The sequence below is a fragment of the Periophthalmus magnuspinnatus genome, chromosome 19 (assembly GCF_009829125.3).
Source record: "Periophthalmus magnuspinnatus isolate fPerMag1 chromosome 19, fPerMag1.2.pri, whole genome shotgun sequence".
Classification (NCBI taxonomy): Eukaryota; Metazoa; Chordata; class Actinopteri; order Gobiiformes; family Gobiidae; genus Periophthalmus; species Periophthalmus magnuspinnatus.
The window spans coordinates 21298503-21359450 of record NC_047144.1 but is presented as its reverse complement, the minus strand read 5'-3'; the positions used below and the strand labels follow the sequence as shown (position 1 = coordinate 21359450).

At 39.6% G+C, this 60948-nt stretch overlaps 3 protein-coding genes across 5 annotated transcripts; 2 read left to right on the top strand and 1 right to left on the bottom strand.

The window, feature by feature from the left end:
- The first annotated feature begins 1323 nt into the window (after positions 1-1323).
- On the top strand, positions 1324-12870 carry wbp2 (WW domain binding protein 2). Of its 2 annotated transcripts, none has more exons than XM_033984517.2 (8): positions 1324-1571; positions 3561-3669; positions 5611-5746; positions 6169-6261; positions 8104-8253; positions 8928-9050; positions 10680-10753; positions 11998-12870. In XM_033984517.2, the coding sequence occupies exons 1-8, from the start codon at positions 1513-1515 to the stop codon at positions 12043-12045; spliced, it is 792 nt and encodes a 263-aa protein (XP_033840408.1). In that variant the 5' UTR covers positions 1324-1512; the 3' UTR covers positions 12046-12870. The 2 variants fall into 2 exon arrangements, with proteins under 2 accessions (XP_033840408.1, XP_033840409.1); XM_033984518.2 differs by having other exon boundaries at positions 1362-1571; positions 10683-10753.
- A 75-nt stretch (positions 12871-12945) lies between these two features.
- Positions 12946-22237, bottom strand: trim65 (tripartite motif containing 65). Of its 2 annotated transcripts, XM_055229777.1 has the most exons (9): positions 22136-22208; positions 21271-21356; positions 20219-20648; positions 19655-19750; positions 19033-19263; positions 17743-17911; positions 16949-17038; positions 16344-16561; positions 14986-15770 (listed from the first exon to the last, which is right to left on the bottom strand). In XM_055229777.1, the coding sequence occupies exons 3-9, from the start codon at positions 20633-20635 to the stop codon at positions 15450-15452; spliced, it is 1542 nt and encodes a 513-aa protein (XP_055085752.1). In that variant the 5' UTR covers positions 20636-20648; positions 21271-21356; positions 22136-22208; the 3' UTR covers positions 14986-15449. The 2 variants fall into 2 exon arrangements, with proteins under 2 accessions (XP_033840413.1, XP_055085752.1); XM_033984522.2 differs by lacking the exon at positions 21271-21356 and having other exon boundaries at positions 12946-15770; positions 22136-22237.
- Positions 22238-22587: 350 nt separating this feature from the next.
- Positions 22588-27925, top strand: mrpl38 (mitochondrial ribosomal protein L38). The gene is made up of 9 exons (XM_033984674.2): positions 22588-22682; positions 23634-23825; positions 24126-24257; positions 24852-25048; positions 25120-25192; positions 25635-25680; positions 26162-26320; positions 26833-26969; positions 27720-27925. The coding sequence occupies exons 1-9, from the start codon at positions 22598-22600 to the stop codon at positions 27854-27856; spliced, it is 1158 nt and encodes a 385-aa protein (XP_033840565.1). The 5' UTR covers positions 22588-22597; the 3' UTR covers positions 27857-27925.
- The last annotated feature ends 33023 nt before the right edge of the window (positions 27926-60948 follow it).

The window sequence follows — 60948 nt, the reverse complement described above, 5'->3', positions numbered from 1 at the left end:
CACTTCCAACATTCTGGCCCTATTAAAAAGAAAGTACAGTTAAAAATATAAGAACCTTGATCCAGTTTAGTACTACTTCATATACTAATAGCAATAGTAGGTTGCCATATTACCCCATAAGGTTGACAAAGTTGACAAGGTTTCATGGTTGCCTATATATGTTTCAGTTGAATCAGTTGAAAAAGAAATATTTGTAACCTGTGTACAACATGATAAAAGCAAATGTTAGTGTCAAGAAACAGGAATAATATCTTTTATAAATTGGCCTGTGCTGTGTCTCTGTGGTCACATGTGGAAAAATAGGTCTGCTGTATTTGGACAAGGCAAACAAATATGTGGAAGAAGGACTGCCAACCAAAACATGGCATTTGCATTACTTTGCATCATTCACATAAGGGTGTACTGTATCATAAGGTCACGATTAAACTAGGAGGACCAGCTGATCACCCAGGCCACAAAACATAGAGCTTGAAACTACGGGTGGAGCCTCCAAAAATCAACATGGAAAACATGACGGTGGAGCAGATGACCATGAAGGCCAACCAGGTCACAGATGAGTCTCTGAAAAGCACTCGTCGGATGCTGCAGCTGGCCAGGGAGGACAAACACTTTTATTGATACTATGCAGTGACATCATGCAGTGGGTCTTCTGCATGTTTGTGAATGGTGGCACAGGCAGTTACCAGGTGACGCAACGCACATATTAGCCAACCCTGCCAAAAAAGTCTGAAAACTCAAGAAAAAAAATACAAAATGGATTTAAACAACACATTAACACAACTAAAACATGGTTAAAGGCTCTGAAAAGTCAATTTTGCAAAATAGGTCTGCTTTAATCAAACTTATCCTCAAGTGCCTTTCTGTTAATAGAGATTTATTATAGGATCTAAGAGGAGATTAACTAGAAAGTTTATAATTGCAATTTGTGGAGGTGCATGACAACAAATTTACAATGAGTAGGCTTATAAAATGTTTTGTTGTCGTTGTGTGAAGATAATAACTTTAATACTTGTGAGATAAATAAGTACACATACAAATTTGGGACTACATTCTACGATTCCTTACTTTCTGCGGAAGGATACAATTCAAGAAAATGACCAATTTAGATTAAATTTAGAGTTATAATTTACATCATATACTGTAAAACGGCACTAAAGCAGAACTAAAAGTCATATCAATGTGATGGACATTATTATTTATTTGTTATCCTGATTAAGTAGAACAATTTTACCGACACTGTCCATCCGTTGTATCCAGAGACCGTTTCCCATGTCACGTAAGAAATCTCCGCGAGTGATGATTTGTCCCGAGCGTCATTACGTAACGTTGGGGGCGTGTACGTGATGCGGAAGAGCAGGTGCACTTCATTCACAGCGTAAACATAACAAGGATCGCATCGCTACCCAATCTGTCACAGGCTGCGTTCGTGCTGATCGTACCTTTTCTAACGGCGAAAAATAGTTAAATCATCTGCATTTGGACTGGTTTTAAGGCGGTGAAGGGCAGGTCGATATGACTTTAAACCAGAACCACTCGGAATCTGGAGGAGTCATCATCAACAACAGCGAAAGGTACCGTTAGCTTGATTCACTACTACCAACGTTAGCCATGTTTGGGGCTTTTTAAACTACGACATGCAAGAAACAAACACAAATTGAAAAAAATAATACTAGTCATCATCGTATCATCTACAGAGATAACTATTTAATCTATTCTATCTGTTAGTTATTGATTGCTAATAAACATTTAATACATTTTTTTAGAGGATGGATTGTGCCTTGTTAATTTGTCACTTCTAACCATATTGTCTAGAGTATTAAATTATGTCACTCAAAAAGATGTGAACACAAGTTTATTGTAGTCTTTTTTGTCCAGATTGCAGTTATTTATTGTTACATCATATTTACACAACTGCACTTGAAATCTTTTCTAAATGTAATCTCTTCATCTATAATGCCAAATGCCATGCCAAATTTATCAATACAATTTGAACTGATTTGCCAATAAATCATGTAAACAAGTTGTGTATGTCACAACAATATGTGCACCAAACAAATTTAATTGAACATGTTTAAATTTAAAACATCAGATTGCCACACTAACAACTTGAAGCGCATAAGTTAGTTACAGATTTGTGGTATTCTTTACATGCATTATTGAGTAGCACTTTCTCATTAACATTCTGCTTTATTAAATGACCTCAGTCTAGTGAAACAGAGAATTGCTACCAGAACCTTCTAGAGCCCACTGGATTGCAATTGCCAAAGTCATCAGCGACTGTCACTACATTTAATCCTGTTACTGGTGTTTACTGTCAGCATGTGAAAAGGGGGCAGTTGCACAAGTATGATGTCATCCTGTGGCTTAATTTAGGAAAGTTGTAACTCTTCTCTGGTCTAACCGTTTACACCAAAAATGTGATTGTTATGAAAGGATAGTTAGAACAAAAGTTACTACAATTACAATAAGTTACACCCATAGTTAAAATGTAACAGCAATTTTAGTTATTGTTTTTTGTTTTGTTTTTTCTACGCATGTTCAAAATACAAATCTTAAACAGTATATTGCATAGTAAAAAATAAAAGCAGTAATAAGAATTGTTGTATTAAAATAGGTCTGGTAAGAGGGGAAAAAGGGGGGGGGAAATCATTAACAGATTAACAGTCTACATTGTCATTTGTCATGTATTTTAACATATTTTTCATGCATTTTATATTAGTTTAAGTTATTGATTAAAAAAAAATTATAATAATTTGGATTTTTCCAGTATCTAACATTTATACTGTACTCCAAATATTGTACTTAGGCCTTTTAAAGATTAAAATATATATATATATATATATATATATATATATATATATATATAGAGAGAGAGAGAGAGAGAGAGAGAGAGAGAGAGAGAGAGAGAGAGAGAGAGAGAGAGAGAGAGAGAGAGAGAGAGAGAGAGAGAGAGAGAGAGAGAGAGAGAGAGAGAGAGAGAGAGAGAGAGAGAGAGAGAGAGAGAGAGAGAGAGAGAGAGAGAGAGAGAGAGAGAGAGAGAGAGAGAGAGAGAGAGAGAGAGAGAGAGATAGAGAGAGAGAGAGAGAGATAGAGAGAGAGAGAGAGATAGAGAGAGATAGAGAGAGATAGAGAGAGATATAGAGAGATATAGAGAGATATAGATAATATGCCTATGCCAATTCTACAATATTTTTTTGTAAAAAGGCATGGCAACTATTTACAAAATTTTACTTCTGGATATATTTGTAGATGATATCATTGCTGTTTGTGGGTTATTTTTATCTAAATCTTAAAATTCAGCCTTTTTTTCAGTTTTTCCTTTTCTTTCTTTCTTTTTTTTCTTTACCATTGTTGATTCTCTGAGCCTGAAAATTATTATGGATGGAAGTTTTTACACAAGATCCAAATCACTACAGAGAAGAATAAATTTATTGAAATAGCACACAATTAAATAATCGTGCAATTTTGATTACAGTAATTATGTTGAATATGTTTGCCTCAATTTCTGCATTCATAATAACTTTATAATAACCATAACCTTTTTATTTTGTCTGTTCCAGTGTGTTGATGAACCATGACAACGTGGAGCTGGCCTTTTCTGACGCCGACAATTTGCCCGAAGCCTTCAAAAAGAGTAAAAAAGGCAGCATCTACCTGACCCCGTACAGGGTGAGTCGCCTCATGCTTTATTCAGAGAGTCTAGCGTGCAGAGCGTAAAGCCTGGGGTATCATTGTCAACAGGACATACAAACCACACTGTTAATCTGAGTCATTATGAGAGGGAGAAAGTAAATCCTGGAAAATGTGGAGAAGAAAGAGGGTTCTTGAATGTCCATTAATTAAGTTATTGTTGTCAATGGTGATTACAGGAATAGGGTGGTTTTGTGTGTTTTTCTGTTATTTTTGTCATGAAAATTTAATGAACTGTATGTAAGATTTTAAATTCCATAAATAGGACCTGAGTGAATTATGGAGGTTCTGGGCTTTTCACATGGCAATGAGAAAAACTTGCATTCGTCCTCTATCTGGAGATAACAGCACTGGCAAGCCAGGTTCATTTGTGATTGTAGTATCTTTTTAAAAACTAAGAGCGCAGGTCTCTTTTAAGTTTTAATTATTTCAAATTTGGACATCAATCACAGAATATATTCACATTATGGCTGCACAGTTAATCAAATTGGAAGTACATTTACGATGCCCAGTGCAAAACAATTATACACAAGATGAATGTGATTCGTTACACACATTTCAGAAGACATGTTTGCGCAAGGTTTTTTGGGGGGTTTTTTGCACAATGCACCAGATTTCTTTACACAAAATATTTTATCGCTTAAAAAATGAATAATTATGATTTCATTTATAACTTAAAGAATTACCAGTCTTTTAATTTTTCCTTCCAGTTACATTTATTTAGTGAATTTATACTCCTATCTTGAAATACTTTTTTATGAAATATGGTGGTTTAATTTACACATTTGTTAATTTACCATAATTTTTCCATAACTCTCAACTAAACAGCTAGACATAACTCTCAAAGGTTTGTTTTGTTTAGTCTTTGTTTCGTTATACTACACCTTTAATTAAAATACCACATATGCACATAAGTCACTTATATTAAAATACTCTATTTGGTTAAAGCTATTCGTTTTAGTTAATGCAGTTCATTTAATGCTTCCACACTTACCTGAGTCTCCACATGGTCCAGATAAAACACAGAGGGGAGGGACCATATGGAGAGGAGAGCCAGTTTAAGTTTCTTTTGTTTCAATGTATTTGTGTATTTTGCTTTAAGCATTTCAGGGTTTATAGTTTTAAGCACTTTGTTAAAGGGTCTTAGTCCCGTGTAAATATTGACGTTTGGTTTAGCATGCTGCTAAAGTTAAAACCTCACCTGTGTGAAGATTTGTACTTACCTGGGGAGGTCCTTCCTGCTGGAGAGATTATAAAAGTAGACTGGTTTAGTCCATTGGGGCAACATCAGTGTAGCCTGGTACATGTGGGTTTTTCCTTAGTTTTGTTCATTTCTGTTGCTTTTGATTCAGTTGAAAGGAAAACTTGATTGCATAATATTGTCGACCTATTTACATATTATTGAAATGACTATATTTTTTCAAACCAAGATACATTTCAATACTAAGGTGTAAACCGGATGCTCAATACTGATTCAATACCACAATGATAGTAAAAACAGTCTTTATTTAGACAACAGAATGTGATTTTTAGCTGTAAATTGTAGTACATTCTGTTATATTACCATGTGGCCTTATATCTTTGTAATGCCTCATCCGTCCAGGTAGGTCATGGGCGTATACTGGTCTATATTTGTTCATCATCATTCTAAAGCTATTAAGGAAAGGTTCATTTCTGTCCTGTGAATGTGACTGTTTTTAGTATCAACACTTGCTCAAATGAGTATTTAGTTTCGGTACTAGTTTTTGATCTGATTTTCGATACTTTTGACATACCAGTATCATCATCAGCCAGTGTATCAAATCATGAGGGAGCTGGTAATTCCCAGCACTCGACAAAGCTTTACAGTAAGATTGGTGAAAACGCCCAGTTGTGCTTACACATCCTTCTCCTTTTTGGTTGTACTCTTTCGTGTTACAGGTGATCTTCGTGGCTAAAGGCAAAGATGCACTGCGCTCCTTCATGATGCCCTTCTACCTGATGAAGGGCTGTGAGATTAAACAGCCCGTCCTGGGAGCCAATTACATTAAAGGCACCATCAGCGCCGAGCCCGGAGGTGAGACCATGTACTCACAACAGAACATGTACCAAGCCTAACCGCACATATGTCCAATGCTATCATTATTTAGGATTGACTCCAAAATCCATACTTTTTTTTTTTGGTGGCTTAAAAGTGGTGATGCTAACTGAGGCACTGCTCTGTCTTAAGATCTTTTTCTTAAATTAGACTTTAATCTGAACTTTATAGAAATAACATTACAGTCACATGCTAGCTAGCTCAACTTAGATTTTTTCTAGAGTTTTCAGACAATAAAAACACTTGCTATATTTGCTGATCTGTACATATCACCATGGTAATTGCTGAACATTCCACCATAGACATACATGCAGTACCCCCATCACACACACATATGATGTCACTGCAAAGTATCAGTTGTACAGTTTACATGTACATAAACTATTCTGTTGTGTTTTCAGGTGGATGGGAGGGCAGTGCTACGTTCAAGATGATATTTCTGGCTGGAGGGGCCATAGAGTTTGGACAGTACATGCTGCAGGTGGCTGCTCAAGGTAATACTAACTAGACTAAAACAGTCTTAGATACAGTTTTGACTGAAATTATATTTTTGTGAATGATGACTGCTTTAAAACACCCAAAGTACCACAGTTTTAAGACCTCATTAAATATTAAAATGTACACCACTAAAGCTGCAAAGAAAGCAAATTGACCTTTCAGACTCTTATCCAGTTGCTGATCTAGACCGGATGTTAATGATTTTCTTTTTTTTATTATTATTCATTTTAAAGTGCACATGACAGGTCAGACTACTCATTTCCCTAAAACACAGTAAACCAAAGTAAAAGTAGTACAGTACTGTACAAACTTTAGGTATCTGTACTTTACTTTAGTAAATTTTAAGGTGGATACTTTTTTTTAACTTTTACTTCACTACATTTGAGAGCAGGTATCTGTACTTCCTACTCTACTACATTTATTTTTAACATGTAGTTTGAGCAAACAAAAATACAGAAAAATTATCAATTCAGTTGTTTCTCAATTCAGCATAAATCTTTATCAAAATCACTACATTTGAAGGCCTCAAAATCTGCATGAAATTGCTCCGATACCTGTACTTTTAATTAAGTAACAAAATTGAGTACTTCTTCACTGCTAAAACATAGTTTACATCATTATATATATAAAAATAAATCTTTCCTATTTTTTTTAAGTTTTTAATTTTACTTCCTGGTTGAACATTGACAGCAGATTCATAGAACATTGACACATTGAGGTAATTCCATAACTCTTACCTAGCAACCATTATGGTAAAAGGGACAGAACTTGTCTAAATCGCACAATGGTTATGATTAGACTAATAAAACTAAATAACAGCACTTCTATTATCAATGTTTAAACAAATGATGTATATGATGATGATGGTGATGGATGATATATTATAAGGCCTACATATAACGTGGGCTCTGTTGCCGTGGCAAATGCGGCGGCCATCTGGTGGATGGAACAAGAATTATGAAAATGAATACTCACCTAAACTACTCCACTGGTCTATATTGTATGAAAAATTTAATTATGGTTGTGTCAATACTGACAAAACCATTGATAATTTATGTTTATGTTTATGTTTTTTAATTTATGTCATATATGTTATATCAACATATAAATAAAGTGTGTAAGTTCTTTAACTCTTGTAGACTTGTACACTCACAACATCATGGGACATTCTTTATCATAGGTTACCATAGTGACAGTCTCTCTAGTTCATGCCTGGAGACCAAATGCGGCCCTCAGGCTTCCAGCTGATTTGGCCCATGTTACTTTAAGCAGTACTTTTTACTTGAAAGTCTTCTTTGATAAAGTCATTAAGCCAATATCAAGTATTTAGTGTGTCCTGTTGAGGAGCCTGAATAAAGGCCTGGTGGCTTATTCTGACCAGTTATTAATTTATTTTTATTAATTAAAACTACTTTTAGTGCCTTGAAGGTGGAAAACCACTATATAAAAATGTGACAGTTTACCATTTATTATAAATACACGTATTTGAATTATTCACTATATTGACAACCAGCCTATGACCCTCTGGCCCTCAGTCTCTGCTTCAACTGTGTTTTGGTATGTGGCACTTGTAGAAAAAAGTTTGGACACCCCTGCGTCTAGTTCCTTATTCATATATTATTGGTCTAAAAATGTGTTTCTTTTAATTTTCTGTTTCTGTAACGTTATATGTAACTACTTCCAGTATTTTGGTACTTTTCTTCTCTTTTTTTCCCCCACAAATTGCCACTTAACTAATGAAAAAACTGAAAAACGTGAAACCTGTCATATGCACTGATTATAATCATGGTTGTATATTTGTGAATAAAATGCTGACGTCTATGTTGTTGTTCTCTTAGCCGCTAGAGGTCAGCCTGTGACCGCGGACTTCGGTGGCTGTCCCTACATGGCTAACGGGGCGTATGTGTACCCCCCACCTCCGACCAATGGCATGTACGCTGCAGCAGGAGCACCTCCGGGCTATGCCTACCCCAACACCCCTCAAGCTGGTAAGTATTCAATCATACAAAACAATAAAAGTAAAGGAGACAAATAAATGTAAATAAATATTGCTATTAAAAGAATTTGGATTAGACTTGAGCGATGTACTGTGGACACGATGACATCCAAATGATTGTTTTGAAGATCTGCATAGTTAGAATAACGAGTCTATCAGCTATGTGAAACAGCCAAACTCAATACTGAAAGAAAAGAAGAAAAAAAAAACCCGCAGAAAGATCACAGTGGAGTGTGAATTTTCAAAGAAGATGACTTCATTTACCTTAAAAGACAATAGAAAAATACAAAGTTTATGAATTGTGATATGGCTCCAATGTTGTGCTATATCACTCACCCTTAAGTGATTTTTATTGTTGGTGAGTTATTATGTTGTAAATTATTATCTAAACAGAAATTAGCATAGGCCGTTTTACATCCTGGCTCCCTAGCAACCGTAAAGTTAACAAGGACCAAAATTAAACTAAATTACACAATAGTGATTCTTTGACAAAATACATAAATAAATGACAACACTTTTTAAAAAGAAGTGAATGATTTTTGTTGTTATTCTGTTGTAAATTATTATCCCTACACATCCATAGCGTTGGCCATGACAAAGCCGCATCGCTCTGTCTCTAATGATCTAATGCTTTGATTTCACATTAAACTCATGTTTGTGATGTAGGAGGCTTCTACCCCAGCCCACCGGTGTTCGATCAAGCTGCTGGCTACATGCCCCCCCCTCCATACTCTGCTCCTCTGGGTCAGCAGCCGCCCCACAACCCAGACATGCCCATGTCTGCCGCAGGTCAGTCCTCTGCCCCCTCTGCCCCCTCTGCCCCCTCTGCCCCCTCTGCCCCCTCTGCCCCCTCTGCCCCCTCTGCCCCCTCTGCCCCCTCTGCTCCCTCTGCTCCCTCTGCTCCCTCTGCTCCCTCTGCTCCCTCTGCTCCCTCTGCTCCCTCTGCCCCCTCTGCCCCAGCGCGGAGGTCCTGATCTAATAGACAGGAGTGGCTTCATCATCCAACACAATAAAGGAAAGATAAGAAGCAGTTCTCAGGGCAGTGATTCAGTGATGTTTTGTTTTGTGTTTATTTTATACTACTATTCTATGACAGTTTCTATTGGGGATGAGTAATATATCGGTTCCCATTATCCATATCGGCCGGTATTAGTACTGATTTGTTGATATTGGTATTGCCCAGTACAATATTTAAGGCCAATATTCAATACCTGTATTCTTTTGGCACTTATTCTCTGTGTGCCCATGTGTCATTCGCAGATTGTCCTCAGTGACTCAGATTTTTCCTGTTGAACTGACTCATGTCATGAGGAACAATGTAAATAGAAGCGGTTTATGTGGCTGTACATTTAGACAAACATGTAACAAATTATTTTATATCCCAGATGAATAGATTTTCTTACTTTTAAAAATGTGAAAATAAATTTGTCATCTTCACTTCAACTTAAGATACATTTGTGGGCCTTGCTATGGATTTTAAAAGTTAACTATCATATCGGCAAATATCGGTTATCGGCCACAGCAACTGGCAAATGTTGGATATCGGTATTGACTCAAAGACATCCGTATCAGTCCATCCCTATAGAGCAATATGTAGAAAAAGAATTGTTTTCACATTTTAGGAGTAGACAGGGCTCGTCATGGGCTTTTATATAAAGGAGACACATTATGCCTTTATGCCTTGTATTTAGTATTAAATTATACCTAACATTTTTTTTTTTTTTTTTTTTTTTTACATTTATTCATTTTAAAACTGTATCTAAACCCCTTAGTAGTAGAAATGGGACCACTGACCTCCTTATAAAAAAACTGAAATTTGGTAAATAGTTGAAAAATGAGTACATATTTTTGAACCCTACATGTATGACCCTGATTCTGATCTTTTTTTTTTTAATAAGTCCAAATTAGTTTAGGGAAGAGGGCAGGTTTAACCTGTAGGTGAAAACAGACAAACTCTTAATTTGGCTTTTGATGCTCCACCATTAAGGAACTCAACTTTGATATGATTAAACAGCTCACATTTTTTAGACTATGCAAGAATAAACCAGGGCAAAACCAGGAACATGTGACTAGCAAAACAATCTGCCCATATTGGCAAGTATAACTGGATGGAGGTAATTTATTGGTTTGAAATGTTGAAATGGATGAAGAAATTCTAATAAGCTTGACCTCATAAAAGAAACTTAAAGTGAAATCTATCAGAAGAAGAATAACTTTTCTGGATAATTTTAGAGGCTTTTGACTTTTTGTGTTATACTTGGATCTGTTGGTCTCATCTGATTATTATCATTTAACAATTGTAATAAATAAAAAGAAAAAAAAACACTCATCCCACCTTGAGCCAACAGCATTGTCTTGTCATCCATATCTCTGAAGTGCATTGAGTGTAATTACTGACTGGTCCCTTGTGTTTCCCAGCAGAGGCCAAAGCTGCAGAGGCCGCAGCCAGTGCCACCTATACACTGCCCCCCACGCATGTGTACCTGCCAGAGGTAAGGTTTCTCCTACTCACTGAAGGACTGAATGTGTCTGCACAAACTGTTATTTACATTTACCATTATGCCACCAAACTATCGAGAAAACATATAAACACATGTATTAAAGACACAGCATGTAACTCCTGCTTGTTTCCATGGAAATTAGTGCAGCTGTTGACTAAATTCTTGGTGGACTAAAGAAATGATCGATTAGTCGACTAAAAAGAGGGCGTGGCGGAAGCTCTATTATTTATCTTTACATATCTGACCCTAACTGCACTCACAAGATTACACCTGCACGGGAGTTCATGCAAAAACAATTATTTATGCAGAAAAAGTACTAGGAAACAATGTATTTATATAAAGCAGCGGTGTCAAACACATTTTTACTGAGGGCCACATCAGCAAAATGGCAGCCGTCAAAGGGCCAGACATAAAATAAATGTAACTACTTTTTAAACTACTACTTTTTAATTAACTGTTTCTGTATTTATTATTTATTCAAGTTACAAATATTGCATATGCATTTGGAAAGAAAAATATGGCTGTGTAACTGCTTATCTCCTGTTAAAACAACATTTTACCTTTTAATTTACGCTGTCGAGGGCCACATAAAGTGATGTGGAGGTCCCCATTTAGCCCGTGGGCCTTGAGTTTGACACATGATATAAAGACTGATTAAATTTCATGGGTTTAATCTGCCTTTTACATATAAATACTAAATCTTCAGCTCGCTCAGTTTTCCTTTCTGCTGTTGTCCAATATAAATCCTTATAATTCAAATAAAACAGTTAGTCCACTACAAATTTTGACTGAATAAGACTCCAGTGACCAGTTAAACAACAAAACGACTGCAGGGCTAATGGAAGTGCTGTTCTTTTGGCTGTAATATTCCACCATATGGCATAAAATGGATCTATCTCTATCAAGAATGTTCCTACATATGGTTTTAACTATTTCCGAGGAATCATGCAGTTGACTTTCCACCTTCAGAAAATTACATGCTGTCACTTACTATATATACTATACTATATATCACTTTACTCATTTATATTTGTGTGAATCATGTAACAGTTTGATGATTCATAACTGATCATGTCGTCTGTCACATTCACTTTAGATTTGAACACAGCAGTGGGCAGTGAAATGGGTTTTTTTTTCTGTGTAATTTTCCTATGCTTGCTAATTATTCGATAAAGAAACTAGTTTGGTAGATTTCATCAGAATTATAAATAAATGTGCCGTATTCTGTCTCCTAGGACAAACCACCTCCGTATTCTCCTCCAGAGGACAAGAAGAACCAGTAGATTTGCTCTTCCCATCATCTGTTCTCGATTGAAGCATTCCTAATGTTTGTTTTTTTTTCATTTATCATTTATAACCACACCAAACCAGTATTTTTTTTTTGTCATTTTTTGTTCTTTACTAGTTTAATTTCAGTCCCATTTAACTTAACCAAATGTAACGCTATTCTTGCTTCCTTACAACCACTACTTAAAAAAAATGTGAACTTTGGTAAAAAACGAAGCATTGTTAGCCAAAGTAACTAACAACTCAATAGTGTGGCGTGGATGGACTCTAGATCGAACGCTAGCTTTAGCTCTGCTCGGAAACTGCTAATTTTCTGAACTTGGTTACGCTAACACAGGCTAAAAGCAGTATTTTATTTTTGTATTATTTGTGTATAGCCTACGCACTTGAAGATATGCTATATTTTGGAGAATTTAAAAGTACAATTTTGTAAAGAAACGTTTATAAGATTAGTTGAGAGTATTTTGCCCTAGTAAAGATTGAAACGGCGGGAATGATGCTAGCTTGGATTAGCTTTGTAAAGTAAACATTATTTCAGCTTTTGCATCTGTTAGAATCTTCTAGAAATCACACACTGACTTAAATTTACTTTCTCACACCCAATTTTCTTTCTGTTTTATTCTGAAATCTCAATCTACAGCTAATTCTTCGCATTTGCTATGCATTGGAATCGCTCTGTTACGGCTCTATGTAAAATAATAATAACTGTATGTATTTTTAATTTATTTAAAAATGTCTATAAAATAAATAATTAGCATGATTATCAACTACTGTAATGTACCGTATACGTGCAAAGGATTTTAATAAACAGCCTAACTTCACTTTTTGTCTTTTTGGTCCTTTTGTGCAATGAACTAAATTATAAAATATATAAAATCTTAGTCCAGAAGCCAAAAGAAAGTATGTACATCATTTTAATGTCCCAAAAAAGTATTTCTTACAATTTGTGCAAGGTTTTCTGCCATATTTGCAAATAATAACGTTGACAAAATGCATTAAATACATATACGGCAGAGGTGACAAAATAAATGCATTATAAGTCAGATGTCAATTATTAAACCTTTTCAGTACCACGTTGAAGATGAAGATGTTGTAAATTAACGCTACCAACTCAGCCACACTTTCACAACAAAGCGCTCTGTATTTTGTAATAGTTTGACACCTGTTGAAAAGGCTGAGGACTTTATTTTTGGCATGTTCGTAGTTTCTGCAGAACAATATTCTCTAAGTCTTTATCAGTATCACTACATTTAACTCTAGCATTTTTCAAAATAAGAAATACTTTTACATTTTCGAATGGGTGGCCTAGGTTAATACTTATACTTAAGATTTTTTTATCCAATACTTTTACTTGAGTCATTTTTTGCCCCTGTATTTGCCCCTTTTACTTATCCTTTTACCGAATACTGTACTTTTACCACATCTGAGCACTTAGTTATGTTTTGAGAATGTAAAAATATGAAGTACTTCATCCAAAAACACAATGAATGGCTTCCTTGACTCATTTAGCCTGGGCTCAGTGTATCCGCTGTGGGCAGGAACAGAAGGTAAACTGTCAAAGATATAGCACCAGTTTAATGGACATTGAAACATTTCACTCCAGAAATCACTCCTACAAATGCGAGTGTTTTTTTTTAGTTTTTTTTTTTAAATATAAGTGCAAAGAAAGTCCTATAATACAACATACTTAAAAAAACGCAGTCACATGAGTTAGGATGACTGGAATTCAGAATATTCATATGGATTTAATTAGGGCTGTAGTTCTTTATTCATTTAGTCGATTAATCGGCCGATGATGTCATAGTCAATCAAAAACTGTTTTAGTCGACTAATCCTTTTATTTAGTTATAAGGATTTATATGAGACAACAGCAGAAAGCAGAAGTTAGTAAATAAGTTTGCTGAAGGTATGGTATTTTTGGTATTTCTATGTAAAAAGAGAGATTAAACTCAGGTTCACAAGTTTAATCAGTCTTTATATAAATACGCCGTTTCTTGTACTTTTTTCTGCATAAATAGTTGCTTTTGCATGAACTCCCGTGCAGGTGTCTTAAGAATGCAGTCTGGGGGTCAGGACGGGTAACTGCATTTTTTTCCTTTTTGTCATTTGGATGGAGAATGTTAGTGTGGTGTTTATGTTTTTGTGTGTGTATCATTGTGTTATAAAAGGAAATTGTGCAGAATATTTTTTTACTTTCTCACTATTTGTGATATGTGAATGTACATTGTACAATTTCTGCATAAGCCAAATAAACAAATTTTGAAAAAAAAGAAAAAAAAAAAAGAATGCAGTCTGGGTCAGATAAAGACATACGTAATAGTTTTGAGAGATTTTGCCCCCTTTTTTAGTCGGCTAATCGATCGGTCGGACATGTCTTTAATCGACCAAGAATTTCTTTATTCAACTACAGCCCTAAAATTAAGTAGGTTTGACAAGTTTGTATGACAATAGAAATGAAGACTGTGATCTCATCTCTGTGCCAGTTTGCATTTGTGATATGGATACATCGTGGTTCACTGCTTCTCTGTTTATGCTCAAACGTACACATTTGCACCACCAAACACTTCTATTGAGTGTGTCCTGAGTGAGTGACAGGTGGATTTAACCAACCACAGTGAAGTCTGCACTCTCACAAGCAGCACATGACTTTAGTTACCTCTTAACGGCAATATAAAGTTGATCATGTGAAGCAGGGCCAGTTGTAGCTATAGATAAGGATGGGAAATTCTTGCCCACCGATTCACATCTATTACTTCATACAAATACACATATAGCTCTGTATTTGCCCACCTACATTTTCCATCTGCCGACCCAAATTCAGCAGGCTAGATATATATGTGATTCGAGCACTTTCTTGCTCAAATCCAACCACTTTTACGATCACAGTGGACTGCGTAAATCTGCCCAAGGTTGGCCATGTTCACACCGCACTTGCCCTGCTCCAGAGACCTCCTGTGCTCTCTGACTGGCTGTTTACTGCAGTCCAGAGTGTGACTCTTGAGTTCACATTGGCCCAAACACACTGCTCTTGTTTTTTGAAATTACACATAGACTGAACAAGTCCAAAAATGTACACCAATTTAGGATTTGCTTGGCAAATCCAGAATGATACCGCTCTGTGTTTTTATGCCATGGCCTCCTTCGCCTCTTGAGCCAAAACCAAACATGATTAAAAACAGATATGTTTCTTTCAGTGAAACACTGTTAGTGTGAAATGAAGGTGAAATGAAGTATTGGAGAATTGTGTATTCTGAATCCCAGGGAATGGAATTTATGATGATAATAAAACAATAATGAAAGAAAATATTCCAAAGTCAGTTCATTGTAACTCATGTCGGATTCCCATGTTTAAAAAGCCAAGCGTCTTCTCATGTCTTTTCTGCTGATCTGTGCTCCGCCCTCATGTCCTGGGGGGGCAAAGGCTGACGCTGACCCCCTCCCCGATCCAGCAGGCGGGGTACAGCGGGTGTGTGAAGGGTGTGCAGTGGAAGGCATGCAGGCGGCTCTGGTCTGGCCCGTAGAAGGTGAGAGTACCTCCGTCGTAATCCAGGTGCACCCCAATGCGGCAGTGCGGAGGAGGGGGCCCACTCACCGGCTCCTGTCGCCCACCGTGACACGCGCTCAGCTGCCTCTCGTCCAGCTGCAGGCTCCAGGACACGTCGTTCATACCCACCATGCAGCGTTTACCTTTCTCTTTCCGCGGGATGGACTCGTACGTCACCTGGGGCAAAAAGCTTAGTAAGTATCTACATTTTAAGAGAAAATTATAAGAACAAAAACACAAATAAAATATCTATGAGAGCCGTGTATACAGTTATAGTGCTCTCTTCCCAACTGAGTTTAGTCCTGGCATCTGGCAACCCAAAAGAGAGACTCATGGGGCAGACTGACGGAAGCAAGAGTGTCAATCTTTGGCATCAGCCTCCTCTGACCACCACCAACACTCACACCACATTCAGAGACAATGTGGGTGAAGTGTCTTACCTAAGAACACAACAACCATTTTGCCACTACTCCCCCACTGTGGCACTTAGTATTCCCAACAGTCTTCCATCCAGATACTGACCAGGAGATCAGGCTTTGACAAGGCCAGAATAAATCAGCATTAGGAGTAGCATTGTTATCAGTAAAACCTATATTTGATTTGAACATGTTTACCTCGTATCTAGGGACACGAATAGGTCAAGTTTAGGAAATTCGTAATATAAATGCTATATACCCTCCCTTTAAACCTGATGCCGTTAATTGTATAACTAACTAAATAGTGACAAAGACAGATTATAACATGTCTCACCCCGACAAAGGCCCAGGGCTTGGACACCGTCAGCTCCCAGTAGTGCACTCCCTGACTGAAGCCCTGGCAGCAGAGGACCTGCCAGGTGTGGTCGAAGCGCACGTCATCCTCTGGGACTGCCCGTGGCCCCGAGGTCAGGTGCTCCGCCCGGGTGTTCCCATGTGACAGAGACAGGTGACTGTTAGCTGTACGGGGGTCAAAGGTCAGGGAGCAGCGTTCTGAAAAAACAAAGTGGAGATAGAAATAACTTGTGGCTCCTTGTTTCTACTGTTAAGGTTTCTGAATATTTGAATGTATTAGTAACAAATGGATGAAACATTATAGGTACTTTTGGAATATCAAAATATTGTAGTTCTTCCAAAGAATTATTAAATGCTAGTACACAACTACAGTAGCCTTATTCATGGATTCAGCTTCCTGTTATAGGCAACATTTTGAGGACTTTTCACCATTCAAAAGATACAATATTTTGTTTAAAATTGGTAATTGCTATAATTTGTAATCATTTTGAAACCCATGGACAGGGACATATTCTTCTATTTAAATTCATATAGACATTTGTCATGTTTGAAATGTAAACTAATACATTTAAACAGTAAACTCACGACTATCGAGTTCCTCCCTGAGCCCTGGAGCGAAGGGAGCTGCAGGACTGGGCACCACAGCCAGGACGGGCCGCTTGTCCTGGGGAGAGGCTAACACACACAGACACACACACAGACACACACAAACACAGACAGACATAGGCACAGTTTTAGATTTCCATGTGTGGAGACATTATATACATTAATTTCTTGGAGTGTGGTGCTATTTTTTCCAAGTTGCCTGCACAATTTGGGATTGCAATGTTTTAATAATAGAATTCTGTTCAAAGTTCACATTTTAAATGCATTCAGCATTTCACAACATGTTACAGATCTAAAGGGTTAGCCGTTTTTATGCAAAGTAAAAGCATGATATTTTGTTACTTGTGGAGGAAATTGTGGTACCTCAAAAACTCCAGCTTTTGTCATTTTTTGCTAATTGCTTTTCTAAAATCAAACAATTACATAGCATTACTTCATCATGCAGTTTTAGCTTTGAAAAAAATAAAACAGTACTCTTCAGGATACAGTACTCTGATAGATCCATGTATTATTACAAAATACATTTTAATTCAGGTCACATCACTGAATGTAATCACATGGTAACGAAAAGTACTATTATTTAATGTTGAAAATCACATTCTATTCTCTAAAGAAAGAGGGTTTTTTTTTTATTATCATTGTGGCATTGGAATTGGTATTGAGTATTGAGTCTATTCCTTAGTATCAATATCGAGTTTGAAATTTTAGTATCGTGACAACACTAGTGTGAACACATTTCTGGGTGTGCCTGTTTAAAAAACCTGGTAGCTTACCTTGCTTGTCATGGCCCAGTGCAGTGCCCACAGCTCGCTCCAGATCCTCATGCAGCAGTTTGGAGACCCGGGACAGCACGTCAGTGACTCCACTCACACGCTCTTGAAGGTTGGGACTCACCTCTGTGCAGATGTCCTGGTACTCCGGCACTGTCACCAGCATGGACTTCTGTGACAACATACAGGGATTATGGGGTGTGACTGTGTTGTACTATATATGACAGGTAGATTTGACTGGGAATGTGTAATATTGTAGTATTTTGCAAAAGTGATAATAATCACAATTAGATTATATTTTTGTGACAAATATCACTTTATACCCTTGTTTGAAAGATTACACTCATGGAAGCTTTGGGATAGTTTACATAAAACTCACAAAAAAATGTAAACGTACATAGCAACAGTAGTATTGACAATGATTAATTAATTAATTAACTACTGTATTTATATAGTGCCCTTTAAGACAGCACAATGCACTGAGCATTAGTCATTCACTCCACACTCTGTGGTAGTGAGATACTATTATAGCCACAGCTGCGCTGGGGCAGACTGACGGAAGCAAGGCTGCCAATCTGCACCATCATCCCCTCCAACCGCCACCAACACACACACCACATTCATACTAGGCAATGCGAGTGAAATATCTTGCCTAAGGACACAATGATTGCGATTGCTGCCCCCTGTGTCACCTGGTATTCTCAGACGTCTCCCATCCAAGTACTAAACAGGCCCAGCCCTGCTTAGCTTCTGAGACAAGCTTCTGACAAGATCAGGCTTTAACAAGCTTACATACATAATCACATAAATAGGATAAAAAGTTGACCTTTCCTGATAAGGCCACGTGGAGATATTAAAAAATACAATTATTTGGAATTTTTTAAAATAATTGCCTTCTTTTTACTGATTGTTCTTCTAATCATGTGTATTTTAAGCTAACTCAAGTCAAATTGGAGTCTGCTCTTCCATGTCTTCTTATTATTACATAAGTCCTAAAATCTGCATTGTTTTTGAATTCGTTGAACAGAGGGGAATAGAGCAACTCTTCTAAAATAAAACACTTTTTTTTTCCCTTGCAAAAGTTTTGTTGGATGTAGAGAGTATTTGTCTTGCAAACGTGCAGAATTTATTCTTGGCTGACTGGCTGCTTTGGTGCGTTTGGATTTTGGTTCCAGCGGGACAAGACGCAGGGTGACAGTGGGTCACTTTGCTTCCTTAATAGGTGGTGGATGGTGGACTGGGGTGTACTGGGCTTTAGCCATACCCTGCACCAAAAGTTAAATAAATGCTAACCTTGATTAGCTCAGTATCCGGCAGCTCTCTCAGCGTACTGACTTGCTCCTTGTTTTCTTTGAGCTTTTGGGCACGCTCCTCCAGTTCAGACAGCCTCCTCTGGGCCTCTGTGATGGTGCCATCTCTCTGCTCCTCCAGGAACCGCTCTGTAACCTCCTTCTTCTCCAACAGGCTCTTCAGAAGACTCTGGAACTTGGCACTGACCCATTCGCATGTTTGCTGAAGGGTGACCTGAGAGCAGAGAGGGAGGACGGAGGTATAGTGATGGTTGATTCTACAGAAGTGACTAATAGGATACTAAGGAATACACTCAATACTCAAGACCGATTTCAATATCACAATGACACACTCTTTATTGAGACAATAGAATATGATTTTCATCGTGTACTCCCTTAGTGGTCCAGGTATGTTCCATAGTGGTCCATGGGCATATACTGTCTATGTGGTCCTATACTTGTTCTGATACAACTCAAGATCATTCTAATGTAAGGAAAGATTCATTTCTGTCCTGTGAATGTGACTTTAGTTTTGATACCTGCTCAAATGAGTATCTAGTTTCAATTAGTATCTGATTTTTGATACTTTTGACAACCCTAACGAATATTAAAATGAACGATCTTACGTTTGCTTGGTTGATGTTCTCAGATAGGTCGTGGATTCTTCTCTCTGTTTCTTTGATGAGTCTCTCCATTTCTTTCTCTTTTCTCTGGAGAATCAGCTGAGACACAAGCAAAGAAGTACATAGTTAGCCCCACTTGTCGAATGTCATATCAGTCTATTTCTTCATGCCAAGCAAGGCCACACAGAAAAGCAGTAATTCATCTTGAATTGGGAGCAGAAATTGAGCAAATTTCAGTGCTTTTTGTATACTAGGATATTATTTATCAGTACTGAAAATATCGACAGGGAGTTGGAAACAGCTGAGAGGCCAGATGGAGTTTTTTTTTTATGTAGAAACGATACAGAAAACTCATCTCTGACTAAGGAGAATAACGAATGACTAAATATTGGCTAATGCTCATGCTAAATCTCTGTGCACCACCAATCACTCACATATAATGTTTTTCACACTGGTACGGTGAAGTGTCTTGCCCAAAAAACACAATAATAATGTAATATAATATCAGCATAAAACAAAGCTTATTCAGTTACGTTATATATTTAACCTATGTCACACTGTCATTACCTCTTGGTTCTGCCTCTCCTCCTCCAGCATGCTCTTGTCGTGGCTATCACACTGCTTCACTGCACACTCATAACAAACAGACATCTTCTCCTGGTTACAGAACAGCACCAGAGGCTTCCCGTGTCTATGGCACAGCTCCACGTCTCTGCTCCCCTCTCCACCCGCTGCCCGTCCCTCCACACCGGACACTCCCAAGCTGCCGGGCCCCTCTATCAGCTCACAGAGGTCAACATTTCGGCGCAGGGCGGGTTTGTTGTGGTACTCTTCTTTGCATATGGGGCAGTAGTAGTTAGTTGCAGAGTCCCAGTGAGATTTGATGCAGGAGTGGCAGAAGTTATGTCCACACGGAATAGTGCAGGGGTCTTTAAAATGATCCAGACAGATGGCGCAGGTCATGCTGGGGTTCTGGGACTCCATTTCGAAGAACAAGCTGAGAGAAGAATGGAGAAAAAGGTGAGGCTAGACTTAAACAAACTATACTGATAAATAAAAGGAAATGGCTGGGACACAGTAGCTCACACATTACACTATTAGGGTTCTCAAAAGTCGAAACTCAGATAAGAATTGATACTAAAACTAATATCACCCATGGACTACTATGGAACCAATCTGGATGACTGAGGGATTACACAGATATAAGGCCACATGGCAATATAAAAGAAAGTACTACGATATAATGTTGGAAATCACATTCTATTGTGTAAAGAAAGAGTTTTATTTATTTGAAAAACATTTTTATCATTGTGGTATCAGAATTGGTACTGAGTATCAAGTCTATTCCAATGGCGGGTCCAGGTCAAACTGACTGAGGGTGCATATGAGTTTCAAAAGGATGCAAAGACAATACTCCTCAATTAAGCTTCATTATTTAAACTGCATGAAATGAGGGTGCAAGAATTTTAAAATGAGGTTGCAATATTCCTTTTTGCACCTCAGAAGGCAAGAGAGTGGTTTATTTCTTACTATCAAAATCTAATTTAAAAATAGATGGTAATAAGTAAAGTAGACCTGGTTTAGCCTTAGATTAGACTCGGAATAGTCCTGTTATAGACCTGGTTTAGATCTGGTTGTACTTGGAAAGCCAAATCTTTTCTCTGGTGGTACTTGGTGTGAAAAGCTTGAGAGGCACTATACTATACTAAAAGACAATTAGAAACTTGCAGTGCATAAACTAGTGATATTTTTGTGGTTAATTACAGTTTAATTAATTTTTTGCAATATTTCACCACCAGGTGAAATATTTACAGACAGGTTTTGGGAAATTTCTGATGGATATTTATTATTAACATTGTCATGATAATAATCTCAAAGAATACTGGGATATTTTAGTCAATATCACCTACCCCTGAAAATAACAATACAATAAGTGCCATACTATTATATCACTGTATGGTAACAACATATTTTAATTATTGTATTACTGTATTATTATTATATTTTTATTTATTTATTTTTTATCAATTTAACAATTTATTTTTATTTTTTGTATCGTTATATTTGTTTCATCAAAATGCTAACAATAAAAAGGTTAACGGTAAAAAGGTGTGTCTCCCAGTAATATGCCTATCTAATAATCACAGAATGAAATACGTATTGTAATAAATGAACAATATAATAGTACAATTGTCAACCGTCCTCAAAATGGCATCATGTAATAGCAACCTGAAACCTATGGATAGTGAAGATAAGAAGGATCGAAGCTTAAAAGAGCAGTAACAAAGAGATGATTACATTAGCCACAATATAATAACAAAGCGATGACAGAGCTAGCTGTTAGCATAGCTGTCAAAGGTTCAGTCAGCTCACGTTAGCCAGGCACAGATCTGTCACTACAATGGATTTTTACTGTGGTCGTTTTGTTTGTATACTCGTATTTTTAGACTTGCAGTAAATAAATAGATAGAAAACAATAGTTACCATTAGAACCGGCCAGAGCAGCACATTAGATCAGACAGAAGATTGAATTTCGGTATCGGAATCTAACGTCTCATGTGACGTCACCACAAATAAAATAATGACGCATTCACGCACTCTGAAATTAATTATATGCTTTTTTTTTTAACGTCCATGAATTTATAAAATATCAAATCGATTTAAATATATGTGTGTTTTATTACTGTTTTTTTTTTCTTTGATATAATAAAAGCAATATTAGTGTTGCATCGTATATCAAAATCAAAAAGTGTAAATTTTTTTAATTAAACAGTTGAAAAAACTCTTCTTTTATATACAACACCAAGCCAGAACATTTACAACAATATAGAATCGTATATTATATATCGAAGGAGGATTTTTGGATAATTTCATTGTGACAATACAAAAATACACTGTACTTTTTGGTCTCCAGCGCCACCGTAGCGCTCTGGTGGAAATAGCAAGATGGCGGTGCGCAGAGTGTGCATGTCTGCCTGGAGGACTGGGACAGAAATAGAGGTCAATAATGCAAGAACACTGACCACAACCGGTAAATATTAATCAATTAACGTGATATCATGTGCTCGTGTAAGAAGAGATGGTTTGTGTTTGCTGTTCTGTTAAAATACTAATGTGATGATGATGAGGTGGTGTTGGAGAGGGAACATGTAGCCAGAGATCTGCAAGAAATCAGATCGATACTAAAACTATTATATACACTAGTTACTTATTTGACCAAGCATCGATACAAAAAAGACGCATTCACAGTACAGAAATGAACCTTTCGTCAATAACTTTAACTTGTTTTGACCTGTATCACAACAAGTGTAAGACCACAGTCCAGTCTAGGTCCAGGTATACAACATACCTGGACGACTGAGGGATTACACAGATATAAGGCCACATGATAATAATAATAATAATAATAATAATAATAATAATAATAATAAAATAAAGTTATATTATTTAATGTTGAAAATCACATTCTATTGTTTTTTATCATCAGTATTGAATATCGAGTCTATTTCTTCGTACTCAAGAGTGCTACCCATACATTACAGTGATTTGTGATTAGGGCATTATTTTTATTTTTTTTAAATTGTGATATATTAAAGACAATTCAAACAATAAAAGGCATTAGACGTATTGTCTTGAACGAATAGGGAGTGCATACATCCAGATTTGAAGCGGGTGACGTCAAGAACCTGGAGTCTCTGGAGAAATATCGCAGCCACAAGCGCTACCTCAGACAGGCTCAGGAGGCCCGCAACAAACCAGTCCGTTCTTCTTATATAGAAGTGTATAGTAGTGTGTGTCGGTACGTATGGGTAGGTAAGTATTAAAACAAAGCCAAAAAACCTACAGAAATAAGAGAATAAAAAATTTATTGAGGGCATTACTAAATAAAAATAAAATAAGAGATCGACATGTTCTCTCAGTCATACTATATAATCCAACAGTTGTGTCAAATGACCCAGTATTTGTCCTCTGTTCTCCTCAGCCGGTCTGTGGCTGCGCCGGGCCCTTGCTCCTGGTCCTCTGCCAAACCAGGACATCGACGTTAAGAACCTGGAGTCTCTGGAGAAATATCACAGCTACAAGCGCTACTTCAGACAGGCTCAGGAGGCCCACAACAAACCAGTCTGGTGGCACACCTATAGGAAGTATGTGGAGAAGGCCAATCCAGACCACGGTAGGAATCTATGGACACTTTTAGACGGCAATGCATATGCACAGTGTGAGGAAATATATTATCCAAAGGTTAATATTTTTGGGGTCTATATTCGTTATACTGATTTTCTTTCTACAATCATTTCTAAATTACACTAGTTTAAATCAGCATCAGTATTCCTGATCTGTTTCCATACATCCATATAACACATTTTCAAAACTAATCTAAAGTCCAATACACCTTTATGTAGGGCTGTGCAGTTAATTGAATTTTGACTCTGTAAGTCTCTTCAAAAGTTACAGGTGTGTCATGTCATTGCAGGTGCAGAGCAGGTCGACATTGGGTTCCCATTAGAACAGCCCAACAGAACCAAACAGGTGAAAGAGAGGAAGCAAGTGATGAAGGAGAACAAGAAGAACATGGAACTGGAGAGGGCGGCTCGACTGCGCACGTGTAAGTCCGACTTGTACAGCGTCATCCTCCAATGGTGCAAAGTATGGTATCTGTTGAATGGTAAAATTTTCTCAATTTACCACATATAACAGGAAGCTGAAACTCATGAATAAGGTTACACAGTTTGGCATTAAACTTATCTTAAAAACATCCATTCCTACTATATGCAGTTATGGCCCTCCACAGATCTGACCACAGATCTGCTTGCATTGTATTTTAAACAGGGCACCCATGAAAAAGATGCTCTCAAGTGCTCTCATTGGGTTCAGCTGTATAAATAAATAAAAATAAAATAAAAAATAAAAAATAAATACTGTGGATTATTCTAGACAAGGCAAGAGCATCTCTATCTTTAAGTGCATATGACAGGTTTTCATGGCAGTTTATTGCCTGTCTTCAAATAGGAAGTAAACTTCACTAAAACATTAAAATTAAGGAAACTATGTAATATGTTAAATTAATATGATTAATATCTACTAAAGATGATTATTTGTAAGATTAATATTAACTACGTTTATTCAGATGTGTTGTCTAATCTGCTGTACGTACTTTAAATTGTGATGTTGATCCAAGCATAGCCAATTTCCTCCACAGTGAAGATTCCGTTGGAGCGCGTACAGCAGATGTGGGAGCAGACCAGCGGGCCCCACCACATCAGGAGACTGGCCGAGCACTACGGCATTTACAAAGACCTGTTCCCCAATGCTTTCTTTTTACCCATAGTCCCCCTCAAAGTGCACTACGGCCAGAACAGCAGCGTGCATTATGGGAACATACTCACCCCGACAGAGGTGAGGGTGATATCAGGATTTAGAATTATTGGAATCATTGGAATAAGTAACTGTTGTTGTTTTCCCTGTAGGCAGAGACAGCCCCTCAGATCAGCTTTGAGGCAGAAGAGGGAACACTATGGACGCTGCTACTTACTTGTCCAGGTTAGGAAACCATAGCCTAGATTTTAGGTAAATACGATATTATTCTAAAGAGCCTCGGAGAGTAACTAAGCCTTTTCTGAAGGAATTAAATGGTCAGAATACAAATTTGTTGATCTGGTTTATGGTTAAAGGAAATGTATGTAGCCTGTGCTCTTACAGTTGTAAAAAAGTAACAACAATCACAACTGAACCTGGTTTGCCAGTGATTTAACCTGCAGATGAAGAACACGTACAAGTTTTTCTCATAGATGAACATTTGTGAGTTTAATGGAGTGTTCATTATTGCACACACATCAGAATTTAGGACTAATCCCTAAACTAAACTAGCAGGGGACCAAGCCAAGTCTACATCAGGACTAAAGTGGGCTGAATCCAGGACCCAACAACCCAAGTATGAACACATAGGACCAGTGTATGCTTTTAACTCTGTTTTTGTTTCCAGATGAGCATTTATTGGATGGGGAAGCTGAATACGTTCACTGGATGATGTAAGTTTCACACAGACACTTTATATTTTTGAGTCACTTTACCAGTGGGATGGATATTGTATATAATGATTGTTGGGGCATATTATGCATGGTGTAAGATGGATTTCAGCCACTCTGTGCAGTACGATTTTATTTTATGACTGGTATTTATTGTGGGGGACTGAAAACTGTACACACACTAATTTCATGGATACCTCTTGTTTTTACTTGGACCATACACAGTAGTCTCATTCTGACCTTAACAGCTGCTTTCACAGTATATCAGAACTAGGCAAAATTAATTTGACTTAAAAAAAGGAAAAAAAAAATCATCAAGATGTTCAGATGTGAGTAAGTTTTAGTTCATAAAATTTAAGGTTGGGATCATGGTTGGGCAAGTAGTGACTATTGTTGAGGTTTGGATCATTCTATTGGAAATGTATTGTTGTATGGAAACCTAATGTGTGTGTGTGTGTTTGTGTGTGCGTGTTGCTTTGTGTAGGGGGAACATTCCAGCTGGAGCAGTGCAGTCCGGGGATGAGCTGTGTCACTACCTGCCTCCCTTTCCCCCCAGAGGAACCGGCTTCCACCGTTATATCTTCGTCCTCTTCAAACAGAATGGGCCCATCGACTTCAGGGACAATGCACGCCCATCACCATGGTGACCCAAAAAAAAAACTGCACACAGAACTTTATAGACGTCAGGATTGTGTTGTCACATCAGAAAATTTCTACTACTATTACTCTTCTAATGTGTTTATATAGAGCAATGAACTTCAAGGTTTAATCTTTCTTATTTATGACCTTTTTAAAGATTAAGTTGGAGATCAGTGTTTACCAAACTATGGTACACAAGCTCCTTCATGTGGTACTTGGACAGCTCTTCAGTTTGGATAAAATTAACTTTAAATTAGGCAAACCCACTCTTTTTGTCCTCTTCTGGATAATTCCCTGTTTAGAGCTACAGTCAAAATCATGTAATCCACATTTAGACCTGGTTTAGCTCTAGATTAGACCTGGAATAATTTTTATAGACGGTTTAGATCTGGTGGTACTGGGAAGCTCAAAGCTTTTCTTTGGTGGTACTGGTTTGGTGGAGTGAAAGGTTTGAGAGCCACTGAGTTAGAGGCTTCTTTTCTAATACCAATACGCCTCATTTGTTTATGTTTCTAGTCACTCTTTGGAGGAGCGCACGTTTAAAACAGTGGAGTGGTACAAGAAGCACCAGGAGCACATGACCCCCGCGGGCCTGGCCTTCTTCCAGAGCCAGTGGGATGCATCGGTCACACACACGTTTCACCACACACTCAGTGAGTAGTGCCATGCTGTCATTTCACCTATCATAAAGCAAGGCAAATTATTGTGTAGCAGTGCTATTTTAAGGGTCCTAAATGAGAGGAACGACTAAAAAATTCATTACTACAAACACTTGTCTTGATAGAGAAAATGATAACGATATATTTAATGTGATATCAGCAGTTGTAATAGTATACCATTACTCAATTATTATTCTATACTTTGATATAGAAATCAGAGGATGATTCGATGAAAAAATTAACCACATATGTGAACAGTAGCTCAACAGTAACCATCCACTTTAAGGTTCTCGAAGTAAATTTCCCATAAATTTTCTCCATAGATTTGTTGAAATTTTGCTAGGGGCTAATCAGCTGTGTAGTAGCGAGTGACCACAAGAACTATTATTGCATTTAAAATCTGCTCCTAAAATGTTATAAAAAGTTATTAAAACATTTTGCTGGACTTTAAGTTTTAAATGCGTGGTAGGGCTGCAAGATAAATTTAAAATTGCAATTTGAATGGACACTAATTTTTGAAGTACCATAATTTTCTGCACAAACAACAAAATGTCTTATACTGCATAAAAACTGCTAACCCTATAGTTTAGATTTGTACTATCTGTTCAGAAATGTGATTCTTTTTTTAATTTGTCAGTTCACATTTCAGTCTTTTTGTCAATTCTTCTGAACGGGTTTAAAATCTGGCTGTTGCTTTTTGATAGAGTGTGTTTAGATAAAGTGAATAATCTGTTGTGTGTGCAGACATGAAGGAGCCTGTGTTCGAGTTCATCCGCCCCCCGGTGTATCACCCCCCTCAGGTCAAGTTCCCCCACAGACAGCCTTTGCGCTACCTGGACCGCTACAGGGATGGACAGCCACACACTTACGGCATCTACTGACCCTCTGAACTGTTATAATCTGCTACTGTATCAGCCATATCTGTATCAAATAAACACGAGACTTTTGCTACCTGAGTGGAATTATTTGGCTAATGTTGCTACTTTCTGTGTATACTTTTGTATGTTTTTAAACAAAAAACAGCTTTTTTTTTTTTTTTTAAATGAGCATACAGAAATGGTGGATAGACGAATGTACTCCTCAAAAAATATAAAACAATGACCAGTGGTGATTTTGAAATTTTAAAATCATCTGAAATGCCACCAATACTGTGTATATTTGAACAAATGTAACCTTACAATCTATATAATTTGTAGTAATTTGCTAATATCAATAGGATTGAGGCAACAGTAGCCATGTTGTCTTACATGTACCGGTACTTATAGTTTAACTTTCACCATGGCGGCAGGGGGTGCAAAAAGTTAGGTAGGTTGTTTTTGTTTTTTTGTTTTTTCCCTAACTTAAAATTTGAAGGTGGAGTAATATATAAATCTTCTCCTCGCCCTCCACGGGTGGTTTCATCCCCTCTTTTCTACGTTCGGGACCTCTACCAGAGGCCTGGGAGCTTGAGGGTTCTGCGCAGTATCTTTGCTGTTACTAGTACTGCACTTTTCTGGACTGAGATGTCTGATGTTTTTCGTGGGATCTGCTGTAGCCACTCCTCCAGTTTGGGGGTCACTGCCCCGAGTGCTTCGATGACCATGGGCACCACTGATGCTTTCACCTTCCAGGCCTTCTCCAGATCTTCTTTGAGCTACGGGTACTTCTCTGGTTTCTCATGTTCCTTTTTCCTGATGTTCCCATCACTTGGTACTGCGATGTTCACCACAATAGCACTGCTCTGTTGTTTATCCACCACAAAGTCCAGTTGGTTTGCCATCACCATTCTGTCAGTCTGTATCTGGAAGTCCCACAGGATCTTGGCTCGATCACGTTTAGAGGTGTTTCCCACCTTGACCTTGGGGTTTCCAGTCCGTACTCTGCACAGATGTTTCTGTGTACTATGCCTGCCACTTGGTTATGCCGCTCCATGTAATCTTTCCCTGCCAGCATCTTACTCCCTGCCAACATCTTACACCCTGCAGTTATTGTCTCAGGGGCCTCTTTGCACAGTCTGTGGTAGGTCTGGGCCTCTCGCTCTAGTGCTCAAGGCCTGCTCCTGTGCAGCCAAGATGATGCCTCTGTCCAGTTTTCTCAAGTCATTGGTAACATAACTGAAGTGGCTGATTGTTCCAGTGGTATATCCCATGCAGGGGCTTGTCCTCCCATGATGATACCTCCTGCACCTCTTCCTCTGCACACCACTGTCTGAGACATTTGCTGAGCACATCATCTGTTGGGGCCTTGTCCTTGATGTACTTATGGATGTCAGGGTGCTGGATTTGGGATGGAACCTGCAATGCATGGTCAGGAGATTTTGTGTCTTAACATCTGTGGCTGCTTTTCCTTGTTTTCTCTTCAAGGTTGCCATTTGCATGTGGGATACCAAGATACTTGTAACTGTCCTCAGTTTGGCCCATTCCTCCATGCAGATCTCCTCTAGAGGAGGAATTTTCTATGGGGTTGAGATCTGGACACTGGCTAGGCCACTCCAGAACCTTGAAACGCTTCTTATGAAGCCACTCCTTTGTTGCCTGGGTGGTGTGTTTGGGATCGTCATGTTGAAAGACCCAGCCACATTTCATGTTCAATGTCCTTGCTGATGGAAGGGGTTGCTGATGGTTTTCACTCAAAATCTCACAATACATGGTCTCTTTGCAGAAAAACAGCCCCAAAGCATGACGTTTCTACCCCCATGCTTTTATAATTTGCAGTCAATAATATATATTTGTGAAACAAAAGTCTTTTTAATTTTTCTATTTAATATATTGTGTAATTTGTGTGTGGTAAGAGGTTCAATCCATGGAACCCCAGAGGCTTTCATGGAGGATCTCAACTGGAGATACAAGAAAAAAGAAGATGCTGACAGATTAAAGATGGGACATATATTGTTGGGAGTGGAGAAGCCCAGAGTCACCAAACATGTCTCCTAATACATGAATCCCTTTCTTTTTCCATTGTGAAAATGCAAATGGTTTGGCCCCAGAGAGTAATGAATAATGAATTTTTGTATCGTTTTTGATTCTTTTTCCACATTTCGCCAGACTGATAGAAGATTAGTAATTATCAGGCCAAAATGAGTCTTTGCTTATTTAAATGGAATAGAAGCGGTTTCATTTAGCACCCAAATATTTGGAATTTTCCACTCTCGGAATTATGGACAGAAGTGATGCAAGATTGGCAAATGAGTTAAGAGGAAGTAAAGCCGATTTTGACCAATTTATCTTGTATCCAGTGTATGAACCAAACTTTTTAAATGTCTCAAGTATATATAGGATGGAGGTTGATGCTTTTTCTATATATAATACAATGTCATCACAATATAGTGAGACGTGATGTTAGTATTATTGAAAGTTATAAGAAGGATAAAGTTATTTTGTCTTATTTTTCGAGCTAAAGGTTCTAAAGACAAGGCAAAAAGAAAAGGACTTAAAGGGCGACATGATCTAGATATGGGGAAAGAAGATGACATAATACTTCCACTTATTACCACAGCTGAAGGGTCTGTATATAATAATTTGACCATATTGGTGAAAGTTTGTCCCACTTTAAAGTGATCCATAACCATCCAGAGATACTCCCATTCAAACTGATCAAAAGCTTTTTCAGCGTCAAGAGATAAAATAACACAGTGAGATGGTATATCGGTGGCGTGGATAATATATCAGAAGCCAATCGTTTTTTAATAAAACCAGTTTGGTCACAATTAATCAATTTAGAGATATAAGGGTCAATGCAATGAGCCAGGATTCGAGCGTAAACTTTAACGTCAGTGTTAGGAAGTGATAAAGGCCTATAATTACTCCATAGAGTTTGATCTTTATTTGGTTTGGGTAAAATAGCAATTATTGCTTGATTCGCATCATTAATGAAGAATCATTCTCAATTGAAGTCCAAATCAATCATTTTTAAGAACAAATATCCCAAATCATCCCAAAACGTAAGATAAAATTCCAGGGAGATACTGTTCAAACCTGGGGATTTACCCTGTTTCATTCTATCTAGGGCAGCGTGAATGAAAATTTACGGTTAAGATTTGTTCATTTATTTAGTTTCATGGCAAGAAGTGAATTATTTCAGTACCACTAATATAATGGTTTTGTTTAGATCTATGATTGTCAAATTCAGCTCTGGCTTGGAGCAGTGTGTATAACTTTGATTTAACAACCTCAATAATGTTTGCTCTGTTATCAGAAAGTTTTTGTTCTAATACTTGTAAAATGTGTCCATAGTGTAAATTTTTTTCTAACTTCATCTTATTAATATGTGATGAGTGAGACTGTATCATTACAAATGCAACCCTTGCATATACAGTTCAATATATGGCCTGTCCATATACTGAGAATGAGAAAAACGTTGTCAACCTTTTCTCTCTTGAGTACCCCCTAAGCTTTGTTTATAACTTCAAATACCCCCTAACTCAGGTAATGTAGTTTTTTTTTAGGTTTTTTTTTTGTAAATATGAATCCATTACATTATTGATTATTACTATATTTTCTGTTTTTTATGATATTGATGTCCATGTCATCCTATGTAGGGCATAATCTAGAGGGAAAAGTCATCATGATGGCAAAGGGAAAAAAGGCTTGATTTGATTATCCAGCTGGTTAATAGCTATGAAAATACTGGTCATAGTAAATTGATTTAAATGGCAAACACCAGTCACTGCACTGTGTAGACTTGTTTTAAAGAACAGCTTTATCAAAACTGTATTTGTCCACAGCTCCTCTGTCTACACTCAAATTCCTGCTTCGATTCTTATTCCTGTTTGATTCATGTGTGAAAATGGTGGAACAAAGGACAGTAATATTGTGAACTCATGAATATGTATGTCTCTGTTCTAAATGAGTTGACTAAGACTCAAAATATAGAATTGGCTGAAAATAGACATCAATATGTTAAAGAAAGGGGAAACTGTATAACTGTATAACTAAAATCACATTCTGCTGTGTGTTTAGTTTGTCAGTAAGAGGCAATGTTTCCTGAGAAATAACCTGTACTGCTAGTTATGTTAGACCTTACTGCAGCCGTGGATCATTCAGTCCTCCTAACTGATCCAACACATCGGCCTTCTGGGACCTGTGCTGCAGTGGTTTAGGTCATATTTAATGAATAGGACATTCTCTGTTATGATTGGTGACCTCTCCTCCTCCTCAGCCCCTTTAATCTCTGGTGTGCCACAGGGATTCATTTTAGGCCCTGTTTTATTTTCTCTGTACATGTTGCCTTTAGGTGCAGTTATCTCAAATCACAATGTGTCCTTCCATCTGTATTCAGATGATTTACAAATCTGCCTGCCAGTTGTCCCTAATTCCTCTGACAGTCTGGAATTCATCAACAGATGTTTAGATGATATTAAACTGTGGCTGTCCCAGAGTTTTCTCTGTTTGAATGAGGACAAAACAGAATGCATTGTGTTTGGAACATCCAGCCTGTCTTGTTGCTTTGGGCCCCCACTTTAACCACGTTGTCAAAAATTTGGGGGTGAAATTGGATAGCAGTCTAAAATTTGATAAACAAATAGATTCTGTGGTCAGAGCAAGGTTCTTTCAGCTCCACCTCCTGGCAAAGGTTAAACCCTTCTTGAGCCATGGTGACCTGGAGAAAGCTATCCATGCCTTTGTTAGTTCCCGCATAAACTACTGTAATGCACTCTATGTGGGGATTAATCAAACTGGTCCTCACCGCTTGCAGCTCGTGCAAAATGCTGCAGTTCGCCTGCTCACTAACAGTCAGAAACATGACCACATCACCCTGTCCTGTACTCCTTGCACTGGCTCCCTGTCCAGTTCAGAATTCATTTTAAAATTGTGATGGTTGTTTTTAATGCACTTCTTATCTGTGTGACATTTTGACCCCTCACCAACCAAGCAGAGCTCTACAATCTGCTGGGCAACATCTGCTGGAGGTCCCCCGGTCCCGGGGCAAACAGTGGGGCGATCGTTCTATTGCAGTGGCCGGTCCAAAACTCTGGAACTCTTTGCCCATTGAGTGACGTTCCATCTCTGACCTGCCTCTGTTTAAAGCCAAACTTAAAACATATTTATTTAGAATGGCTTTTAACACTTTGTGGCCCTGTGACAGTTTTCTTTATTTTAATGGTGTAATGTGCTCTGTTGATTTGTATGATGTTCATTGTTTTTAATCATGTTTTTAATGTTGTACAGCACTTTGGGCAGCTTTGGTTGTTGGAAGGTGCTATAGAAATACGTTTGAAATAGAACCTCTGCATCTCTCAATATGGCATTGATGGGACTAGCTGGAGACTCCACAAGCCAAGGCCAAATGACAGCTCAGATCTGTGATTAGGCGACCCCACTTACAGTAAGATATTTATCAAGCAATAAATCCATAAAATGAATATTGTTGAGCAATATAACCTGTTATGAATCAATAATTCAATATCACTTTATTTGTCCCTGAGAGGCAATTAACACATCGAGCTGTTAAATATAATAGTAGAAAGCTCAAACAAAAGTCTCAGTGCAGCTCAACAGGTAGAGTCATCGGATCCGGTGTCAAGGCAGTTTGAATAGAGTAGCACTCGGGAAAAAAGTGTCCCTCCTCCATGTCCTCTCTGTCCTCTGTCAGGTGAAGCCAGGTGAAGTTTGGACACATAAGAGCCTCACTAAGACCACTCCTCTGTTGTTTCATTCAGTGATGAGACAGGCCATTTCCTCTACAGCTGAAAGCAGAAGTTTTCATACACTATATAAAAAGACACATACAATTTCTTTGTTTAATGTCTGATATGAAATCAGACTAAACTTTTCCTGTTTTACGTCATTAAGGATTGCCAAGTTCATTTATATTTGCTAAATGCCAGAATAATGAGAAGGATTTCTTTTTTTTTATTACTTTCTTCAAACTCAGAAGTTTACATACATTTCATTAGTATTTGGTTGCATTGCCTTAAAACAAGAAGATTTTTTGGTATCTTTCACAAGCTTTCAATGGTTTGGCAGGCCCATTCCTCCTTCCTCCTGGTGTAAATGAATGAAGTTTGTCGGCCGACACGCTCACACATGCCTTTTCAGGTCTGCCCATACATTTTCAATAGGATTAGGATGAGGGCTTTGTGATGACCCATTTTCACCCAAGCGTTAACTTTCTGGCTGATGTCTTGAGATGTTGCTTCAATATTTCAACATATGAATCTTTCCTTATGATGCCATCAATTTGGTGAAGTGCACCAGTCCCTCCTGCAGCAAAACAACCCCACAACATGACGCTGCCCCCCCCCCCCCTGTACTTCACAGTTGGGATGGTGTTCTCAGGTTTGCCAGCTAAGCTTTTTTTCCTCCAAAGGTAACAATGCAGATTATGGCCAACCAGTTTAATTTTTGTCAGCTCACAGAACATTGGTTCTCTCTCCTCAGTGGTTCATAGCAGAAATGGGACACGCCCTATAAAGACAAAGAGAGAGACCATGCGTGGGTGTGGTCTCTGTCTTTCTCAACCAATCAGAAGCCCCTGCTGCACCTGTCCTTTAAAGGCTCATTACAGTCATGGAGGGCAGCTGTGGTACTTAAAGCCAGCCTACCTGATTTGTGCCTCACGTGCCACTTCTGACTGGACTTTTCTCTCTGACACCATCGAAATGGGAGCTGTTTGGATTTTGTGCTGCTTTCTGCTTGTTTTTGGGACAGCCACTGGTAAATAACATTAATTTAACATTTGATTATTACTAGAAACTGTTAAATTATTTTATTTCATGAATGTGAAGGTACTGCAATGTTGATGTTTTATTTTAGAAAATGTTCATGTCTCAGCATGGTAAAGTTATTTGTAATGTCCTAGAATCATCTGATCTGGACAATGTAGTTAAACTGCTCCAGTCACTGGTCGACAAAGAAGATGCCGACGTGGTCTCTAAAGTAGATGCCAACGTAGATGCCAACGTAGATGCCAACGTAGATGCCAACGTAGATGCCAACGTAGATGCCAACGTAGATGCCAACGTAGATGCCAACGTAGATGCCAACGTAGATGCCAACGTAGATGCCAACGTAGATGCCAACGTAGATGCCAACGTAGATGCCGAAGAGGGTAAGCCAACGCAACGCACACGTTTTATATTTAACTCCTCTTGCATGGAGGTGTTATTTCACAGTATGGCATTAAAATGATCTGTCTAGTATGCCTATTTTATTGAAACTACTTATGCCTGGAAAAACATGCCTACCTGTTGTGTCAATTGCTTGTCTCCATGGAGATTGATAACTTGAATGCCATACTGTGGAATGTTTCTAGGCAAACCTTAGCATCTTTGGACTCGAGCGGGTAGCGGCCTCTACCAGAAAATTGACATGGTGTAGGTTAGCCTTTTTAAGTAACTTGACTTTCATTACTTTTGCTGCATTTGAATAAATTTTGACTAAATTCGTAAGTGGTGGAATAGATGTCTTGTGAAGGTACAAAAATACAGGAAGTAGCGCTGAGTTCTGAAACAGGATCCCCCAGTCTGCTCATGGCTATTGTGTAACAAATTCTGGTTGCCCAGTAAGTTTTGGAATCATTTCTACACATGTCACATGGGAGGCAAATGAGTAAAATGAAATTTCACAAAAGGTCAGTTTCTTTTGCAAAATCTGAACTGGAAAGTCTAACCCAAGTTGTTTAATGTTAACATTGGCTCTGCCAAAATGTCATTTCAGTGGAAGTGGTCCCCGTCCTGTCCAATGACGCTACAGGGAGCGCACGTAATGAGGTGGGTTCTTTTTTCATAGAAGGGCAGAGCTATAGTCTGGATGCCAACTGATTTGACAAAATGACTGTACAGAATAAAAATCACAAATGGGGCTGATTTGAAAAGTCAAATCTTGTAATGTTATGATCAAATATCAGGACCGGTGCACAAAGTCATGCCAGGTTGCTGTCACAAATTACAACTGCATTATAAAAGTTGCTTCATTGAATTCAGTTGGTCTTGTGCAAGACCACATGGCAGTGGAGGAATTGCCCTAGGTATAAAATCAAAACTGGTATCTAGCATTTCTGTCAGGCATACTATCAGACTGCAGCAATGTAGACGGTGTCTGTAGCGGTTTCTATATGAGAAAATAAAATGGGCGTGTTGACCAGTCTAACGCATGGTGGTAAACTACAAGCAGATGTAACAATTCTCCCTAGGGTTTTAAAACTGCCTTTCTGTTTACAGACCACTTCAGTCACTCAAAATGATGCCGTGAATGCGACGCAGCTCGACGCCGGCAGCCCCGTGAATGCGACGCAGCTCGACGCCGGCAGCGAGCCAAGCGGCAACCACACATCCAGTGAAAAGGGGAGCAGAAGGCGAAGACGTGCCATGCCCTTCGGAAGAACCCTTCGGTGAGAATGGAGGCACTGTCCAGAGACCCCAAAAGGTTTTTGACGCACTGCAGCAGTTCATTTTGTTTCAAAGATGTACTGCCTACTTTTCTCAAATAAAATCTTAACCTAAAATGTTTCGCTGTGTTTGGAAGAGTTTACTAAGAGTTGGGCAGTAACATGGTCTAGAGCTAAACAAGGTACAATTATTTAACGTGACATTTATTCAGATGGGAATCTTGTCTTTACTTGCAAAGAAGCCCCCCAGTGTCGACGCTTGCTGTCTGAACTTAAATTAACCCTCCTGTATCTAATGTAGGAAAACCCCATGCGACTTACCCATCAATACAAAGTCAAGCACAGAAGTAATTGACATGATAAAATGACTACTTCAATGGCCACATTGACTAAAAGGGGAAAAGTTATGACATCTTGAAAAACTCGACTCCATTTGGACTTTTCTGATGCCAGAGCACAGCTCCTTGTGTGTCTCAATTAGGTAGTGCACTGGAAAAGATTCCCCTTGGAAGCATCACTATTTTGGGGGGGGGGGGGTTCTCCCTTTTCCTGTGTTCTAACCAAAATATGCCTTGATTTGGTTTTAACAGTGCCTCATCAGCAGAGGGAGCATTTGAATACAAAATGTCATCTCCATATAAATGTATGAGGTGTTCCCTTAAATTGTATCCAATGGAATTAATAAAAATGGTAAAAAAGCAGGGGGCCCAAACTTGAGCCTTGGGGCACTCCTTTACTTAACGTTTGAAAAGCTCATTTAAACACAGTGGCTGCTACTGCCTGGGTTCTGTTTGAAAGTATTTTGGAACCAATTAAATGCGCCATAGTCAAATCCAATCTGCTTCAAGATGACTGGCAGGGGGGGAGGATTCATCACAAACTTGCAGCCTAGTTGTCTCAGGCTTTTTACTGCTTCTAAAATCTCATTTCTTCCAAGACATCTGAATTCCCTGCATTTAACACAATTGTAGATAATGGATGATACTGCTTGACTGCATCCTAGTATCCATATACCATTTGATTTCATTTTGTTGTTTATGCCATGCCCTTAATGTTGAACTTGTCAATGGTAGTGGTCGATCAGAAGCTTTGCAGTATGGCAGGTCTTTGGTGGAATCACTGGATGCATGACCGGCCCAGTCTATACGCAGACTAAGCAGCTGCTTAGGGCCCGGAGGCCACCAGAGGGCTCCCAAGAGCCCATACATTTATACTGAAAATAAGGAATGGAATGTTTTTTATTTTTGGAAACTAAATGGCCCTCAAGTGTTTATACTAGTCTAAACCAAGTAGATGTGTTTTATTTTCAGTAGGTAAATATGTGCCGCCTACATCAAAATAACGATCCTAAAATCTTTTTTTTTTTTTTTTTATGATAGGTATCAGTTTGTTAATGTAAATCAGAGCTCCTCGCCATGTTCAAACTTCGTGCCTGTGTGAAGGACATAAAATCCTGGATGACACTTAATTATCTGCTGCTTAACCCCAAAAAAACATCATTGTTCTAGGCCACAAAGGCCTGTAAGACTACTGGGTTACAAAAAAAAAACATTTTTGAAAGTTGTGTTATGGCTTTCTTTAGCATAAATCTTTATTTGTATTATTATGGATCATTTTGACCTAACCTTCATAATACTATCTGTTATGTATGTTATGTTATGTCTTTTCTGTGTGTCTAGCGGCCTCCAGCCACTTCGATTAGACCAAACTGGCAAGATTGTTTTGGTGGTATAAATACTCTGTATTGTTTACATTTGTTAGCTGAGGGCGAGACAACACCGTTAGGGACACAGCACATTGACAAATGTGCACAATTGATTCAATAAACCAGACCTTTGATTTAAGACAACTTCTCTGTTGATTTTTATATCTTTAAGACTTCTTGACCATTAGAAATTCCACAACAGTTGTCTGTGTTTTTTCAACTGAATTAGGACCATTTTGCACTGCAGAATCCAAAAATGATATCTATTTTTCTCAATCAGGTCAGGTTTTTATGCTAATTTGATTTAGAAAAATCCGTTCTTCTGTCTAAATTGATTACAATTTTGTGACATTATCAGTTGATTTTCTTTAATATTTCTCATCCAAAAAATGTTTTAGGAGATAAAAAATAGTATTCTAACAGAATGTATTAATTAAATGTTATGTTGTGTTAATTGATAAAGGTAAGTACATGTAAATTGGAACGTTACGTTATCATTGTGCAAAATTCAGGACATGAACTTCAGTTTCTATGAACCCCTTGAATGCTCAGCAGCAGGGATGTCTCTCTTCAGAGTCCAACAGTAATCAGCCATCATGACTCTTTTATGTCCTGATGGAATCTCTCCACCTGCTCATCACTCAGTGATCCCAGATTCTCAGGAAACCTGAACATTTATCTCCTTTTGGGAAAAAGGATGTGGAGCATCATCATTAAAACCACACTGGAGGAATCTTTGTCACTGATGTCAGGAACTTCTACAAAGACGGGTACTGGAATTTCATCACAGTGAGCTACAGGACGACGTGCTGATTCACAGTCAGGATACTTGAGGCTGCTACGGTTCTTTCTGTTGATCCCAGTCACATGAATAGCCCAGAAGTAGCTATTGATGTCGGCTCCCTCCAAACCATGGGAATTCCAAACTTTAGACAACTCTTCTTGCCTTTAGTCCACTGACGCAGATACTCGGTGCATGACTTGCATGCCATGTGTGGCGCCCAAGCTTCATCTTGGTCACCAAGTTTAATAACAAAATAAGCATGGTAAGCACGCTTTATGAAACTTGTGACTTGATTCCTGTTAGGAACATTGGTGTATTCACCGCAGATGTAGCAGAATATGCCAGGCTTATTTTTGCAAGATCTTCTAGTCGAAGCAATTTCATTCACTTGTAATATAAAACAAAACAAAAAAAACCCCAATTAGCCATAAGCTGGCACATGCAAAATCTTCAGAATTCATTTATAGCGAGAACTATAGCAGAATTTTGCATCATGACGTGAAAATACTCATACATGTAAACAAAATCGTTAAACAAATATGTAGCTTAGTTCAGAAAGTTGACCTGATTGAGCAAAACCAATGTGATTTTTGGATTCAGCACATCAAAATTACCCTAAATCAGCAAAAAAATCTTGGACAATAAATTTAGTGTTGACCAGTGCTCTCGATCTGACCAGATAATCACACTGGACAATGTCAGCCTCCAGCTCTACTGTAAGGAACCTTGGAGACTTATTTGACCAAGAACTCTAATTCACAACACATAAACTGAGCATGTAAAACTGCTTTTTTCCACCTGCGTAATATAGCCAAAATGAGAAAAATCTTGTCTAAAAGTGAGGCTGAAAATCTCAATGATGCATTTGTTACATTAAGGCTAGATTACTGTAATACCCTACTAGCTACCGCATGCCCTAAAAACTCTGGAGTCCCTTCAGTCATATCATCCAAACAGAGCATTTCGTTCTCAAAACGCTGGACTAATGGTAGTTCCAAGCGTGTCTAAAAGCACAGCAGGAGGGAGACTTTTCAGTTACCAAGCTCCTACCAAGCTCCCGGCCCCACAGTCTCTACATTTAAGAGCAGGCTTAAAACATTCCTTTTTGAATTAGCTTCTGGCTGGGCCCATTAGGAGTAGAAATAAACCCCACCGTTTCAGCTTAACTGCCTTAGGAGTATCTCTGCCAGGGGTAATCTGAGCACTATCCTCTATTTCCTCCCACGTTCCCTGTCACCAACATTCACTAGTCAGTTCACCTGTAGTTCGTTCACTGCTATTCACATTGTTCCCTGTCCCAGTCACCTCTGGAGAGTGCAACTGTTTCAGTTGCTGACCGGCTGGTGATGACTGGACTCTAGATGCGCCTCCTATACCCTGATCCTGTTCTGTGGACCCGGATCCTCCCCTGGCCTACAAACTTGAACTCACTCTATCTGCAAATGGATGCACATTAGTTCTGGACACATCAGCAGCCTGCCCCTCCATGGGTGTGGATCTCTCCTTCTCTGTGTCTTCGTCTTTTCACTTGGTTTTTTTGAGTTTTTCCTTGTCGAGAAGGAGGGTCTAAGCACAGGGGATGTTCTGGTACAGTTATCCATTGGCTTGTTTTCTGTTGATTAATCTGCTTATCTATTATTGACCAATGTCTGTTTCATTGGTTAAATTAATGATCTTGTTCAGGCCTAAGAGGGAACTGCTGCTGTGATTTTAGGCTTTACAAAAGTAAATAAAATTGATGCCAGAGCACAGCTCCTCGTGCACCCGTTAAGAATCCCCTTAGAAACAACATGACGATTTGCAAGTAGAACAAATAAAAAGGTTTTCCCTTTTCTTATGTTATAATAAAAATAAATGTGAAATAAATGAACATGAATCTATGGAAAATGACTTATTTATGACCATTTCTACCTAATATTTTACTGTGCTTATTACAAAAATCTTGAACTTCAATATATGAGAGTTGCCTCTGATGGCGGATACAGACCAGCTTAACAGTGGAGCTATTCTTTTTGAAATTTTAATATAAAGCAGTATATCTCAATTGGGGGTATGTGGTTTCCATCACAGTTTAATCTCATCCTCCTTTCCGCTGTACAGTACGAATGGTGCAGTGCTTTTAGATCTGATCTGATTTTAGATCTCAACTTTGTCTCTCTTGAGTACGCCCTAAGGTTTGTCTTTAACTTCAAATACCCCCTAACTCAGGTAATGTAGATTTTATTTAATTTATTTTTTGTAAATATGAATATATCCATAATTATTGATTATTACTACATTTTCTGTTTTTATGATATTGATGTCCATGTCATCCTATGTAGGGCATAATCTAGAGGGAAAAGTCATCATGATGGCAAAGGGAAAAAAGGCTTGATTTGATTATCCAGCTGGTTAATAGCTATGAAAATACTGGTCATAGTAAATTGATTTAAATGGCAAACACAACAACAACAAACTTTATTTATAAAGCGCTTTTCATACAAGAAAAATGTATCACAAAGTGCTTTACAGTGCATTAAAATCAGTCCCACTCACCAAACCCACCCAACCACCCCACAGCCAAACAACCCAACCCCAACACATCAATAAACACAACCAGAGAACCCCCCACCCCAACGCACACTCCCACCCCCCACCCCAACACATGTTAAAATACCTTTGGTTTCATTAAAATAAGTTTAAATGCCATAGGCTGGATAAAGATGAACCAGATGAGAGAGCGCCACCAGTCACTGCGTAGACTTGTTTTAAAGAACAGCTTTATCAAAACTGGATTTGTCCACAGCTCCTCTGTCTACACTCTACTTCCTGCTTCGATTCTTATTCCTGTTTGATTCATGTGTGAAAATGGTGGAACAAAGGACTGTAATATTGTGAATTCAATGAATATGTATGTCTCTGTTCTAAATGTACGTAACTGTATTTTTTATTTGCTGCTGCCGCTTGGCCAGGACTCCCTTGAAAAAGAGGTTTTTAATCTCAGTGGGACCTTCCCGGTTAAATAAATGTTAAATAAATAAATAAAAAAATAATAAAAAATGAGTCGAAGACTAAAAATATAGAATTGACTGAAAATAGACCTGAATAAGTTAAAGGAAAGGAAAACTGTGTAACTGTAATCACAAGTTCTGCTGTGTGATTAGTTTGTCAGTAAGAGTTTTCTGAGAAATAGCACCTCTGCATATCCAACTCATTGGTCTCAGTATGGCATTGAACTTATCACCATGGGGACAAGCAGGAGACTCCACAAGCCAAGGCCAAGTGACAGCTCAGATCTTTGAGTAGGCGACCCCACTTACAGTAAGATGTTTATCAAGGCACTTCTGAGCAATGAAACCACCTGTTATTAATCAATCATTCAATATCACTTTATTTGTCCCCGAGGAGCAATTTAAACACATCCAGCTGTTAAATATAATAATAGAAAGCTCAAACAAAAGTCTCAGTGGGGCTCAACAGATAGTCATCGGATCTGGTATCAAATCAGTTTGAAGAGAGTAGCCCTCGGAAGAAAGTGTCCCTCTACCAAGACGTCTCTGTCCTCTGTCAGGTGAAGCCAGATGAAGTCTGGACACACAATAGGCAAGCATCACTGAGCCCCACTCTGCTGTTGTTTCATTCAGTGATGAGACAGGCCATTTCCACAACAGCTGAAACCAAAAGTTTACATACACTATATGAAAAGACACAAAGACAGATACTTTCATCAAAGTCAGAAGTTTACATACATTTCATTAGTATTTGGTTAAATTGCCTTTCAACAGTATGATTTTTTGACATCTTTCACAAGCTTCTTTCAATAGTTTGGCAGGAATTTTGGCCCATTCCTCCTTCCTCCTGTTGTAACTGAACCAAGTTTGTCGGCCGACACGCTCACACATGCCTTTTCAGGATTAAGGTGAGGGCTTTGTGATGACCACTCCAAAACACTGACCTAGTTATCCTTAAGCCACTTTGTAAACACTTTGGGAGTATGCTTCGGGTCATTGTCCATTTGTAAAACCCATATTCACCCAAGCTTTAACTTTCTGGCTGATGTCTTGAGATGTTGCTTCAATATTTCCACATAATGATCTTTCCTCATGGTACCATCTATTTCATGAAGTGCACCAGTCCCTCCTGCAGCAAAACAACCCCACAACATGACGCTGCCACCCCCGTATTTCACAGTTGGGATGGTGTTCTCAGGTTTGCCAGCTTACCCCAGTCGTGGGTGTGGTCTCTGTCTTTCTCAACCAATCAGAAGCCCCTGCTGCACCTGTCCTTTAAAGGCTCATTACAGTCATGGAGGGCAGCTGTGGTACTTAAAGCCAGCCTACCTGATTTGTGCCTCACGTGCCACTTCTGACTGGACTTTTCTCTCTGACACCATCGAAATGGGAGCTGTTTGGATTTTGTGCTGCTTTCTGCTTGTTTTTGGGACAGCCACTGGTAAATAACTTTAATTTAACATTTGATTGTATCCTAGAAACTGTTAAATTTATTTATTTCATGAACGTGAAGGTACTGCAATATTGATGTTTTATTTTAGAAAATGTTCATGTCTCAGCATGGTAAAGTTATTTGTAATGTCCTAGAATCATCTGATCTGGACAATGTAGTTAAACTGCTCCAGTCACTGGTCGACAAAGAAGACGCCGACGTGGTCTCTAAAGTAGATGCCAACGTAGATGCCAACGTAGATGCCAACGTAGATGCCAACGTAGATGCCAACGTAGATGCCAACGTAGATGCCAACGTAGATGCCAACGTAGATGCCAACGTAGATGCCAACGTAGATGCCAACGTAGATGCCAACGTAGATGCCAACGTAGATGCCAACGTAGATGCCAACGTAGATGCCAACGTAGATGCCAACGTAGATGCCGAAGAGGGTAAGCCAACGCAACGCACACGTTTTATATTTAACTCCTCTTGCATGGAGGTGTTATTTCACAGTATGGCATTAAAATGATCTGTCTAGTATGCCTATTTTATTGAAACTACTTATGCCTGGAAAAACATGCCTACCTGTTGTGTCAATTGCTTGTCTCCATGGAGATTGATAACTTGAATGCCATACTGTGGAATGTTTCTAGGCAAACCTTAGCATCTTTGGACTCGAGCGGGTAGCGGCCTCTACGAGAAAATTGACATGGTGTAGGTTAGCCTTTTTAAGTAACTTGACTTTGATTACTTTTGCTGCATTTGAATAAATTTTGACTAAATTCGTAAGTGGTGGAATAGATGTCTTGTGAAGGTACAAAAATACAGGAAGTAGCGCTGAGTTCTGAAACAGGATCCCCCAGTCTGCTCATGGCTATTGTGTAACAAATTCTGGTTGCCCAGTAAGTTTTGGAATCATTTCTACACATGTCACATGGGAGGCAAATGAGTAAAATGAAATTTCACAAAAGGTCAGTTTCTTTTGCAAAATCTTAACTAGAATTGTGTGAACTGGAAAGTCTAACCCAAGTTGTTTAATGTTAACATTGGCTCTGCCAAAATGTCATTTCAGTGGAAGTGGTCCCCGTCCTGTCCAATGACGCTACAGGGAGCGCACGTAATGAGGTGGGTTCTTTTTTCATAGAAGGGCAGAGCTATAGTCTGGATGCCAACTGATTTGACAAAATGACTGTACAGAATAAAAATCACAAATGGGGCTGATTTGAAAAGTCAAATCTTGTAATGTTATGATCAAATATCAGGACCGGTGCACAAAGTCATGCCAGGTTGCTGTCACAAATTACAACTGCATTATAAAAGTTGCTTCATTGAATTCAGTTGGTCTTGTGCAAGACCACATGGCAGTGGAGGAATTGCCCTAGGTATAAAATCAAAACTGGTATCTAGCATTTCTGTCAGGCATACTATCAGACTGCAGCAATGTAGACGGTGTCTGTAGCGGTTTCTATATGAGAAAATAAAATGGGCGTGTTGACCAGTCTAACGCATGGTGGTAAACTACAAGCAGATGTAACAATTCTCCCTAGGGTTTTAAAACTGCCTTTCTGTTTACAGACCACTTCAGTCACTCAAAATGATGCCGTGAATGCGACGCAGCTCGACGCCGGCAGCCCCGTGAATGCGACGCAGCTCGACGCCGGCAGCCCCGTGAATGCGACGCAGCTCGACGCCGGCAGCCCCGTGAATGCGACGCAGCTCGACGCCGGCAGCCCCGTGAATGCGACGCAGCTCGACGCCGGCAGCCCCGTGAATGCGACGCAGCTCGACGCCGGCAGCCCCGTGAATGCGACGCAGCTCGACGCCGGCAGCCCCGTGAATGCGACGCAGCTCGACGCCGGCAGCCCCGTGAATGCGACGCAGCTCGACGCCGGCAGCCCCGTGAATGCGACGCAGCTCGACGCCGGCAGCCCCGTGAATGCGACGCAGCTCGACGCCGGCAGCCCCGTGAATGCGACGCAGCTCGACGCCGGCAGCCCCGTGAATGCGACGCAGCTCGACGCCGGCAGCCCCGTGAATGCGACGCAGCTCGACGCCGGCAGCCCCGTGAATGCGACGCAGCTCGACGCCGGCAGCGAGCCAAGTGGCAACCACACATCCAGTGAAAAGGGGAGCAGAAGGTGAAGACGTGCTATGCCCTTCAGAAGAACCCTTCGGTGAGAATGGAGGCACTGACTGTCCAGAGACCCCAAAAGGTTTTTGATGCACTGCAGCAGTTTTGTTTCAAAGATGTGTTGCATAAGTACTGTGTACTTTTCTCAAATAAAATCTTAACCTAAAATGTTTTGCTGCGTTTGTTGTGTTTGGAAGTTTACTAAGAGTTGGGCAGTAACATTGTCTAGAGCTAAACAAGGTACAACTATTTAACGAGACATTTATTCAGACGGGAATCTTGTCTTTACTTGCAAAGAAGCCCCCCAATGTCGACGCTTGCTGTCTGAACTTAAATTAACCCTCCTGTATCTAATGTAGGAAAACCCCATGCGACTTACCCATCAATACAAAGTCTAGCACAGAAGTAATTGAGTCAATGTGGCCATTGAAGTAGTCATAACTTTTCCCCTTTGACATGATAAAATGACATCTTGAAAAACTCGACTCCGTTTGGATTTTTTTGATGCCAGAGCACAGCTCCTTGTGTGTCTCAATTAGGTAGTGCACTGGAAAAGATTCCCCTTGGAAGCATCACTATTTTTTGGGGGGGGGGTTCTCCCTTTTCCTGTGTTCTAACCAAAATATGCCTTGATTTGGTTTTAACAGTGCCTCATCAGCAGAGGGAGCATTTGAATACAAAATGTCATCTCCATATAAATGAGGTGTTCTCTTAAATTGTCCAATGGAATTAATAAAAATGGGGGAAAAAGCAGGGGGCCCAAACTTGAGCCTTGGGGCACTTAATGTTTGAAAATCTCATTTAAACACAGTGGCTGCTACTGCCTGGGTTCTATTTGGATTTGACTATGGCACATTTGTTTCCAAAATTGTCTTTCAATCTGCTTCAGATGCTTCAAGATGACTGGCAGAGGGGGAAGATTCATCTCAAACTTGCAGCCTAGTTGTCTCAGGCTTTTCTGGTTAACTTTTTACTGCTTCTAGAAACTCACTTCTTCCAACAAGACATCTGAATTCCCTGCATTTAACACAATTGTAGATAATGGATGATACTGCTTGACTGCATCCTAGTATCCATATACCATTTGATTTCATTTTGTTGTTTATGCCATGCCCTTAATGTTGAACTTGTCAATGGTAGTGGTCGATCAGAAGCTTTGCAGTATGGCAGGTCTTTGGTAGAATCACTGGATGCATGACCGGCCCAGTCTATACGCAGACTAAGCAGCTGCTTAGGGCCCGGAGGCCACCAGAGGGCTCCCAAGAGCCCATACATTTATATTGAAAATAAGGAATGGAATGTTTTTTTTATTATTTTTTTGGAAACTAAATGGCCCTCAAGTGTTTATACTAGTCTAAACCAAGTAGATGTGTTTTATTTTCAGTAGCTAAATATGTGCCGCTTACATTTGTTTCTGAGTTGGGCATTGGTGTGAACAGCTATGCATTTTGAAGGCCCCCCTTCAATCGAGGTGCGCTCTGGGGACGCTGAGGCAGCAGAGATACATTTGAATGGGCGTTTTACAAACTAAAAGACTTAAGTTACTGAAGTTAAGTTTATTTTAGGTACGGGCCAATGCATGAAGTGCCCCAGAGGAAGATCGTTTTGGGGAAAGATGGACTTTTCAGAGAGGACTCGAATTATGTCACCACTTTAAACCACGGGACATGCAGGGTAAAAGAGTCAAGCTGGACATGTATAATTATGCATACATGATACATGTTTGAGCATCATGAAAACAGCAGGTGGGTCAGTTTATTACACTGACTGTTTTTGGTGGTGGCTGGATCCTTTTGTGAACTGTGAGATGTGAGTAGGCTAAAGCGGGTTACTGCTCCTGTTGTCCCATTAGAATTGTTGATGATGGCAGAAACTTCTCTTTGTTACATCTGCTCAATTAAAGAACAACCTGTGAACGACTCCCATCCACGCAAAATCTTTGCATCTCAACTCCACTCTGCATCCAAAGCTTGACAATAAACATCAAAATAACGTGATCCTAAAATCCTTTTTTCCCCCTTTTTTTTTAAATTTTATTTACCAGATTTGTGCATTATTTAATGTTCAGTCCTTCCAAATGATTTGATGAGTATAAATTGATGTTCTGTCCAGACTGCTCCAGTATTGAACAGCGGTCAGTTATCAAGTTTTTGGTTGGTGAAGGGTGCAAACCCATATTCATAGGAGAATGTCAACTGTGTATGGTGTCACATGTTTCAGCCAAAAAAAAAATGTCTACAAGTGGGCTAAATTGTTTAAAGAAGGACGGAGCAGTGTTGAGGATGAAGGCAGGGAGGCCTACAGAAGTGAGGTCTCCTGAGGTGATCGAACCATACGGTTGACATTCTCCTATGATTTTCAACGGGTTTGAACCTTCAGCAACCAAAAACTTGATAACTGACCGCTGTTCAATCCTGGAGCATGCTTCTTGGTTGGCCATCTTTGTTACTCACCAAAACTCTCAAAGTTTTTTTTTTAATCTGCAAAAGAAATTAAATCCATGTGAAAAACAAGTAAAACAAACAAACACAAAAGTGAGCTTCTAACTGTATTAAAAGTCCTTATACCGAAAAATTCACCTTATTTATTGAATGACCCTCGTATATCAAAGTACTAGCGGTGAGTGCCCCCTAAAGGCCAGTGCCGGCCATGGCTGGATGCTTGATGTGTAGAAGTAACATTACATGCTCACATCTACCGCTAACTCGGGGGATGCTCTGGGGATTGAGTCGATAAAGCTTGCGGGTCTTGTCTTTGGTCATTTCCTTTCTTGGTTGAAGCTCTTTGACTTCTTTGGAAAAGACTGATCTTTGTACAATGGCTATGATTGTAAGCTCAGATTTTTGTCTTTCTTCAAGGCTTGTGGCTCATTGGTTCTCCTTTACAAGCTTTTAAACTCTTTCACAAATCTGATGAGCCTTGCAGTAGACTTGACTAATCTTGACCACCGTTCTGCCAGAAATTTTACTTTTGTTGACGTGTGATGTACAATAGCTTTGTGTACATCTGGATCCTCTGCGCCAAGTTCTGACTCCTTGATCTCTTCAGTAGGAAACTCAGAAGAAATGTTGGATCAATAATTCAGTTGGTGGTAACAAGGTTTTTGGCTTAGAGTCCTTGCGAAGCATGGTCAGCGCACGAGTGCTTTCCTTGATGCTCTGGATACGGTTTGCGACGAAGACATAAAAACCTCTTGCTTCATTGTTCTATCCCAAGACAACTTGCAAATCTGTCCAGAAGAAATCCTGAGCATCTTCCAGATCCAACTCTACTTTGAGCATGTTACTTGTGCGCACTGCTACAACTTGGCACTGTAGTCACCTTCGTGGAGTCGGACTCTAGCACTTTAATTACATCTGTGGGTATAACAGTTATATCAGTTTGTTAATGTAAATCAGAGCTCCTCGCCATGTTCAAACTTCGTGCCTGTGTGAAGGACATAAAATATTGGATGACACTTAATTATCTGCTGCTTAACCCGCAAAAAACACATAATTGTTCTAGGCCACAAAGGCCTGTAAGACTCTCGATCTGACCAGATAATCACACTGGACAATGTCAGCCTCCAGCTCTACTATAAGGAACCCATCCATCCATTTTCTTCCACTTACCCGGGGACGGGTCGTGGGGGGAGCAGTCTAGGCAGGGACTCCCAGACTGTAAGGAACCTTGGAGACTTATTTGACCAAGAACTCTTATTCACAGCACATATAAACTGACCATGTAAAACTGCTTTTTTCCACCTGCGTAATATAGCCAAAATGAGAAAAATCTTGTCTAAAATTAACGCTGAAAAACTCAACAATGCATTTGTTACATCAAGGCTAGATTACTGTAATACCCTACTAGCTACCGCATGCTCTAAAAAACTCTGGAGTCCCTTCAGTCGCTTCCTGTCGAGTTTAGAATAAAATTTACAATTCTCTGCTTTAAAAAGTGCGTGTATCTGCAAGATGCTATAGTACCATATCATCCAAACAGAGCATTTCGTTCTCAAAACGCTGGACTAATGGTAGTTCCAAGCGTGTCTAAAAGCACAGCAGGAGGGAGACTTTTCAGTTACCAAGCTCCTACCAAGCTCCCGGCCCCACAGTCTCTACATTTAAGAGCAGGCTTAAAACATTCCTTTTTGAATTAGCTTCTGGCTGGGCCCATTAGGAGTAGAAATAAACCCCACCGTTTCAGCTTAGCTGCCTTAGGAGTATCTCTGCCAGGGGTAATCTGAGCACTATCCTCTATTTCCTCCCACGTTCCCTGTCACCAACATTCACTAGTCAGTTCACCTGTAGTTCGTTCACTGCTATTCACATTGTTCCCTGTCCCAGTCACCTCTGGAGAGTGCAACTGTTTCAGTTGCTGACCGGCTGGTGATGACTGGACTCTAGATGCGCCTCCTATACCCTGATCCTGTTCTGTGGACCCGGATCCTCCCCTGGCCTACAAACTTGAACTCACTCTATCTGCAAATGGATGCACATTAGTTCTGGACACATCAGCAGCCTGCCCCTCCATGGGTGTGGATCTCTCCTTCTCTGTGTCTTCGTCTTTTCACTTGGTTTTTTTGAGTTTTTCCTTGTCGAGAAGGAGGGTCTAAGCACAGGGGATGTTCTGGTACAGTTATCCATTGGCTTGTTTTCTGTTGATTAATCTGCTTATCTATTATTGACCAATGTCTGTTTCATTGGTTAAATTAATGATCTTGTTCAGGCCTAAGAGGGAACTGCTGCTGTGATTTTAGGCTTTACAAAAGTAAATAAAATTGATGCCAGAGCACAGCTCCTCGTGCACCCGTTAAGAATCCCCTTAGAAACAACATGACGATTTGCAAGTAGAACAAATAAAAAGGTTTTCCCTTTTCTTATGTTATAATAAAAATAAATATGAAATAAATGAACATGAATCTATGGAAAATATGACTTATTTATGACCATTTCTACCTAATATTTTACTGTGCTTATTACAAAAATCTTGAACTTCAATATATGAGAGTTGCCTCTGATGGCAGCTACAGACCAGCTTAACAGTGGAGCTATTCTTTTTGAAATTTTAATGTAAAGCAGTATATCTCAATTGGGGGTATGTGGTTTCCATCACAGTTTAATCTCATCCTCCTTTCCGCTGTACAGTACGAATGGTGCAGTGCTTTTAGATCTGATCTGATTTTAGATCTCAACTTTGTCTCTCTTGAGTACGCCCTAAGGTTTGTCTTTAACTTCAAATACCCCCTAACTCAGGTAATGTAGATTTTATTTAATTTATTTTTTGTAAATATGAATATATCCATAATTATTGATTATTACTACATTTTCTGTTTTTATGATATTGATGTCCATGTCATCCTATGTAGGGCATAATCTAGAGGGAAAAGTCATCATGATGGCAAAGGGAAAAAAGGCTTGATTTGATTATCCAGCTGGTTAATAGCTATGAAAATACTGGTCATAGTAAATTGATTTAAATGGCAAACACAACAACAACAAACTTTATTTATAAAGCGCTTTTCATACAAGAAAAATGTATCACAAAGTGCTTTACAGTGCATTAAAATCAGTCCCACTCACCAAACCCACCCAACCACCCCACAGCCAAACAACCCAACCCCAACACATCAATAAACACAACCAGAGAACCCCCCACCCCAACGCACACTCCCACCCCCCACCCCAACACATGTTAAAATACCTTTGGTTTCATTAAAATAAGTTTAAATGCCATAGGCTGGATAAAGATGAACCAGATGAGAGAGCGCCACCAGTCACTGCACTGTGTAGACTTGTTTTAAAGAACAGCTTTATCAAAACTGGATTTGTCCACAGCTCCTCTGTCTACACTCTACTTCCTGCTTCGATTCTTATTCCTGTTTGATTCATGTGTGAAAATGGTGGAACAAAGGACTGTAATATTGTGAATTCAATGAATATGTATGTCTCTGTTCTAAATGTACGTAACTGTATTTTTTATTTGCTGCTGCCGCTTGGCCAGGACTCCCTTGAAAAAGAGGTTTTTTAATCTCAGTGGGACCTTCCCGGTTAAATAAATGTTAAATAAATAAATAAAAAAATAATAAAAAATGAGTCGAAGACTAAAAATATAGAATTGACTGAAAATAGACCTGAATAAGTTAAAGGAAAGGAAAACTGTGTAACTGTAATCACAAGTTCTGCTGTGTGATTAGTTTGTCAGTAAGAGTTTTCTGAGAAATAGCACCTCTGCATATCCAACTCATTGGTCTCAGTATGGCATTGAACTTATCACCATGGGGACAAGCAGGAGACTCCACAAGCCAAGGCCAAGTGACAGCTCAGATCTTTGAGTAGGCGACCCCACTTACAGTAAGATGTTTATCAAGGCACTTCTGAGCAATGAAACCACCTGTTATTAATCAATCATTCAATATCACTTTATTTGTCCCCGAGGAGCAATTTAAACACATCCAGCTGTTAAATATAATAATAGAAAGCTCAAACAAAAGTCTCAGTGGGGCTCAACAGATAGTCATCGGATCTGGTATCAAATCAGTTTGAAGAGAGTAGCCCTCGGAAGAAAGTGTCCCTCTACCAAGACGTCTCTGTCCTCTGTCAGGTGAAGCCAGATGAAGTCTGGACACACAATAGGCAAGCATCACTGAGCCCCACTCTGCTGTTGTTTCATTCAGTGATGAGACAGGCCATTTCCACTACAGCTGAAACCAAAAGTTTACATACACTATATGAAAAGACACAAAGACAGATACTTTCATCAAAGTCAGAAGTTTACATACATTTCATTAGTATTTGGTTAAATTGCCTTTCAACAGTATGATTTTTTGACATCTTTCACAAGCTTCTTTCAATAGTTTGGCAGGAATTTTGGCCCATTCCTCCTTCCTCCTGTTGTAACTGAACCAAGTTTGTCGGCCGACACGCTCACACATGCCTTTTCAGGATTAAGGTGAGGGCTTTGTGATGACCACTCCAAAACACTGACCTAGTTATCCTTAAGCCACTTTGTAAACACTTTGGGAGTATGCTTCGGGTCATTGTCCATTTGTAAAACCCATATTCACCCAAGCTTTAACTTTCTGGCTGATGTCTTGAGATGTTGCTTCAATATTTCCACATAATGATCTTTCCTCATGGTACCATCTATTTCATGAAGTGCACCAGTCCCTCCTGCAGCAAAACAACCCCACAACATGACGCTGCCACCCCCGTATTTCACAGTTGGGATGGTGTTCTCAGGTTTGCCAGCTTACCCCAGTCGTGGGTGTGGTCTCTGTCTTTCTCAACCAATCAGAAGCCCCTGCTGCACCTGTCCTTTAAAGGCTCATTACAGTCATGGAGGGCAGCTGTGGTACTTAAAGCCAGCCTACCTGATTTGTGCCTCACGTGCCACTTCTGACTGGACTTTTCTCTCTGACACCATCGAAATGGGAGCTGTTTGGATTTTGTGCTGCTTTCTGCTTGTTTTTGGGACAGCCACTGGTAAATAACTTTAATTTAACATTTGATTGTATCCTAGAAACTGTTAAATTTATTTATTTCATGAACGTGAAGGTACTGCAATATTGATGTTTTATTTTAGAAAATGTTCATGTCTCAGCATGGTAAGTTATTTGTAATGTCCTAGAATCATCTGATCTGGACAATGTAGTTAAACTGCTCCAGTCACTGGTCGACAAAGAAGACGCCGACGTGGTCTCTAAAGTAGATGCCAACGTAGATGCCAACGTAGATGCCAACGTAGATGCCAACGTAGATGCCAACGTAGATGCCAACGTAGATGCCAACGTAGATGCCAACGTAGATGCCAACGTAGATGCCAACGTAGATGCCAACGTAGATGCCAACGTAGATGCCAACGTAGATGCCAACGTAGATGCCAACGTAGATGCCAACGTAGATGCCAACGTAGATGCCAACGTAGATGCCAACGTAGATGCCAACGTAGATGCCAACGAGGGTAAGCCAACGCGGGTAAGCCAACGCAACGCACACGTTTTATATTTAACTCCTCTTGCATGGAGGTGTTATTTCACAGTATGGCATTAAAATGATCTGTCTAGTATGCCTATTTTATTGAAACTACTTATGCCTGGAAAAACATGCCTACCTGTTGTGTCAATTGCTTGTCTCCATGGAGATTGATAACTTGAATGCCATACTGTGGAATGTTTCTAGGCAAACCTTAGCATCTTTGGACTCGAGCGGGTAGCGGCCTCTACCAGAAAATTGACATGGTGTAGGTTAGCCTTTTTAAGTAACTTGACTTTCATTACTTTTGCTGCATTTGAATAAATTTTGACTAAATTCGTAAGTGGTGGAATAGATGTCTTGTGAAGGTACAAAAATACAGGAAGTAGCGCTGAGTTCTGAAACAGGATCCCCCAGTCTGCTCATGGCTATTGTGTAACAAATTCTGGTTGCCCAGTAAGTTTTGGAATCATTTCTACACATGTCACATGGGAGGCAAATGAGTAAAATGAAATTTCACAAAAGGTCAGTTTCTTTTGCAAAATCTTAACTAGAATTGTGTGAACTGGAAAGTCTAACCCAAGTTGTTTAATGTTAACATTGGCTCTGCCAAAATGTCATTTCAGTGGAAGTGGTCCCCGTCCTGTCCAATGACGCTACAGGGAGCGCACGTAATGAGGTGGGTTCTTTTTTCATAGAAGGGCAGAGCTATAGTCTGGATGCCAACTGATTTGACAAAATGACTGTACAGAATAAAAATCACAAATGGGGCTGATTTGAAAAGTCAAATCTTGTAATGTTATGATCAAATATCAGGACCGGTGCACAAAGTCATGCCAGGTTGCTGTCACAAATTACAACTGCATTATAAAAGTTGCTTCATTGAATTCAGTTGGTCTTGTGCAAGACCACATGGCAGTGGAGGAATTGCCCTAGGTATAAAATCAAAACTGGTATCTAGCATTTCTGTCAGGCATACTATCAGACTGCAGCAATGTAGACGGTGTCTGTAGCGGTTTCTATATGAGAAAATAAAATGGGCGTGTTGACCAGTCTAACGCATGGTGGTAAACTACAAGCAGATGTAACAATTCTCCCTAGGGTTTTAAAACTGCCTTTCTGTTTACAGACCACTTCAGTCACTCAAAATGATGCCGTGAATGCGACGCAGCTCGACGCCGGCAGCCCCGTGAATGCGACGCAGCTCGACGCCGGCAGCCCCGTGAATGCGACGCAGCTCGACGCCGGCAGCCCCGTGAATGCGACGCAGCTCGACGCCGGCAGCCCCGTGAATGCGACGCAGCTCGACGCCGGCAGCCCCGTGAATGCGACGCAGCTCGACGCCGGCAGCCCCGTGAATGCGACGCAGCTCGACGCCGGCAGCCCCGTGAATGCGACGCAGCTCGACGCCGGCAGCCCCGTGAATGCGACGCAGCTCGACGCCGGCAGCCCCGTGAATGCGACGCAGCTCGACGCCGGCAGCCCCGTGAATGCGACGCAGCTCGACGCCGGCAGCCCCGTGAATGCGACGCAGCTCGACGCCGGCAGCCCCGTGAATGCGACGCAGCTCGACGCCGGCAGCCCCGTGAATGCGACGCAGCTCGACGCCGGCAGCCCCGTGAATGCGACGCAGCTCGACGCCGGCAGCCCCGTGAATGCGACGCAGCTCGACGCCGGCAGCCCCGTGAATGCGACGCAGCTCGACGCCGGCAGCCCCGTGAATGCGACGCAGCTCGACGCCGGCAGCCCCGTGAATGCGACGCAGCTCGACGCCGGCAGCCCCGTGAATGCGACGCAGCTCGACGCCGGCAGCGAGCCAAGTGGCAACCACACATCCAGTGAAAAGGGGAGCAGAAGGCGAAGACGTGCTATGCCCTTCGGAAGAACCCTTCGGTGAGAATGGAGGCACTGACTGTCCAGAGACCCCAAAAGGTTTTTGACGCACTGCAGCAGTTCATTTTGTTTCAAAGATGTACTGCCTACTTTTCTCAAATAAAATCTTAACCTAAAATGTTTTGCGTTTGTCGTGTGTGGAAGTTTACTAAGAGTTGGGCACTGGTATAAACTTGAGGGGAGTAATATGGTCTAGAGCTAAACAAGGTACATTTATTCAGACGGGAATCTTGTCTTGCAAAGAAGCCCCCCAATGTCGATGCTTGCTGTCCGGACTGTTAACCCTCTTGTATCTATAATGTAGGAAAACCCCATGCGACTTGCCCATTAATACAAAGTCAAGCACAGAAGTAATTGACATGATAAAATGACTACTTCAATGGCCACATTGACTAAAAGGGGAAAAGTTATGACATCTTGAAAAACTCGAATCCATTTGGACTTTTCTGATGCCAGAGCACAGCTCCTTGTGTGTCTCAATTAGGTAGTGCACTGGAAAAGATTCCCCTTGGAAGCATCACTATTTTTTGGGGGGGGTTCTCCCTTTTCCTGTGTTCTAACCAAAATATGCCTTGACTTAGTTTTAAAAGTGCCTCATCAGCAGAGGGAGCATTTGAATACAAAATGTCATCTCCATATAAATGAATGAGGTGTTCTCTTAAATTGTCCAATGGAATTAATAAAAATGGGGGGGAAAAAGCAGGGGGCCCAAACTTGAGCCTTGGGGCACTCCTTTAACGTTTGAAAATCTCATTTAAACACAGTGGCTGCTACTGCCTGGGTTCTGTTTGAAAGTATTTTGGAACCAATTAAATGCGCCATAGTCAAATCCAATCTGCTTCAAAATGGCTGGCAGAGGGGGAGGATTCATCACAAACTTGCAGCCTAGTTGTCTCAGGCTTTTTACTGCTTCTAGAAACTCATTTCTTCCTCCAACAAGACATATGAATTCCCTGCATTTAACACAATTGTAGATAATGGATGATACTGCTTGACTGCATCCTCGTATCCATATACCATTCGATTTCATTTTGTTGTTTATGCCATACATGGCAGGTCTTTGGTAGAATCACTGGATGCATGACCGGCCCAGTCTATACGCAGACTAAGCAGCTGCTTAGGGCCCTGGAGGCCACCAGAGGGCTCCCAAGAGCCCATACATTTATACTGAAAATAAGGAATGGAATGTTTTTTTTTATTTTTGGAAACTAAATGGTCCTCAAGTGTTTATACTAGTCTAAACCAAGTAGATGCGTTTTATTTTCAGTAGCTAAATATGTGCCGCCTACATCAAAATAACGTCAAAATAACGTGATCCTCTTCCGCTTCCGGTCGCATGGAGTGAGCAGCGCCAAAGACCAGCTCCGAACTTAAATCATTAATATTTCACTTCCCAGGCGATACTTGAAAAACAAATAAAGCTCCGAAGATGGACACTAGGAAAGGAAAGCGGTATACACAAACAACCATAGATACGGCGGAGCCGCTCCCTCCCTCTCTCGGGGATAAAGACGAAGCTGCTAAAAGTTATGCTAACTCCGCCAACTCCGCCAGCTCCGCTAGCACCGGACCTGCAGATGAGGGAGGGTCCATCTCACTGGGGAAACTACGCGTGGAACTGCAAAAACAGTTTGAGACATTCAGGGAAAACACGAAGGGTGATATTAAAGCTGAAATCGACTCTCACTGTAAAGAAATATGTAATGACATTGCAGCCCTGCGTCGTCAAACCAAAGCGGACATTGAAAACACACGGGGTGAGCTTATGGAACGGGTGGACAAACTATTTACAATGCACAAAGAGACAGCAAGCGCTCAGAAAGACATGGAAGAATCCTTAAATGACCAATCTGATAGACTTGTGCTCTGGAAAACTTATATCAGTCATTGGTTGATGACCATAAGAAACTGAAAGAAAAGTGCACAGATTTGGAGAATAGAAGCCGCAGGCAAAATATACGAATAGTGGGTGTTGAGGAGGGCGCAGAAGCAAACAACACAGTAAGCTTTGTGGCCAAGTTTCTGATGGAGATGCTTGGTGAAGAGAACTTTGATCGTGCCATTGTGATAGATCGAGCTCATAGAAGCAGACCACAAAGACCACAGGGCCCGCACAACGGCGCGCACCCGCGTGTCATAATAGCCCGACTCCACTACTACTCCGACAAAGAAAAAGTGATGTCTCTGTCTCGAGCTAAAGGCCGCCTGCTCTTCAAAGGATCCCCGGTACATATTTTCCCAGATGTAAGTCCGGAGGTGGGACGACAACGAGCAGCCTTCAACCAAGTTAAAGCTAAATTTCGCAGCTTCGGTGTGAAATACAGCATGGCTTTCCCGGCCAGGCTTGTGGTAACCGTGGACGGCACCAGACACACATTCAACGACCCCCAATCCGCGGAGAAATTCATTCAAAGCAGAGCCCTGTCCCCGCCGGAAGAGGCATAAGCAGCTATTACAGGAAAGTACGCAAACCGGTATATCTTAGACTGAAATGGACTGTATACAAACCAGGTCCCTCTAAGTGCAAAAGCAATGTTACTCCTTTTTTCTTTGTTTATTAATGCTTTTGGAGTATTTCCAATCTTTCTTTACCTTTATTTATTTAAATACTTACTTATCGTTATACATAATCAGTAATGGGGAGGGGTTGGACGCACTTTAACAATTTTAACAATCATTATTATTATTGTTATCATTATCCTTATTATCGTTTACTTATTACTTATTACCAAGGACAAGAAAAGAAGGGGATTTTTTATTTAACATCACTAATTGGTGGGAGTACACATATCTGCCAATATATATATTTGTATACAGGGGATAGATCTTTGGTTACTAAACGTAGATGGCGGAAATAATAGTTTGCGTAAAAAGAAAAATCTAATGTCTGGGAAGTGACTACATAAATATATCTTTTACAGGAGCTTAATGGTAAGTCAAATGTACGCACTCCTCTCTGAGTGTGAAGACTCAGGTCTCCTTTTTTGTTATCAGCCTTACTCAAGTTCAGGTTTTTTGAAGTTAGGTTGTTGGGGGAGTTCAGAGAGGGTACAGGGGTTGTTCTTGTTAAGTTTTAATGTGTTGTGTTTTTACCTGCACCTTTTGTATGTATGCCTAAGAGGACGTCTTTAAGATGTCACAAACATGTTAAGAGATATTTACTATCAGTACAAATATGGTTAATACGGAGAACATGGGTTCGGCAGAACAACTAAATCTAGTGACATTTACTTCTTGGAATTGTAAAGGGCTCAATGGAGCAGTTAAACGAGGAAATATTCTATCTCATCTCAAAAAATTAGGAACGGATATAGGGTTTTTACAAGAAACTCATCTAAAAGATGAGGACCATAAACGACTGCGAGCGAAATGGATAGGACAAGTCTTTCACTTGAACTATACAGCCAAAAATAGAGGAACTGCAATAATAATAAAAAAAATCTGTCCCCTTTATAGCCTCAAAAGTAGTATCTGACCCTCGGGGGCGATATATTATAGTCACAGGAAAACTGTACAGCAATTCTGTCACGCTAGCCAATGTTTACGCCCCTAATATTGAGGATGAAGGCTTTATAAATTCTTTTTTTTCAGTGCTCCCTAACATGGACTCCCATCGGTTGATCATTGGAGGAGACTTCAATTTAGTTTTAGATCCTAACATTGATAGATCATCACAAAAAGTATCCTCAATGTCTAAATCCGCCAAAACAGTTCAGATGTTCATGAGAAAATATAAACTATACGATCCATTTCGGGCTTTGTCTCCTAATACAAAAAAATACTCTTTTTTTCCCCAGTCCATCACTCATATTCTAGAATAGATTTCTTTCTAGTTGATTATGCATATTTGTCAAAAATCAAACGCTGCAATTATGAAGCGATAGTGTTGTCTGATCATAGCCCGGTTTCTCTACAGATGGAAAGGGAAAGCAGTCTAACATATAAAGGGTGGCGATTTAATAACACCCTCCTATCAAATAGCAAAGTAAAAGAGGAAATTCAAAAGCAAATAGCGCTAGATCCATACTTTGGGAGACATTCAAGGCTTATATAAGAGGCCAGATTATTTCAATAAGTAGTCTTCAAAACAAACAACGAAGGGAGAAGGAAAAAAAAACTAACCCAAGAACTTTTGGAGGCTGACAGGGAGTATGCCAACTCTCCTTCACCAAATCTGTATAACAAGAAATTGTCTTTACAAACCGAAATAAATTTACTCTATACAACAGAAACCACAAAATTACTGACACAATTCAAACATAAATATTATGAATATGGGGAGAAGATGGGCAGATTGCTGGCCCAACAAATTAAGGAAGAAGCCGCATCAAGATTAATTACAGAAATACGAGCAGATACAGGACAGGTGACCACAGATCCTAGAGTAATCAACGATACATTTAAAGCGTTTTATTCTAAACTCTACTCATCAGAATCTAAAAATGACCCAGATCTAATAGACAAATTCTTTGAAAACATTCACATGCCTACCATAAGCTTAGATAACAAACAATTACTGGAAGAACCTATTACAAGTCAGGAAATAAAACAGGCAATTAATAGTATGCAAAACTCAAAAAGCCCAGGCCCCGATGGGTACAGCGCAGAGTTTTACAAGGCATTTGGGGAACAACTTACTCCTCTTTTATTGAATGTTTACAATGAGGCTTTGTCAATAGGTTTCCTGCCACCTACTCTATATGACGCAAATATTACTCTAATTCATAAGGAGGGGAAAGACCCGATCGAACCAGGGTCGTATAGACCCATTAGCCTTCTAAATGTGGACAACAAAATACTAGCAAAAATTTTAGCTAGACGCTTGGAAATGGTCCTCCCGTCTGTGGTGTCTCCCGATCAGACGGGATTTATTAAAGATAGACAGTTATTCTTCAACATTAGGCGATTGTTTAATATTATCTATACTCACAGCCCTAGGGAACAAAAATTGGAGGTCGTGCTTTCTTTGGACGCTGAGAAGGCCTTTGACAGGGTCGAGTGGGATTTCCTTTTCTCGGCCCTGTCGAGGTTTGGTTTTGGCCCTAGATGCATTTCTTTGATAAAACTGCTTTATGCCTGGCCAAAAGCATCTATACTAACGAATAATATCAGCTCAGACTCGTTTTTGCTCCATCGTTCAACAAGGCAAGGCTGCCCCCTATCACCCCTATTATTCGCATTGGCGATAGAACCCTTAGCCATAGCATTGTGCAGCGCAGCAGGTTACAGAGGGATTACGAGAGGAGGAACAGAACACAAAGTGTCACTGTACGCAGATGATCTGCTTTTATATGTCACAGACCCGTTAGTCTCTCTGCCATCAATCTTAACCCTGCTGTCTAACTTTGGGAAGGTGTCAGGATATAAAGTCAATATGTCAAAATCTATATTATTCCCTGTCGGCCCCGAAACGAAAGAATTGAATTCATTGACCCCTTTTCCCTTTACTAAATAGCTCTCAAATAGCTTCCGATATTTGGGGATAAATATTACAAAAGAAATGTCAGGCCTCTTTAAGCAAAACTTTGAGAGTCTCTACCAACAAACGGATCAGCAACTTAAAAGACTAAACAACCTCCCGATTTCATTGGCTGGTCGTATAAGCATAATAAATAAAGTATTTGTTCCTATTCCAATGTATTCCGATAATAATAACCAAAAAGTTCTTTAAAAAGATAGACTCCCTAATCTCAGCATTTATCTGGAGGAATAAGACCCCAAGAATAAAAAATAAGTTTTTACAATGACCCAAACCTCTAGGAGGCATGGGGCTGCCA

Coding starts and splice junctions, on each gene's coding strand:
- trim65 (XM_033984522.2), bottom strand. CDS start 20,635: ATGGAGTCCCAGAACCCCAGCATGACCTGCGCCATCTGTCTGGATCAT. Junction 19,264..19,654: donor AGAACATCAACCAAGCAAAC/GTAAGATCGTTC, acceptor CTCTGCTCTCAG/GTCACCCTTCAGCAAACATG. Junction 17,039..17,742: donor ACTGGGCCATGACAAGCAAG/GTAAGCTACCAG, acceptor TGTGTGTGTTAG/CCTCTCCCCAGGACAAGCGG.
- mrpl38 (XM_033984674.2), top strand. CDS start 22,598: ATGGCGGTGCGCAGAGTGTGCATGTCTGCCTGGAGGACTGGGACAGAA. Junction 23,826..24,125: donor GAAGGCCAATCCAGACCACG/GTAGGAATCTAT, acceptor ATGTCATTGCAG/GTGCAGAGCAGGTCGACATT. Junction 26,321..26,832: donor AATGCACGCCCATCACCATG/GTGACCCAAAAA, acceptor TTATGTTTCTAG/TCACTCTTTGGAGGAGCGCA.
- wbp2 (XM_033984517.2), top strand. CDS start 1,513: ATGACTTTAAACCAGAACCACTCGGAATCTGGAGGAGTCATCATCAAC. Junction 6,262..8,103: donor GCTGCAGGTGGCTGCTCAAG/GTAATACTAACT, acceptor TTGTTCTCTTAG/CCGCTAGAGGTCAGCCTGTG. Junction 8,254..8,927: donor CCCCAACACCCCTCAAGCTG/GTAAGTATTCAA, acceptor TTTGTGATGTAG/GAGGCTTCTACCCCAGCCCA.